We start from the raw sequence: 60,948 nt of genomic DNA, 5'->3' as shown, positions 1-60,948 counted from the left end.
AGCAAGATCTGCAACTGGCTAAAGTAAATGCCATATGCAAAATGGGTAAGGCCACTGAGTTAATGTTCAGTGAGGTGGTTCAACTGTTTTCTCCAGGTATCAAGAGTAACCTGGGTAATTTTTCACCCCACTAAACAGTATGTAAAACTAGAAAATACTTACACTGTGTTCACAGGTGCAGCTCAATCAAGAACAAGCCACTCAAGCTTCCTTTATGTTGACTACATAAGTATAAGATTAATATTTCAATACAATTCAATTACTTTCCAAGATCCTCAGTACTTGACAGGGATATGACACTGTTAGAAAATCAGTCTCAATTTTCCTGTAACTATTTCAGTTTCACACAAATGCCAGTTCCTCTGAATAACATGGGTGCGCACCTCCCTGGGGATGGGGAATGCAAGAGCATTTTTCTTCATCACTCTGGGCTTTTCCACAAACTGAGCTGTAGTATCTGAATCCTCTGGATAATATGTAGGCTCCTGCTCTGTTCTCCTTTAAAGACCCAACAGCAGCAAGTGTTTTCCATATGAACAGAACTATTCCAAAAGGGCAGCTCTTAAAGAAGTTTTTATGCCTTTTGCTGTAAGTCAGGGGACCATCTATGTTTGTTAAGGTATCTCCAGAGTTCCAGTCAGGAACAGACAGAAAGCTCAGGCACCTAGAAGTTGTAAACTAATTTATTAGAGGAATCTTAAAATTCAAGCATGGGGTATTCAACCTCAACTTTTCCAAAATGAACTAAATGGCTAAATGTGTATTAAAATTTTGCATAATTGAAATACACTTTCATATTGAATTTCTGTATAGTATTGCCATTCCTTTAAAAGGTGTGGGAAACAGATAACATGAAATCTACACCAAAGGTAGTTGAAAAGTCCATTCATAAAACTTTTATTCCACTTACATCAACTTAATACACATGTTCTGAACAGTTATGCTTGGATTGTTCATGAAAATTTCGTAAGACATTAAACAAAGCTAGCCATCATCTCAAGTTATTTCCCTGTTAACTATTTTTACAGCACATGCATGTTAGGCAAGTATCAAAAAAAAAAAAAAATCACAAAAGCAAAAAACCTAAAAAAGTTAAATACATGGGTTTTTGTTTTACTGCTGTGCTCGATATACAGTGTCATTATGAATATCAAGCAATTCAATTTTTACTGCATCTTTACTTGTACATTTGTTCTTAGGTTGCTTAAACCATTTAAATACAAATAAAATGTGTAGCAAAAATAATGAAAGCAACAGCAGGTAACTTTACAAATAATGGAATGTGAACCGTTTCTCTGTCCTTCTCTAGAGAAAGCTGACTGGGTTATCGAACTGTCTTAAGGAACACTTCAGCTGCAATCAAAGATGTACACTTGATTGGAATAGTCCACAGATGTCACATGTTCACCTGACATGCAATATCTATGGGACATCGGTTTATCCGCAGCCATGTGTGCTCCAGCTTGGATATTCAGACTAACTACACCTGTGGCTGCAACATTGATTATCCCTTTTTTCCATCGTGACAGACCAATATGCAAGCAGTCATCTTTGCCTGACATAGAAAGCTGTTTTAACACTGGCCTTGTGGGAAGCCACAATGTACCAAAAGTACTATGCCAAACATGTAAAACTTGTATAAAAATTTCACAACCCTATATTGGCCACCTCAGATGAAAACAGATAAATTCCCCAAATGTTAACTGGCTCTATTCCCCTAATATTAAACAAAACCACATGGGAAATATAGAAATCCAAATAGAAGTAACATAAACCTGTCAAATCGTAAACAAAAACTATTTGTGGGACAGCATGGATGACAAATGGTCTACTGTTTAAATTTCAGAATGAGGCAGACGGAAGTTGGAAGGCTGGTTAATTCTCCCCTCCTTCTCCTGCTTCGGCTTCATCTCCTTGGGTATCCGATGTCCACAACTGTTTAGGAAAGAAAACAGAGTAACAGGTACATTATATACATTTATTACTAATAATTAGTAAGTAATTTTTAGAAGGAAGGCCTATGACTTAATAATAGCAACTTCTAAGCCATAAGCACTGTGGAGAAAGAAAAGGCACACAGTAACATGAATCTATTTCTTGGCTATGACAAGATGGAAATTCAGTTCTAGGTGACCCAACTCTACATTGCATTTAATGAGCAAGTTTATGAACAGCCAAAAACCAAGTCTCTTACTCACAAGGCTCACTAAAATATGATTAACAAGCAGGCAAGAATCAGACCTACTGAACAGCTAAATGTTCTTTTTTCTCAAGCAAGTTTTACATCCCTTTCTGAAGGAATAGCTTCAGTAAAGGTATCTCTCCACATCCAATGCTACAGCAAATGTTACCTTTTCTTCAGAACAGGCATCTGAAGGTTTCTTCTGTTTTTTTAAATCCCAAAATATTTAATCAAAATCTCTATTCCTTGGCTCTGTTCAGTTAGTTGTTCTCCTCTTTAGCAACTTTCAGAACACTGAGCTGCCAACTTGGCAGGCAGGGCAAGGAAGGAAGAGAATCAGGCTAAGCATGCACTATGCACAAAATGTTATTTTCAGCTCCATAAAATCATACTAAGGAACCATATATCAAGGTTAACTACCAGCTAAGGAAACTGAGCATCAGTTCCAGAGCAACAGCAGGGCCAAGAAATTATTTTGTGAACCAAATATCTCCATGCTGGCTGCTTCCAAACTATTCCCAGCCCAGTGTGATTTGTCATCTCTGACTTTATGGAGTTAGAGAAGCATTAACCAAATCATTCACGCTCTACAGTATAAAGTGGTAAAACATAAAACCAATTAATTCTCTCCACCAACAGTGCTATATCACTGAAGTCTTACAAAATGCCTTTATTTTTAAAATCCATCACCAGAAACATTTCATGCTTTCAGGATCAGAAGGTGAAACAGCAACAGTGAAACCTGCACAAGACCAGTAGCCTTGTCCTTGCCCTGAATATTATGCATGGTATCTGCACTTAATCTTCTTTGCTGAAGGCAATAAGCAGCAAGTTATTTTACTGGAGACAACAGCACACCAGTAGCCTGTTTCTAGACCTGCACTGCAATCTTTAGTACATTATATAATTTACTACATCAGTCTCAATTTCAGTGCTATTCTTGTAAGGAAGAGTTACTAAGAACAGTTTATCAGAAGTCTATCAGAGGTTTCTATCCTAAATTATCACCCCTAGAACACAATCACAAGAGTAATTTAGAATGGAAAAGACCTTCGAGATCATCAAGTCCAACCATTAACACTGCCAAGTTCACCATACTACATCTACACAAATTAAATACTTTCTGGGATGGTGACTCAATCACTTCCCTGGGCCACCTTGTTTGACAACCCTTTTAGTGATGAAAATTTTCCTCATGTCCAATCTAAAATATACATTCATTAAGACAGAAAGGCCTGAGTGCTATGAAAGGGGCATTACCAATTTTACCAATTGAGACATTGAGATCAGTTTAACAAATCTGCTGGAGGTGGGAGGAAAACACTTAGGAAGAAGGGCTGCCTTTTATTTAATAAAAGAAAACAAAATGTCATAACAGAGTGAAGAAATTATCTAGCAATTCCAGTATAACAGATTTTGATAATATGTTAAACAGCCCTCTGAATACTTCTCTGCCTTTAGTCCCCACACAGAATGAACACAGACTTCTACAGCCATACAAGACTCGAGGTAAAACAGAACCAACAACTGAGGAAAGTGCTACTGCACAGAACTGATCAACATGCTGAATCACTGTCTAAAGCCCACCTACCTCAGACTCCACCTGCATAACTAGCAAAACAGACCTTTTTTACACTTATGAAAGTCACTGTAGTCTTTGTCAGTCACACATGTATCAAAAGTTCTTTTCTACCTCAAGAAGTTTTGGATAAACATGGAATCAGTGCACTCATACAGCTCACACTAAGCATTTAAGGCAAGACACATTATTCATTCAAGAATATGGAATCTGTTTACAGCTTTCTCCCTTGTAATGGAAAGCTCACATCAATTATCAGGCCTACTGCCCTAATTCACACACTGTGGTAACACAGTTCCGGTGTGAAACAATCTGCTTTCCAACTGCTATGACAAGATTTACATTAGTGTTACTGGGAAGCCAGCAATTAAAGTCAGCTTCTATTCTCTGTTTCAAAACCACTCATTCAGAGGGCAGCTCTTGAGCAATCCCACTCAAGGGGACAGTACACAGACATTGAGAGCAATGCCAACCCTGTATCTGTCTCCAATACAGAGATTGAGAAATCACTTCCATTTGTTTTGTAAGCAACAAACGGAACAATTACAAGTAGTTTCTGCAGCAGTGTTAAGTTGCCATTCCAGTGGAAAAAGCTCCAAAAGACAAGAGAATTTAAATATTAGACACAAAAACAGAAACCATGGCAACTCCAATTTTATACAACTGTACAATTTTACTCGTAGTTATTTTTAAAGTAGTGCAGCTATTTTGCAAAGGTCTCTGATATCAGAAGCACAAAGTATTAAGAAGGGGCTACATGTGGCAACAAGAATTGTTGCTTATTTTTTCATTTCTTGCTTCTTCATTTCTTCTTGCAACTCCCCATAGACCAAGGAATAAACTAAGTAATTTAATTACACTATTGCATGTTTGGTTACATTTAAGTTTCATTTGCTTTAGATGTTTATCTTTGCCAGTTTTGAAGTTCAAAGTCGGAAAAAAAAAAAATCCCGCACACAAGATGAAGATTTTGATTATTCTGACAACTTGGACCACAGCTGTGAATCCAAGGAGGAAAAAAAAAAAAAAAAAAAAAAGGAATTAAGACAGTTATGTTACAACTGCTGTGGAATAGCCTGGCTAGCACTGATTTCCATCTCAGCTTTACCAAAATTAAAGCCAAACAAAAACCCTCTAAACAATAGGTCCTTAAATGGACTTGCTAGCTGCTAGTTTTCTTTCCAGTTTTCATGTAGAATCTCTTCCTTGCACATTCATGCAGAATAAGCTAAATGAAATTTGACATAAGCTTTAAAGAGGCAAATGCAACTCTATTCTCAAATGCTGTTTAACATTGGGTAGTAGGTTTGCTATAGTCACAGTCCTGGCTCAACATTTAAACATGCTAGATTCCTTGAATAAAATAACCTGGAAAATGTGGTTAATTCATCACTTGTCAGGAAATCATGTTAATTAGCCTGCAAACCAAAAAATAACCCAACAAAACAATCAAAAACTAGGCAGGAAAAAGATTTAGCTCAAGATGATGTACTACAGACTTGTTTCTGAGTGACAAGACACAGCTCCATGGCCAGGAACAAAAAGGACAACTTGGAGTGCCAGGAAGACCAATCCTGTAATCCATATGCAAACTTTGATGATACTCACTGTCAAGTTGTCTCTCAGTAACTGCATTATTAGCGTGCTGTCTTTGTATGACTCTTCACTTAATGTATCAAGTTCAGCAATTGCTTCATCAAAAGCCTAGTGTTATAAAAACAAACAATTCCATTAGCCATGTGACAAAAGGTTATGCAAATAATTTTTACAGAATTTCCCCCTCTTTGACTTACTGTTTTTGCAAGGGAACAGGCTTTCTCCGGGGAATTGAGAATCTCATAATAGAACACTGAGAAGTTCAGAGCCAGGCCTAATCTGATGGGATGTGTTGGTTGCATCTCCTTTTTACTGATTTCAAAAGCTTCTTGATATGCCTGTTGTGATTGCTCCACTATCCCTTCAGGGAAAAAACAAACACAAACAAAACCCACAACAAGTAAGTAATTCACACACTGCATCCAGACATACAATCAGGACTGTGTTCACACTTGCATGAAGAAACCATGTCAGGAGTGAATGCCTGTGAATGAGCACTTCACCTAACAAGTTGCTATTTAATGAAAATTTTATTAAATTACATTTTCAAGTGATTAAAAAGAAAGGAAGTTGTTACTGAACAAATCACAGGTTTAAGTCTCTTCCTGACAGCCTGTGACTATTTGCATTTACAAATGTTTGCAGCAGTTTGTAGCACTGAAGATAAAACCCACCATCTATTTGATAGAGTACCACAATTTCAATGTCTTTAAACACTGCAATGGATTAGAGAGCCACATTTTAGTCACAGGAAACCATGATGACCTTTGCCTGTCATGCTGAACCCTTTCAGTAACAGTCATCTATGAGTCTCCATTCAGTTTGCTCAACAAAAATAGTGTGCCATACCTCAACTGAAATTAAATATATATACTTAAAAGCTTCCAATATAGTTTTATTTCCAATGCAGACATGGAAAGCATTTTTACCTAACTTGTAAGTTCTAGTACCTATAAACTTTAAAGAGAAGAAAGTTAATAATCTGGCTCCTTTATTTTAGAGATTAATCTCTTGTCACTCTTAATTGGTTCAGTTGTACAAGTTATTAAGACTTGGCAAAACCCAGTAACTACAATGTGTGTATGAAGACTGAAGAGCTCAGCAGTTTCCCTCCTCACTGAAGGCACCTGAACTCGGAGCCTGCACAAGTTAGAGATCCAGCCCAGCACAGCCCACGAGCCGCGGGGGCCAGGGAGGCGCTGGATGCTGAGCACAAAGGGGCACTTGTTCCTCAGCTCTCCACCAGCATCTGAGAAAAAGGTGGGCAGGAAGTCATGCAATTCAGATGCAAAAAGGACTCCAATCCTAACATTTCTGGATCGAAACAGAAATGCATCCAGCATGGTGTCTGCAAGAGTGTAGTCACACATATTTAAAAACAAAGGAAGGAATTTTAAGGTAAGGACTCAAAAAATACAGCAGGATTTCAGTGAGAAGTTTTGACTCCAAGTCTGAAAACAACTGAATATCAATACTCAGGATGTCCATGCAACCACTATTTGTTTGTGTTTAGATATTCACCAAAATTAAAGCATCATATTGTTCTCTTCCACATGGAAGAGTGAGGACACGCACTGCACAGTTCATCAACATGGTTCCCTCTCCACTCATCACTAATAATGGAATGCTTCAGATCAGACAGCTGCCCCAACATCTTGAAAATGCAGAAGTTAGTACAGTACAGTTGAGAAGAACTAGGTTTACTGCAAGTTAAATTTAGAAATTGTGAGAAACGTTTAACTCTTCTCATAAAGGAAAAGCCTTAGAAAATGGTGCTGTTTATGAAAAGCAGAACAAGCAGAATGAAAAACAAGTAACTTCAGAGAATGAAGCTGAGTTTTATGCTTTAGTAGTTTTTAACATAAAATACACTTTGTTTTGAAGTTTTCTCTTTATTTGAGAAGAGAATTACCTTTTGAGCAACAATTCAGAACACTTAGTGTATAATTTGATGTATTCTGTTAATTTTTACATCAGTCACACACTATAAAAAAGTTTTTAACCTTGAATTCCTTATGAAGTGCAGCTCCAAAGTTCAAGGATAAAACAGAGTGAGGTACCTGCTTGACATTCCTGTCTGCTAAACTGCCATAAGGAAGCACCATTCCATAAAATAAAAAGTGTGGTTTATGAAGGCAAAAATCCAATTCCTAGATTTGGGAGCTTTATATTGTTGCTGTATTTACTGCAAATGGGTCAAAGAATAGTGTCCAACTCAGCAGCCATTTTTTCCTCAACAATAATTATCAACTGCTCTCCTTCAAGGTCACAGACAACATACAGGAAAAACATGTGACATGAACACTGGAGGTGGGGGATGAATTGAAAAAATGGAAACCCACCAAAAACTGCTCAGCCAGGAGACTGGGCTAAACAAAAATAAACTTTAAAAGCACTTTCAACAAAGATTTTCACAGTCTAATTTTAGAGCCTGTAACTTAATCCTCAACAGAAAAAGAAACTTTGGGAATCAAAACATTGTATCTCCTATGAATGTGAACAGAGACAACTAAAATTACCAAAGGAAAACACGGTAACTCTCTATAACAGATCTAAAGTAATGGTAAAACATACAATTCTGCAGTCACCAAGACTGGGTCAGTCTGCATGCAGTAAACATCAGAAATCAAATCGAGCAGGATCTTTGTGTAACTCTCCATTATTCAGCATGCTGGGAAAAAATTTGGCTTCACTGTGTAACATGGATATAACACATGCCAGTACAGCAGACACATCTATCCCCTTGAAGTTATTCCATGTCTGTTTCACATCTATGCCAAACCCAATCCAGTCTCTCAAGTCCCACAGACATTGTTCTGTGCCATACTGGGGGTTTCTCAGTGTGAGAGCAGCACAAGCCATGGGCTGCTGGTGCTGCCGAGGGCAGGGCGGTGCCGCACAGCCCCGCCCTCCACACCCCGAGGGTTCCCATCCCCAGCTCCTGCAGGCTCTGGGCAGCCCAAGTGAGCCTGACACACCAGGCTGGCTCTGTGCTCAACTGTGCTGCTCCTCAGGGCACGCTGCCAGCAGCCCTGAAGTGGCTCCAGGAAACAGCCTGGCACTGTTTGCAGTGAGCTGGATCTCAATTGATGTGTTGCTCTGAAGTGAAGGGGACTCTGCACGGAGGCAGCAATGCTGTTAGGATTGTTACCTCCAACCACAGCAGGTAAGGAACTCAAAATGTTAAGTACCTAACACTAACTTTTTAAACTAAATTTAGGTGAAGGCAACTTACCTGCAATTGTGACAAGCTACTTACACGAAAATATAAGAAACTTGAGGAAATAGAAGACATTTGGACATTAAACTACCATGGTTACAGAAGAAATTTTCCTAACAGTAAGATTAATTTTATTAAACCTTTTCTCCTCCAGGTTGTTTCTACCCTCCTTGCTCACTGAACCTATGCAGACTTCTTACATTCTGTAGAAATGCAGGAGAAATGGCAAGAATAAGTCTTCAGAAAGCTACAAGACAACAAAGAGGTAAAACCCTTAACATTCAGCCAGACAGAAATACGCAAACCAGTATTTCAGTGATAAACCAGATACATGCATGCGGGAAGTTGGAGACAATTTCAAGATTTTGTGACTCAGTGTCTGTTTAACACTTCCATCAGCATGCGCATGGAAATTTCTGTAACTCATTTGAAAGCCAACAATTTACAATTGATTTTCCTTCAGAAAACAGGAAGCCTATTACTAAAGAAATTTACATCCAAATCAGAATTACTCTAAAATTAGAGCGTCACTGCCTCACCAAAAGCAATCTAACTGGACAATGTTTATCCATGAGCTGACATACAATACCTTTCTTGTCATCTCCAGCAGCAACCTCAGCCAAGTAGCGGTAGTAGTCTCCTTTCATTTTCAAATAGAAAACTTTACTTTCTGCTTGCGAAGCATTAGGGATCAAGAACTTTTCCAACAGAGACTAAAAGGGAAACAAAGAACACAGTGTTTTGAACATATGCTGAACCAACAATTCAATTATATTTCAATTTATTTCAAAGTCAAGACAGCTTCACTTCTTGCTTATTTTCTTCACATCCTACATAACACAGTCATCTAGAGAACGTGTTCTGGATTCCAATTCTAGATATAAAAGGAATGCTGCATTGTGTGCCTTGATGGGGAGGAGGAGGCTGTGTCAATTTAGCAGATGAGTTTTTTATGACCAAAGGATGGCCTTCTGTAAGCCATTATACAGAACCCTGGCAAAAATAAGTTAGTCCAAAGACTCTGGGCAGAGGGTATACCATGGAAGAAAGTCTGCATCCAAAAAATACAATAAAAGGAGTTGATGTATCAGTTGCCAAATCAGAGACCAAATTATTTTACATACACAGGTAATAAATAAGTCTCCTTAGCCTAGTTCCCATTAACTTGAATGCTTTACTGGCATTCAAGTTCAAGGTGAACCTGTATTCTTGCATTTCCAGACAGCTCATAATCTAACATTCAGCTCTGTAGCACCTCTACTTGACTTTATGCGCTGCCCTAACAGGTATTTCCTTTATCTTCCAAAGAAAAGGCAGATCTCTGGAGTCACTCCACCAAATCCTCCCCATTGGCTGACAGTTAAGACCAGCTTTTTCTAGATTATTCTAACTGCTTGTTAACACAGCAAGTTAACATAGCTGAGGCAGTCATGTAATTTAGTGAGAACTCTATTATGATGAAAAGAAAAAAAAAAAAAAAAGGAAAAAAAGATGCTAGCTCCAACACATTCCGTCAAATTAAGGTACAAGCTTGTCAGACTTTGTGATATTGAGTGCTTGAAGTCAGATTTTAAAAGAAAAACCAGTTATTTAAAAGTCAGAAAAGGTACAGCATACCTGAACAGTCAGAATTGAATCAGAAGTTGTTACATATACTTGGTGAAGGCTATGCAGAAAGTATTTTTAAATGAGGTTTTAGTTCAAATTTCTGGCCATCTTTTTTTTTTTTTTCCCTATAAATTAGATGACTGATACTGCAGTTCTGCTTTGCTTTTTTAGCTTTTATTTCCAAGGATACCACAGAAATGGACAAACTAATTTAGTTCCAACTTACAGAATGACAGCTGCTTTACAGCACTTTCCTCTCAAGGCCACCTGGCAGGTTAAATGAACATGTAACAGGACACACTCCTGGGACAGGCTTACCCTGGACATGGTAGGCTGCAACTACTGCACTGTGACATGGGCACCTGTGGTACCTGCTCTGATTAACAGGCCAACTATTAACCTACAGAAAACTGTAATTAACAGAAAGAGCAAGAAGAGCAAATCTAGTCTTGGTTTTTTGTTTTAGTTGCTTTTTTCTTTAATTAAAGTACTGCTAATTCATTTATATGAATAATGAATATTTATTGTTAGACTCAAACTTGCATGAAACTCCTCAAAATTAAGTGACCCATCATAGAATCTCTCTCATGACTTCTATTGCAGCAGACAGATAATAAAGAAATCAGGCTGACAGACATGCAAGCCAGACAAGGTTCAGCCATGCCTATGCATGAGATACAAACAATGAGATAAAAACTTATAAGTGCACTTTCTTTCGTGGCTTCCACATAATGGATTTATTCATTCACCTTTAATATTAGGCCTTTCCAGTACTGTGGGGCTTGGTATATAACTTCATTTATAACCACACAGGGAGATGCTGAAAAATACTGCATGTCCTCACTTCCCATCCAAATGACAGCAGAGACAATTCCTTGGCAACAGAAGGAACTCAACACAAGCCAGTAAGCAGCAGAAGTATTTTTCTGGAGACAGTCAAACGGGCTGCTGAGCTGCCTCATGCCAACAGCACCCTTCTGAGGGCATCCCAACATGCCAGGGGAAGGTTCAGAGCCAGCTCTGTCCCAGTGAGGCTGGGGTGTAGCAGGAGGTCAGCAGGTTTATGGGTCACACACCTCAGCTTTGTAACTCCTCACACGTTCTGTCCTCACCACCAGAGAGCTTAAAGGATCACAGCTATGACATTTTCTTGAGTGCCAAGAAACTCCAGTGACAACTGAAGGTTACCAGCTACTGAGAACAAGGCTCCTTACTAGTTTTTCTCTGTGGGATTCTAATTAAGCCAGGTGTGTCAGTCTGCACCTACACTTCTGGCACTGCGGGGAGTTGCCCTCCTTCGGCATCCTCCATTAATTGGCCACACCAAAATGTTTTCAGTGATTCCAGAAACAGAAATTATTCCTCACCTGTACAGAAGTTCATGTGATTAAAACATACAGCTCTACTCACACAGCAGCAACCAAGCTCCAAGATTTAAACTTCACTTAGATCACAAATGGGGTAAAGTTGTTTGCAAACTGAATGGGTGAATTGCACCAGCAGAGAGATAGGTGGAAAGACTAATGGTCATCTTAAACCGACCAACACTAGCAGAGCAAAAGCTTGAACACTGTAAATCTTGTACTGCAAAAAGTTCTAAAGCCACGTTGAATTTCAAAGACATGAACTGAGAAAATCCCTTTGAACAGCTATTCACAGAATATAGCCAATGCAAAGAGATTCCAACTCGAACTGCACTGGGAGCTTACTCATATTTGGATGAAAGAGTCTATTCTATACAAACAACACGTAGGACTGGTGTGCCACATATCTTTGGAAGAATTTTATTTATGCCAAATACTTCATAAACAGCAACAATAAAACCTGCAAGCAGATTAATATTTAAATCTAGCATGTGAAATGATTGAAAGGAGAGCTCTATCCTATTATTTATTTAGTCTTATAAATTCAGTTTTTTGTCTTTGCATTAGTCCATTTATTTCAGGATCTATTTTCTTTTACTGGCTTAAGTGGACACAGACCACTCCTTTAAAGTTAGTCTCAAGATTCAGATTTATCCTAGAGTGGCTGTGAAAGCATAACCTGCATAGAGGTGGCTACAGAAAACCAGACAGGTAAGACCAATGAAACAACTAAACTTTTAAAGTTCAATTACAGAAGACAGCAGAATAAAAAGCACAACAAATCTAACAATTTGTTATCTGCCAACACATCAGCTTATGGAGAATAGTTTATCTTGTGGATTATTTTAATAGCTTTAACTGCAAAACATCTGGAGGATACATTTTTTTCCACAAGGAGGAATATCTTGATATTTAAGTCCTATTGATAAGTTGATTGTCCAAAGCTTAAGCAGTACCAGCAATACATGCCCACCTTCTCTCTCCTTTACCAATCGATAGGGCAGTGTTTTCCAGTATAGAGCTGATCAACAAACAGGCCACTGAAGTGGTAGCAGCCAGTCCAAGACTGGATCAGTCAAGTGGTCTGTATTTACTAAGTTGATGTGTGATCCGCATCACTGCAATTCATACTAACAGCTGCAGTCCATACAGCACATGTCTATTATTACATTATAGGTAGTTCTCATGCTTGTTCATGACATTCCTGCTATCACACAAAACTCCCATCCAGGTTTGATATATACTAATACGCAGGCAGCTAATTACAGCATCTTGATCAGCATCTGGTGGGAACAGTTTTCTGTACAAAACTAAACGACCACTCCCTGCCCTTGAAACCCTCCAAGGACACAGCAGTAATTGTCAGGGCATTTAATTTGACAGCAAGAATCTGACTGCTGTGAAACAAACCATACCATTGCAGACAACTAGGCAGATGCAGCAGCATTTTAGGACAACTAAAATGTGTCCTAAATGTGTCTTAATGTGTCCTATGTTCAGCCCATACCTGTAATACCTTATACAAGTGCATCTAGCACTTTTTCTAAGTCTTTTCAGACAGATTTAATGGGGATTACTTTTATTTTTTTTTAAAGGATGTACTAAATCTGAATATCAACTGTTACTAATATGCTGGCTGTTCAAAGATCAGGCTTCAACACTTCACACCTGCAATTCTGGTTATGACTATGTCAACAGCTTCCTGGTTCTCTGGACTGGCCAACAAACATGTTCCAACTCGGGAGGTGTCAGCTGTGCTCACATCCATTGGTAAGATTTGGGACTTCCTTCACCCTCAGCAAGTACCAGAGAAAAGTTTTTGCTTCCAAAGACATGCCAGAAGCTGTCTGCACACAACTTGAATTATCCTAACGGTGAACTTCAATCTGGCTTATTTGAAACACTAAACTGGAAAGAAATTGACTTCATTATTACACATATTCTACTGCCTCAACAAGATACAGTCAACAGGTGTCAACATGAAGCACATCACATTTGGAGCCACTTTCATGAAAGGCTCTACGCACTTTTTCCCATGGTTTTGTGAGATAAAGTCTGAAAGGTTAAAGAGTTATCAGACTTACTTAGGAATGTGAAAGAAGCCTAACAAGTAGTAACAAAAAAACCCCAAGAGCCAATCCTCTCCTAAAAGTCTGCCTGCTTCTTACTGCAAGTGGAAATGCTTCAGTTATGGAACTGTTGTGGTGAGGCCTGCAGTTGAAGACAGGAAGCCAACACAAAGACTTCACATTTGAAGTGTAAAACTACTCTTGTTTTAAAACCATTTGAGTCTTTGGCAAATGACTTGTGTGGGCCAGAAATCCATTCCCAAATCCACAATCCACCATAAGAGCATTAAATTAATTTTATTTTAATGCTCAGTTTTGCCTTGTTGCTTCTAGTTCAGTGCTTATTTCCCTTTATTAAAGGCTTGGTCTCAGTACATATTATTGCCTAGAAACTTTAGATAATTACTAATGCATTGGAGATGATTGCATCAACAACTCCATTTTCTATTTATATATTTCCCTCCTGACAAGCAAGAAAATAAGAATAGTCACCAGATTATAGGAGAATCTAGTAGCAATTAGTGGATAATACATAGTTAAAGTACAGAGAATGAGAAGCCTTATTTTTAAATATGAAAAAAAATAATTAAGATATCTAACTGAATAAAACCACTAAAACTATAGGAGAAATAAAAAGATATTATTCTTGCACAGAAGAACCAAGGTGCAAAATTGCAAAACTTGAAAAGAATGCACTGAAAAACTTTAGGTACTTTAGATAGTACCAGTTCTTCTCTGAAATAACCTGGCTTTTTGTTTAATAAATAAGCAGGCTTTTTTGTTTTAATGGAGTACCAAAAAATACCTAACAACAGTTATGATGTCTTTTCTAATTTTGAGAATAAATTATACAAGAGTACTAGCTGAACGTCAACTCACTTGTCACCCACCCATGGTAAATGACACAGGGATGAAGATGACATGGAAGAACTCTTGTTTTTTAAATTCATGAAAGAAACTATCTTTTTTATAAGCTCAGCCTGAAACTAATTTAATATTTAACAACAACAGCCTGGTATTTTCATGATGTAACAGCATTCCACTATCCTTCTCCAAGACATTATAAGAACACAAGAGGGATCATAGTGGCTGACAGGACTCCTGTCTGCTAACCTCACTACAACACTGCCCAAAAGAGGATCCCACTGGGAAAACACATAAACAAAGTAAGAAAGTGTCAAGCTTTTCATAACCTCCATCAATGCCCAGAGACTTCCTGAGCCAGATGTGGTTTCTCTGGAGGTAATAACCTTTAACAGGCTTCTTGTCCACATTCCACACAAAGTAGTAGGTACATAAAGTACTTGTTCAAACTCCCATTACATCAAAATAACCTTAATACTCACAATGCACCAGAGAAGAAGCTGCAGACACCTGTCTACCGGTACATGACTGTTACTTTTGTCTTTAAACTCCTTCTCAGTTTCATAAAAAAAGGACACTATCAATTCCCATTAGAAGCTAGCAAGTGATTTTCCATGACTGTTTTCCACAGGAGGATTAGGAAACTTATGAGCTATAAAACAAGACACACAATTAACTACACTGCAGAGATTGCTACACACATTAAAAAGGGTTTAATTAAACCATTTGTGGCCAGTCATTTCATATACACACATCCATCTGAATCACTGGAGAAAAGAGATAAATATTTGCATTTTTAAAAGGTAGATTTTTAGACAATCCCTTTCCACACCCTGTTTTGACCCAGTTTTACTATGCTGCTCCTGATTACAGTTCTGCCCAGAGTTTGGGATTAAGGGCTCTGCAACTGCTGCCTCATGGGTGACCTCCAACCCTCCTGTGAAAACCAAAAGGACTGTGCTCAGCCTTCTACTCCAGCCCAAAGTGAAGCTACAGTTTAAAGGTAGCCACAGAATTCTCTCTACTAGTTTGCTCACTGGAAGAATACAAGAAAAGCTGTCAATATTAGTGGCTGCTGAGGCACTGGAGATCTCTGCTGAAACATCTGCTGAAGAAGGAAACCAGGCTGCTGCCTGTTCTCTGTACCAGTTATTCTTTGTTCCCATCAAACTGGCTGCCTGCAGAAACAGCAGCAGAAGTTTGAGAAAGGTGACAAGGCTGCCTGGAAGAGATGAAGTGAGAAGCACGACCCTCAGCAGGGGAGGAATTCAGAATTTGGGACAAAGAACCTTCAAGGGGGAGGGAAAATTTTGACTGTGGAGTAATTCACAGCGTTTATGCAACAGTGGGAAATGTGACGTGCACAGGGTCACGTGGAATTGCTAAGAACAAGAGAAAGGTACACTTGATTAGCAGTTTTGCTGTAGTCAGTCTGGTGAAAAGCTAGGAAGGAAATGAGTAGAGGAAATGAAGTCTGAGTAGTAAGACAGTAACTGCAAAAAAGACCTCAAAGGACTAATGGACAGAAGAAAATCCCATATGACAGAACAGTGGCAAGAAATCTTAGTTTATACATAAAAATACTACTAAACCAGTCTAAATGTGTATCCTTAGAAAAGAGAACAAAAGCAGCATCACATATGGGCAGGCTGAGGAAACATGGAAGAAGTAGGGCACCCTGAAAAATAACCTTTATGCTGAGACATATGCCAAGGGATAGATACAAGTCAGTAAGAAGTAGCTGAATGCACAAAAAGGCATCCAGGGTGCTTGGCATGATCAGCCAAACAAGAAATGTACAGCACCTGGGGCAATGAGGAGCAGCATCTCAGTTCACTCTTTTACAGCCACACAACTTCCCCAACTTCTGCCTTCCCCAACTTAGACTACCATGTCCTTTACTAGCTAGTTTCTTCTACTGTTTTGCTTTCCAATTAGTACTTATGGCAAGGGAGGCAAGTGTGTCTCATATCAGGATACACTCTTGAGATAATTCAAAAGGTTCCTCAGGTGTTTCATACCAATCATTGTTTTTTACCAAAGCATGCATGACAAACATGATAGTGAAGGAACCAAATCCTGAAGCACAGGCAAAAATACCTCTCCAATTCAGTAACCCACTCTGAGGAAACTCATATGAAAGGCAGCAGCTGTAATGACACTTAACAGAAAAACATTAGGATTAAAGTCTTAAATTTTTTGAGGCGTCGCTCTGGATCTTAATAAACAGCTTCCACTGAGAATCAAAGTCAAAATGCAATTTTTACCTGGGCCTTTTTTTCCTCACCATCACATCATTAAACTGCTTCTTGAATATTGGGGACTTCCATCAAAATAAAATGGTACCAGATGCATCAACCATTATTCTTTTCACAACATCCTCTGAGAAGCTTGAGATAATAACAAACTGACACCAACTGAGTTGGGTGAGAATTTCTGCCCAGGATGTAGGTCTCAGCTACAGCTATTGCAGCTGTACTCCAAACCAGAACACGTATTAAGCTGTCTTAAGACTCTACAGTTTTGGTCTCTAAACAAATACTAATAAAACTCCCCATAAATATGATGCAACACTTTTTATCCTTGCTCAGAAATAGAAGCAGAAGCCATTTATCTTTTAGCAGCTTGCACTCTGAGCAGATTGCAAACCTCCTGAAGCAGAATATGGATTGACTATAGCGCATTAAATTATCCTATTAATAAAAACATTTTATTAGGAAAAATGCCATTTTAGCAATATAAACCAAATCTGCACTAGGAGAAAATGACCAGTTAAAAGACTAGACTACCTTTGTTAAATCTTCTGTAACATAATCACAAAGGGTAATATCCAGAAAAAACCCCCACCACCACCAAAAACCAACTGACAACTTTTTTCTGCCTCATTTGAGCTGCCTTATAGAATCACAGAACCAAGTAGGTTGGAAAAGACCCCTGAGATTATTGAGTCCAACATATTTTATCTGATAAAAAAATATAAGAATTTACAGTTGGTCTTAGCAGAACATGACTTATTATTACTTCTCCTTTGAAGAGGTATTGCCAATCTTGTCAGATTTCAAGAAAAATAATCCACAGCACAAGAGTTAACATTCAGTAAAAAACCCCCCGATTTTAAGAAATAATCACAATATTAATTCTCTTCAATCAATTTTAATAGCACAAGCTTTCTTAAAATATTTAAAAATGGTAGTCAACTACTGCCTGAAGGGACAACCAGCTTCAGAGGCAGGAGCTGATGTCTGCCCACAGCAAAGTACAAGTGTTTGAGAAGCTGTGTCAGAAATGCACTTCTGTCAATGTGCACGGAACAAGACAGAAGTTTCCAGATAAAACCAGAGATAGTGCAGTATTTGCTTGTACAGATGTGCAGAGATAATGCACTAATTCTGCTCATATTCTAAATTTTATGTTTCTACCACTTACAGCTTCCACAGGCACAAGAAGAAGCTGATACATTAGCAATGCAGTGTTTCTGCTCTTAGACTTGTAAGCAACCAACCAGTGAAACAAATACATTTAAGAAGTTTCATGAAATTTCAAGTACATTCAATATAGTTCTTCTTCCTTCAGCAGCACAAAGAAGATGAAGAGTTATCCATCACACGTGACTAAACTATCAAGTTACTTTATTTTGCTGTTTAGAACTGAGTACCAGCAGTAGGTACATGAAGTACTTGAACAATGATGGCTGCTGTCAAATAAAGCAAGTTGTCACTTCCATGCTTTTGAGCAGTAAAATAATTTGTATTGTAAATCAAAGCAAATTATCAAACATTAATGCCAAATGAAATTAGTACAGCAGGCTAGTGGTTATAATAAAGGTTTTTTCTACCTCCAATAAATGCAAGAGGATGTAGACCTATGCATATAGGTGTATACACATGTGCAAGCAGAGTTAATATAAGAAGCAGCAGCATTTATACAGAACACCTTAGCTGATTTTATGATAAATGGAAACATTAAACATATGTGTCAACATTATGGATGCCCTTCTTGCTAAGATTAGAATAAATTAAAAACAAGACAAGTAATCTCATGTTTAAACTGATCCACGAATGATGTTTTAATTATCAAAGATTCAACAGTTTTCCAACAGTCTAACTGCTTTAAAAAGTAAAGGAAATTACTCTAGCTTAGGCACCGATTTCACTGTAGGCAACCAAAAAAATCCCAACCAACAAAAAAAACTACAACCAAAAAACCCCCAAACCTGAAAGGGTGTAGTTACAATCACGTAAGTAAGTGAAATAATGAGGGAAGTGAGTAAAATAATAAGGTTGATACAAATTGCCTCTGCTTCCTACCTTCAATATGTATGAGCAATTATACCAACCAAATTGTTACTGAAAAAAACAGACATGGAGAGTTAATCAAAAGCTTAAATTATAACCACTCTTTTAAGTTAGCAAATCCCAGCTACATTTTGCTCTGCAATACATGTAAGTTCACTCAGAGAAGCACTTGTGAACCAGAGTACTCAAGTACTTTCACATATGCCACTAACACATTACCAATGACCTTCGTTTAATGTAAATTTTAACAACTTGAGATGACATCTTGAGTTCTATGTCCAGGTTTGAGCCCCACAGCACAAGGAAAATACAGATATACTGAAGGGACTATGGGGCTGGAGCACATGAGGTACAAGGCAAGGCTGAGAGAGATGGTTTCTTCAGCCCAGAGAAGACCAGCAGATCTTACTGCTGTGTACAGCTGCTTAAAGACAGAGCCAGACCTTTCCTTGAGGTCTACAGTGTCCTCACAAGAGGCAGCAGACAGGCTAGAACATGAGAAGCTCTGATTACACACAAATATTCTTTCTTTAACAATAAACATGAACAAATATCAAGACAGGCTGCCCAGAGAGGCTGTGGAATCTCCACACTTTAAGATAATAAAATTTTAAGTGACAAGTCCTTGAGCAAAGTGATTCAACCAGATCTGTTCTGAGCAGAGCTGAACACGACCTCCCTTCTAACCTCAATTCTTCTGGGCATCTAACTCCTAGATTTCTAACTCCTAGTCCCCCTCTGCAACTGACATTTTTGCAAATAGAAGGTTCTACAAATGCCTCCTCTATTTTTTCTGAAAAACATGACACAGAACTCAAAGACAAAGTGCAATAAAAAATAAAAAATTAAGCAAGCCTGAAAGAGTCACAGAACTGAAGGTAGTGATTTTTCAGTCAGAACATTGAATTTTCTGCTAGTATCAGAAATCATCATAGCAGGAAGGTTGAATGGTATTGTCAGTTTACAGGTACATTTAACCATCAGGAGGACACACTGAGCTGGCTGAGTTATAAAAAGACAATTCACACATCTGCATGTCAAAAACCATGTGGCCTCCTGCAGGAGAGAAGACCAAACTTCTTAACTCTGTCCTTAAGAATTATTAAACATTTTATAGAAGTTAACATAGTAACTTATTAGATGTTTGCAGGCAACTAGAAAACAGTTCCGCAGTAATTTAAGAATGATGGCAATAGGCATTAATTCTGTGGTATGTTCTTTAAAAAGCCATTTAGATGCATTCAGAATGGAATTACACTCCCTTCCCCCAGTGAACTGCAGCCCCATGACAGGTTACTAAACATTCTACTCCCCCTCTCTAACATATACATAAAAAAAGAAATGTAAACCTAAAGTCATTAATCTGAGATATAACTGAATCTTCTGCTCTCACCAATTACCACTTCCATAAAGTAAAACATCCATAACAAGTGCAAAGAAATCTCAAGTATAAGCACACAAGGAGTACCTTTTTACTCTTCTGAGGGTGAAATTCCGAAGAAATAATGTAGTGAAGAAAGCAAACAATTCATCTTACTGGAAGGTCCTAAACAATACCATTAACCGGCTGCTTTTCTGGCAGGAAAGGACTGGGGAGAAAGTGCTGAGTAGCACCTGTGTGTAACAGTAACTCCAGAAGGCTGAAGGGCAGTCAAGGTTTGCAGAAGACTTTAACAACTAATAGGGCAAAGAAAGGGTGAAAGGGTGCTTGGGCACTGCCAGAGGAGATTTATTTAGGGCATTTCTGTGGTGAAACTTGGAGGAGGAAGCAGCATCACCCAGAAGACTGGGGATGGGGCAAGAATATGGGAACTGCCACATACTGTGCACTTGGAAGACGTGCAGGGACTGCTGCAGTATGTGCCAGCCTAGGGAAGAGTGCAACTGTCTGGAATTATGTTCATACTAATGTGAAGATAGCCAGTCATGTTTTCAATTATTAGCTCATGTAAGAGACTTCCTGAAAGCTACTAGAGCTCCTGAGAACGTTTAACATACAAGCAGTGCAGGGTGTTAACTATTCAAAGACCTCTCCATTCTTCTCTGCACTTCGGAACCCTTGTCAGCTGAAAAATGCAGCTTACTGCAGATTTAATTTGAATCACTTCAGCTACAACTCACTTTTCTATTAATGGCAAAAAGCAGTTTAAAGAAAATCCACACCTGTTATATTAATAACGATTTTTATCATGGAAATGACAAATAAAAGATGATTGTAGATCATTATAGTGGTACTTTAGACAGACCCTCCTTTCTACTATAAAAACTGAAAAAGAACGTGAAGCACATACTCAGCTAACATAAGGCAAAGTACTTAACTAAAAGCCTAATTTCCTGTATCAATTGGAAATTTTCTATAATACTCAAAGCACTTTTCAGATGCTCAAGCATGGCAATGTACCTCCTTCCAGCCATCATCACACACACTGTATTACTACTGAAAACTTTGGAAATAGAGTCTTCAATGCCACAGTGCAAGGAACTTGTTCTACACTCACTGTGTCACAATTACTTGATGTTTACCAGCACTACCAGATCAACTCCAGACCAGAGCTGGTTATATTACACTTTAATATACTTAAATGCATATCTGACAGGATTGGTGCCGGAACAAGGTATTTTAGGTGCCTCTTCTTTGTACAGCAGCACTCTGAGGCTGCAGGAAACAAGAGGAATCATTCAACCCTTTGCAGAGTTGCAGAGGTACTCCATGGCAGGCTGAAGGAAAAAAGATGCAGGAAGCAGCAAGGATGAAAACGCTGTCTTTTCCTGTTGCAAGGTTGGTGTAAAAGAGAAAAATGAACATTCAGACCTGACCACGTAACTATTAAAACTTTTATCACTGGGCCCAACAGTGATGAAGCAGGAAAGAAGCTCATCATTAATTGCTTCTATTCTCTCTGCAAATTAGTAGAAGAGATGGCAACAAAGCCCAGGCAGAGTTTAGTATATTCTGTATCTATAGGACTAGAGGAGCTATTTCTTCCAGTACACTAGATTTCATTCCAATAAATGAGGGAAGAGAGCAGGAGCTTTGGCCACACTCTTCTAGTGACAAACACATTCTCTAAACTGCTTTCTTCCCTTCAACACTGAAGTGAGGACAGCAGTCATACTCAGCTGTGATGTAACACCCTTGGGCATTAAACATTACTTAAGACACTAGAAGACAACTGAAGACACAACAACAGCTCAAACAGAGCCACAGCCTCAATAAAAGATACAAAAGTTGCAGAGCTGCTTTTGTACTCTAATTGATAAGACTCATGATTAGAAGCTTTGAAAGTTTAACGTTTCAGGTCTTATTAATTAATGGCATATTTCACACCAATTAAGACTGGGTAAGCCTTGCTGTTCACTTCTGTAAACAGTTATAGACTAGATTATGCTGCATAAAAATTACAGAGGTCTTCAGGAATAAAACTCAAAAACTAAACCAAACCCTAGTTCTACATTTGCATGTACATTGTGCAGACTCCTGTTCAGAATCAACAACTGAATGTTACCACAGTTCTCTTTTTCTCTGTTAAAGCAAAGTGGATAAAGCAATAGTCAGCCATGTTTCTGGGTGAGTAAGAATGTACAGGCACAGGGTACTTCAAGAAAGAAAACAAGAGAATGTTTTTAAATATGACTCTAAATCTTCAACGTAATTTGCAACATCAAAGGTAGCACGTGTCATTTGAAAGTATTTTTATATCTTATGCTTTGAATACATAAGTTTTACCTTTTTTCTTTTTAAACCCAAGTCAAAAAAGGTAGTTTTATTACTGCTAATCGCTGCCTAAGGCATTGTTTCTTCTGGACAGTCATTTTTATTTAATGCATTAAGAAAAATTGGACTGGCAATGTTTAAAATTAGTCAGTCATTAGCTTCTTAAAAATAGTAACATGTCAAAGAACAATAACTTCTTTGAATAATATATGTCTCATTAACACAAAGAGAAATTCAAGTCCATTTTGAGATTCAGAAGATGTAGCAAGACTCTCCACCCATATTCCTCCCCTCCCAGGCACTCTAGCTGCTGCAGCAAACTCAAAAGCTGGGTTTTGATCTAGTTTTTGTATTTAGCATGCACAATAAAAGCCAGTTTCACCTTAACCTGGTTTCTATTATCACACAAAAAATTAATTGCAAACACTAAATTCTTCTAAGGTTTCTAAGCTGAGACTTAATTAAAATAACTTCTTAAAACAAAATATAGCTTAGAAAAGAATTTCAAATCACCCTGAACTGAAAGCATCCATCCCCACCCTGACTTTCCCATTAGTGAAGTAATTAAATAAAGAAGTAACAACCAATTAGAATGCCAGATTTGGACCCTCATTTCCTTGGCTTGGATAGATGAGCCACCACTTTACAACACAAGTAATAGTAAATCAGTTCTTTCCTATGAGTAGGTTCTGCATTTCATTTTCAGAGTAGAAGTTAAAGAGTTATCCTTACACAAGATAACAAAACATACAAAATTGGGTGTGTTACAATAACCACAGTGGCCACCCTGAACTGGAAGCCAAGACTCAGTTGTCCATGCTGACTCTTACAAACCCTTGGAGAAACAATCTTCTAGAAGCTATCACTACACTTATCATTTAGTTATCTCACACATCAAGCAAAATTTATGCTAGTCATTGCTCTTAACTTTCATTAGGCATCAGATCTTCAGGTACTTAGCTATTTGACACTTCCCTTATGTCGCATGTCATTCTGTCACCTACAGGTGATCCCTTGTCACATATGGGATGACAGCCAGCAGTGTCCCCAGTTCAGGAGACAACTATTGCTGACAGTAACCTCCACCTCACAAGTGGCTGCAGGACTGAACAGCTGCTCCTCATCTACTCACTGAAGCACCACAGGCGTGTGCAGTTGAAAAAAACCTGACAATCTGGAATAAGCATTTGGAAGAGGTTTGGATTTTATAAACCAGCCTCTCAGTGAAAATACAGCATTGCTTGCTTTGCACATGCACATTTTAATATAACTACAAGTCTCACAAAATGCCTAATTTGAACACTCTTTTAGTTTGCTACCAAAAAAAAAAAAAAAAAAAAAAAAAAAAAAGGTTTCAGCAGGTATCACAGCATTTCTACTGCCTCTTCCTGCAGGCAATTTTCTGCACGGCTGAGTCATAACTAACATTACATCATCTTACCCAGGGAGGGGCACAATTTCCACAGAGTAAGAACTACCTCTTACAACCACAGCAGCATATTAAAATTGCAGAAATCAAAGAGAGCTAGGATACAAATACTGCATTAAGGGGGAAGGGCACTGGGGAGGAGAAACCCCCAAACTAAACCTGTATACATTTCAGTCTCAAGGAAATATGTTGATCTTTCATAACTACTACTGTATGTACAATAATGTTTCTACATCTCCAAATTTATTAGCACTCATAATTATAAATTATATATAAATAATCAGCACGTTAGAGGGAAATAAAAATTCAGACGTTTTTAAACCCTTATTATCAGAAATAGTATAGGAGACCACAGTCTTACTGACAGACTAGAAACAGTCCCAGAGGACCCAGCACCATTTACTCTGCAACTCTAAGTAAAAATGGATCAACAGTATCATTATTTCTCACCAGCACATCATTGCAGATGTCTCTTAGCTCAGTCTCAATTTTCTCTCTGTATTCTCGAGCCATCTGCTGTTTTTTCTCAGCACCTTCCGTCTTTTGTTCAATACTTGAGACGACTCTCCAAGATGACCTACGGGCTCCTACAACATTTTTATAGGCAACAGAGAGAAGATTCCTCTCTTCGTTGGACAACTCAGCTCCTTGCTCAGTCACAGATTTCATGCAACTTGCCATGTCATCATATCTTTCAGCCTGCTCAGCCAGTTTGGCCTTCTGCACCAGCTCATTTTTATCCATGTTGATATTTCTAAAGAGGAAAAATAGTGAGGCATTATTCAGACAGTGGTCAAGGACAAAGCTGTTTTAACTTCATAGGCAGAAGCAACCTGTGTTCTCTAAGCAGTTTGGAACTGTAAGAGGTACAAATGAAATACAGAACACAAGGCATACTAGCAGCACTGGATGCTCAAACACATGGACACATGGAGTAGAGAGTTAAAACCACTGCTTCCTCCTGAAAAACTGTAAACTTTTAAAAGTATGTTATTTTAATAAACACAAACAAAAGCATCCAAAGGTGAACTGGAACCAAATGATTTCTATTCAATGCAGAAAAATGATCCTCATTTTTTGTAACCACTCTTTTATAAGACTACATTACCAGTGTAGCAAAATTGACAAAGAAAATATCCAATAGTAAGCTTTCCACAGGAGACACTAAATAAAGGCTGGACAAATAAAACCAAGCAGCATTCTGAGCCTTAACAGAATCATAGTTACATGCAGAGATACTTCACATAAAAATCTGCAAATCAAACCCCACACTGGATGTTAAAAAGTCAGAATGCAACAAATATCTGAATTGTGAGTTGTACACCTTTCCCAAAATGCTAACTCCCTTTCCCAAAATGGCAATCCCCATTATGGGATGTTCTGTGTCAGGTATTGCTGCTCTGCCCAGGAGGCTGCACTTTCAGAGGCAAAAGAAAATTTTACTACTTAAAAATATTACCTCAACATCAGTATTTCATATAGCACAACCTGGCTGAAATGCTCCATAATCTGTGTAATCAGCACTTTAAAAAAATTTAAAAAATCGAACACTGCTGAGCAGAGGTATTGAGAAATTTCTTTTGGCACAGGAAGAACAAATACTTGTCCCTCATCCTTCTGTGTATCCTAACTTGATCATTTGGAGGAACTGGTAATGTGCTTTCGGGGTACATTATCCTTTAAAGCTTAATAAGATTATTAAAGCATGAACCAGTTCTGGTGATGAGTGCTTTATACATTTCTGCACGTTCCACACACCCCAACCAAGCATCTTCATTTTTAACCACCAAGACTTTTGCCATTTTATGTGACGTTAGGAGAAACAATGGCAGGGCTATGTTCCCGTCTTTGGGAATAAATTAAGCACATTTTAACATCCAAGGTGACTGCAAGTTTTAACAGCTCCTGTCCCCAAGAGGGGGGCACAAACCCGGCGTTTGTTCTCAGACGCGCCTTGCAGAACTTGCCCACACCGCTCTCGGCGGGGTTAAGGAGCCATTTTAAAGCGAGATTTCGGCGGTGCTTATTTACCCCTCGGCGTCACCGGGGCAAACGCGGCCACAGCACCAGCCCCGCCACCGGTCCCGGGGGCACCGCGGGCCGCCGGGCAGCATCATCCCCGGGCGGCGGCATCATCATCCCCGGGCCCCCGCAGGGCTAGGCGCTGCCGCGGGCAGGGCACGGCCAGCGCGGTGACAGCAGAAAATGGAGCGGCCCGGGGGCGGGCGGAGCAGAGGGCGGGGCGGGCGGGCGGCCCCGGGGCGCTGCTGCGGCCGCCCCTCCTTTCCTCCTTTCCTCCCCTCCCCTTCCCCTCCCTCCCTGGCCGCGCCCGCCGCCTTTGTCACGGCGGGTGGGCGCCGCAGCCCGGCCCGCCCCGAGCCCGCGCCCCTCCGCCCAGGAGCCCCGGGGGAGGATGCCGCGTCCCCGCCCCGGAATAGGGAAAGCCCGCGAGCCCGTTCCCGGGGGATTGGGCACGGGGGAGGGGGAGCGGGAGAGGAGAAGCCCCCTCCGGTCTCGGGGAGGCCGCCGCTCTCTGCCGGACCCTGGGCCGGGGCGGGGAGGGTGGGCGGGGGGGCCTGGGCGGCGGGAGGGGGCTGGGGGAGGCCCGGGCGGAGGGAGGGAAGGAAGGAGCGCGGCCGAGGGGCGGCTGTTGGCGCCCGTGAGGGCTCCCGGCGGGAGACCACGCCCGGCAGCGCCCGCCGCCCGCGCCCCGGCCCCCGCCCGCCCGCCGGGGCTGGCGCTCCCCTCCCCGCGGCCGCGGGGTCGCCCTCACCTGCCGCCCCCTCCGCCGGCCTTTCCCCCTGTTCCCCTCCGGCCCCCGGCGGACAAGGGCCCCCGCGTCCCGCTCCCTCCCCGCGGAGCCGCCCCGGGGGGAGCGGGGCGGGCTGGGCGCCGTCCCCCGGCCGCCCCGCCGGGCGCCCCCGACCCGCGGCGTACCGGGGGCCGGCCCCGGGCGGCGGCCCCGTTACCTATGCGCGGCGGGCGGGCTGGCGGGCGCGGTGAGTCGGTGCGGGCGGGCGGCCGGCGCGGACTGTGCGGCTCTGGCGCTCGCGGCGCTGTAGCCTCGCTCCCTCCCTCCCTCTGCCGGCGCCGCGCACGGGGCGTCTCCGCCAATCACCGCGCCGCTCCGCGCGGGCCGCGCGCCGCCCGTGACGTCAAGCGGCCCCATGGCAACGGCGCGCGAGGGCGCGCGCGAACCTCCCCCCCCGCCCCCCCGTCCGCCCCGCGGCCACGCCCAGAGCCCGCGGCGGCCCCGCCCGTGACTGCGCCTGCGCCCCCCCAGCCCCGAGCTTAGAGGGGAGCCCGGGGGGTCCCGGGAGTGCCGCGGGTTCGAGACCGCGCCCCGCCCCTCCCGTGGCACCGGGCCCGGCCCGGCGGGGAGACCCCCGCACCGCCCGTGGGCGGCGGAGTCGGGCCCGCGCCTGCGGCACCGAGCGGGGGCGGCGGCACCGCCTCCTCGCGCGGCCGCGGGGCGTGCGCGGGTGTCACCGCGGATGTCACCGACCGCCGCCCCCCGCGGCCCCCGGGCCTGCTCGCCGGGCTTTGAGCCGCCCGGTGTCCCCGGTAACCCCCGACCAGCCCCGTGCCTGGCTGGGGGGCCGAGCCTGCGGGCACGGGGGGGTCGGGATTGTCCCGGGGACGGCTCCGCATCCAGCCGCGCCCGGAGCCTCATCCCGGGGTCAGAAACGAGGGCTCCAGGGGAGGGTGGGAGCCCGGGGAGGGCGCAGGGCCCGGCGGGACCCCCCGGGCTGGCGGAGGGGCTTTGGGCGGGCACAGGACGGGCCCCCGGGAAGCCTCTCCCTTGGAAAGGGGCATTTGGGACAGCACCGCCCGAACCCTGATGGGAACAGGAGTAGGGAGAGTATTAATAAACATCGCTGTTTTTGGAAAGGCTTTTTCATTTTCTGAAAAAATCCCACCCTGTTCTTAAAGGTATTCCAAGTGGGCATTCCTTGTCCCCTTTCTGCACAGCCCCAGCCCGAATCCCTGCCCCAAGTATTCCGACCTCTCCTGCTCTCTCCCAGGCTCTGGCATCACTGCTGCCTCACAGGATCAGAAATAAGATGGAGAACAGTAAGATGGAGAAAGCACTCAATATATATTTTTCAAAAGGGCCAGGTAGGCTAAAGGTTCTGTTCTGGATTCGTGTGGCATCTGGCAGCACCTCTCTCTGTCTTTTCCAGGGAGTCCCAGGACAGCTTCCCAGAGTGGTCCTTGTGTTCCCTTGCACTCACCTGAGAGTGAGATAAAGTGATCAGAATTAGGGTCACTTTCATCTTCCAAACAGTGATCCTGTGTTTTGGCTGAATATCAGGAAGGTGCTGCTTTCAGATCTTCATGACAAAGTTGACTTTTTAAGAACCAGGCTTTTTTTTTTCATTGTATCATAGGAAGAGCAGTTTGTTCTTCCATAGTGTCATTTTACCTGCAGGGTTTGTTCCTGGAATTTCTTTACCACCCTTCCTCGTGGCCTAAGATGTGTGTTGGGATTTGTGATAATGTGTATTGTACTCCACAATAAGTTTTGTAAGTTTTGCCCATCAACCTCTGTTATCTCAGACAATAATTTAACAGTGGGATATTTAAAAAATTATTTCTCGTCAGTTCTAGTTCCTTCAATTAACTCCAAGGTTTAACGAATTTCACTCATGTTCCTATGGAACATTGTTGGAAGGCTTGTGAAAAGAGCTAAAAAAAGCAAAATAAGCGATATTGTGTAGAGTGGAGCTCACCAGAATTTACTAGCTGTGTCAGGTGAGAGCATTGCTGTTGCTTAATTTAAATTTGAAGAATATAACCCTCTTCTTTGGTTTCCAAATGGTGCTTCATTGGAGTATTACAGGTACAGAGGGAGAGGGTGTTGAAGCAAACATTGTAAGGCTCAGGTTCATAATATATTCCAACACACAATGCTTCATCTTATCTGTTTTTATTTTTTACCATTATTTTCCACTTTAGGAAGCAATAGGAGGAGAGCTTTAGAGCTGTGCTTGAACACAGATGGTATGATGGCACAGCATTTGCTGCAACTTGTTTCCAGTTATGTTACAGAGTTCATTTTTAACATAAGCTAAAAACCCTTATTTTGTAGAACAGTCTCATTGAAATGGCAACCACCCAAATATAGAGCATACGTTTTCAGAGGTATGTGAATATTTTCTGGTAACATAATGAAAAATTAACTGATACAGGAAAAATTTATAATCCTTAAAAGTGCATAAAGAACCCAGACTGGAGCCTGCATTAGATGAAGCACAAGTGTGAAGTAGGCTGCAATGCTGTAGGCAGCATTAATGGTTTTGTGGAAGGAAAACATCAGCCTTTCCATTCCATTCCGTCCTTTCCATTATTTTTGGTTTTGGAGTGAAGGGAACATCTGCAACACCCTAATTGCCCCTAACCACAGTTTTTGTTTACTAACAGCCCCATGTGTCAATAGACGCTGCACTCTTTCCCCTTTAAGTGGGCTATTTTTGCCAAACACCATTTCCACTCCTCTGGATTTCATGAATGCTGCCATTTGAAACAGATCCAAGGAATTAGACATTACTCACCTTTGCATGTGCCGTCTCTTAAACAGATACTCGCCTGCTGTCTTCTATTCTTACATTTCCTGCACATTTTCCCCCATCGTGGAATGTTCTATTTTGTCTTGCTTATTGCAGTTTTGACCAAGGAACTCGGTCTCTTAAAAACCTAGGCTTTAAGCAGCTTTCCTGTTCTTCAGATGCATTTTCTCTTTTGCTTTCCTCACAGCTTTTTGTTCGATGACTTGCACTTTCACTATCTCAGACTGTCAGGCGGCAGCCAGCAGCAAAAACTCATTTGTAGAGTTGGAAACATTTGCATATGAAAGTACATATATGCGTGTTTATTTACACTCATTCTTACTTTACTTTCTTACATGAGAAGAAGAAATGGAGGGATGGGGAGGGGATAAAATTACTCCAGATATCTTTTATTTCCTCTCTAAAACAGCTTTGAGTTCTTCTTCCCTCCCATCCTTTCTCCACAAGTGCTTAGTTACTCTTTCTTGTGCTTAAACGTAATTAATTAAAAGCAGACAAGTACAAGGTAGGGTTATCCCCATACTAGAAGAGGATGGCAGGATTTTTGGGGGTTTCCCTCACACAGACCAGGAACAACAACCCAGGAAATCCATAGGAATAGCTCTTACAAGTGTGTGAATGCTGCCAGGACTGGAAGGCTCAGTGGTGGTGACTCTTGGTGCTGGCCAGGCTGCTGCTAGAATATGGAGATGTTCTGAATTACTGTCAGTTGGTCTTTGTGTTGTTTTATTTTTTTTTTCCTGGGAACAGGAAAATGAGGAAAGGCAGCCTAGCAAAGGGCATTTCCCCAGAGACCTGGAGATGATTCTGCAGATTTATGGCCTGCAGAGGGAAGAAAAGAAGAGCTGGCAACTCTGTTGTGTGCTCTCCTACTGTTAAGAGCTGCATTTCCAAAAGCTGCTTGCTTAAAATCCTGACTGTAGTGATTTTGTTACATACCTTTCTGTGCCGATTCTCAGGCTACATGATCATATGCATATGGATGTATTTTTATGCAGCCTTTGTGTGCTTCTGTAGGGTTTTGAATTTCCTTCCCCCCCCACTTAGCAAAAGTAAGATCCTTGGATTATCACAACCTTTCTGGAATAAAACGTTTATTGACATTTTTAGGAATATATTGTACCTATCTTTATTTCGTTCCTTGGCCAATGCCTGTGATTTGCAAACAAACTTCAAGCTTTGCACAAGGGAATGAGATCTTTTGTTCACCTTCTTTGTAGTCTGATTGTGCTTTTGGAGCAACAGATACTCTTCGTCCTGAGGACACTCTTGTAGGTTGACCCACCTGAAAGACTTTACTGAAGGATGCATGCACTTAGAGTATTCTTTTCTTTTTTGCTCCCTCCCCCATCCCCAGTGTTCTAAAATGAGTCAGATTCTGACTCTCTGTCTGGTGCCAGTGATAAAACATGAATTGTGGATAATGCTATTATTTTCCATCACTGAGTGGAAAGTAGTTGGAGCTGCTGGATCTCACAAGGCCTTTCTCTCTGGCTCATCAAACCTTCTGTAATCTCCTCATCTGTCTGTTTGTAGTCTATTTCTAAAATAAAATTCACAAATTTAGCCAAAGAATTAACGTATCAGTGAGTTCTGCATAAGTAATCCTTTACATTGGATTCAAATGCTCAAATAAATTTGTATATGGATGGATTTAGGTATATATATTAGAGAGTTAGTGCATGTTTGGAAGTGCCCATAGTTGGTAATCCTCCAATTCACCTGTCAGTACAATGCAAAGATCCCTTCCACCAACATATTTTTAAAATGTTTGCAAACATCTTGCCAACAGTGACAAGTATCCCAGGAGGACAGGATACCCAACAAATAAATGACATAGAAATGATGAATTGTAGGTTACCACATTCCCTGATTCTGAAAAAAGTAATGTAAAATGGCAACTACCTTCACAGAAGCTGTCACCAAGTGATGAAAATAAATCAGCACTGCTCTTTGCTTCCTTCTGACCTTTCTGACTGAGAAAGGAAACTAGATGCTGGTCTTCCTTGTTTAGAGAAAGCTCCTGAAACTTATGAAAGACTAAGTTTGCAGAGAGGTCACTAAGAGGTGAATTTACTCTAAAGAACTTTATTTCTGACCCTCAGTGTATAAGATAGGGAGAAACACCAGAAACTGGCTGCACTTACAGGGCTGCAATAACTTCCAATAATCCATTAACTGAAAGGAGGGTTTGAGAGGTCTGGGTGGTGAGGCTGTCACATACATATATGTGTGTTTGTGTGTTTTTATAGGTCCTGATTCTCATTTATTTCCTTTCATTGTAGTGTTCAAGTATGTTAGTGACATTGTAAAAGTGTGCAAATTCTTGAGTTGTTGAGAGCTCATTTTGAAAAAGGCATCGTTCCATTGCTTGCGTGTACCTGTTTTCTCAGGGAAAATCCAGTTTGTTTCTGTACCTGCACTGGTCTTACAATATTAGATACGAACTCAAAAGTTACATATAAGAACAAAGTTCATCACTCATGAGTAAGGTTGATTAATCAGACTTTTGAGATGCAGCTAGGGAGCAACTGTTTTAGGGATGCTGCTGCAGTCATCAGAACTTTGAAGAAATCAAATGAAATATCCCCACCATCAGCAACAAGAAGGAGATTTAACATGAATGTTTGAAAACTCTTGGCTAGACAGAGGGCTGCAAGTAGAATATGCATGGTTTATACATTATGATTTTATTATATTCTCATTCCTATTTGATTGCCTAATGCCGAGGTATTTGCATGTCCTCCAAAGATACAGAGCCCATCACATCTATTTCCTTCACCATTTCTCCCTGCAGGAAGCAAGAGGGATGGTGCCAGGATGGGCATGCTGTGCCCTGGGATGGGTGAAGGTGGCTGGGCACCTGCTCCCCTGGGAGCACTGACTGCACCTGAGTCCTCTGGGGCTGCAGGGACAAGTTTGAGTGAACTTAGCATGGCATAGATAAATTAACTGTGCTTCAGTCTTATCCCAGTCCTTCACACAGGGCTGAATTACTGAATCCAGAGGGCTGAATTCTGAATCCAGAGGGCTGAATTCTGAATCCAGAGTAATCCTGTTCGTTTATAGATGAATACAGTTCTTTACTCTTAGCAAACAATAGCCATTGGGATTTGGGAACTCAGAACTCTTTATGTATTCTATGTATACTATGAGTGAGCAGGGTAACACTTAAAAACTGTTGCCAGAAGAGACAGGATGTCTTGAAGCAAACTTGAGACTAACATCATCCTATTATACCTACTTTGATTTATTTTTGGACTTATTTTTTATTTATTTGTTCTTACTAGCTAATGTTATTTTAATGTTGATTGTCAGGAGAAAGGCTCCATAATGTCTTGGTTCAAATGAATTGTGCCACTTAATTTCAGAGCTTCTTATCTTGCATGCATTTATCCTGAGTTTGTCTCTTATTTTTTAAAGATAAATTATTTATTTTCTTTGCATTCTTTAGAAGTAGAACATAGTTGTTCGAGCTGAAGGGACCAGAAAAAAAGAAAAAAACAGCTAAAGTGCAAGTCTCATAGGGTATCTTCTGAGGATTTCTGGAGGACCTAAGAAATGAAACAGCATAACTCCTATAGGATACACACCAACTTCTAAACTCTCACTCTAAACATTCGCCATTAAAAGGATAGATGGGTAACATATTGAACCTATATGTCTATAAAATAATCCAAGGAATTATTGATACAATGAATTGTTTATTAGATAATAATGTGAAGTTCAAAATAAAACGAGCCAGCACTTGAACAGGGCATTTTATGAGGTGGTCCTTTTTAATTTCTAGAGTAAAAAAAATCTCATTAATCACTTACTGGTATCTGAACATTTTGATAGAGCTGTGGATGGAGGTAAATTTACTAATATATTTCAGTTAGGTTTTCACAAGCCCTTGGCAAAATTATCACAACAGGCTACTAAAGAAATTCAAAATGTAGTTTTACAAGAAAAACTTAGGCCCCTAAATACATACTAAAGTAACTTTATTCAAGTTATAGGCATTAATAGCACTTCTAATCTTGAAGCTTTGCTTAATGCAGTAGGAATTTACATTTTCTACTGGTAAAACCGCTCAGTTCCCTTTTTTTTGCTGCTGAGCATGTGCAAAACCATCTTGACAGCTCCAGGCTGCTAAGCCCCAAAGAAATATATAAAATAAGCATTTTCTTGCAAGTTTCCTCACAACTGCCTCTCAGCTTCAATTTTGCATCCCAGCAACCAATTTCAACTCACTTTATTTTACACTGACTACATTTATCAGAATTTATTTTATATTCTTGATAGGATACTGGAGGAAGATCTCAGGGCCACATATTGCTACCAAAGTGTTAGACAACATTTAGCATGAACAGGATCAGAAATTAAAACCTGGCATTTTTTACCCTGGTTGCCTTTGAAGTTCGGTTTGTGAGATTGTGTTGTTTATCTCTCTCTGTACATTCAGCAATTCCCCGGAAAAAAATTTGGGAGTGGGTTTCAAGCAAATCTGAAAGATGAGCTGAAATCTCAAGAATAAATAAGGTCTGTGAAGAAGTGTAGCTGTACAGAGGAAAAAGCGTGTAAAGAAATGCCTGTGCTGAGGAGGAGGCAGGTGGATGCAGCCCCTACACAGCGGCTGATGGAGTGGGCTCATAGGTTTTTGATTGAGCATAGCATGTGCCCTATAGACAGTGGGCTTTGGAAGAGAACCTGAGGTTGTAATGGCAGAGGAGATTTTAGAAGAAAAGGAGCTTAAGTCTATGAAAACAATCAATCAAACCCCACCTTGTTTGTTTAATTTCTTACAGAACAACTAGATTCTCTTGCCCAACCTCTTCTTCCTCCTTTTGGCCCTGAACACATTTTTTCCTCCCAGGATCTCTGGAGTCTGTTACTATCTTTGTATTCCCTTTGCTCTCCTGGCTCAGCATCAATTCCTGTAACTTAACCAGTCTAAGAATTCTGTCTGATTTAGAAATGAGGTCTCAGATATACCCTGGTGTGAGCCAGTTAATTGCTGGCTGTTTCTTCATCTAAGAAACTCAACCAGGCTGTTAGGATGTGCTCCTGTCAATAGTTGTAACAAAATTAATTGGTAACAAAATTAATTATCCCTTTCCATCCTGACTGGAGAATCTCTTGCTTTGATATTTATACTCCTGAAACACTTGTGGATTCTTATCATGCCCCCTTGTCAGCTACCTGACATTTTGAAGACCCAGCTGTTGTGTGTGGGAGCTACTGAATCTAGTTTAAGAGATGCTAACTAGAATGAAGCAAAATATTACTTTTTAAATCTATATGCACATTTCAAATAGTACATTGCAATTGTTTTATAATGTTCTTGTATGGAGTTTTGCAACTGTCCCACAGGGTCTGTATTACTCAAAAAAAAAAAAAAAAAAAAAAAAAAAGGTGAGAGTTTTGTATTTTACAAATCAGCTTAGCTGGAGAAACAAAGAAAAATGCCCTGCCTCCTTTGTCTTTTCTGTCAGATTCTTCCACAAGATGGAAAACTTATCTAGCCTGGAAATTTTTGTAGTTCTTCTCTGGTCAATTATCTAAACAGGACACAATTAAGCTGATGTCAAAACAAAGACTATGCACATGTATAGTACTGGGCTGTGATAAAAGCTGCTCTTCTACACAACTTCCAGCTTGTGAAACCTGACTAGTTTTGCATAATAGATAAGCCCCAGGAAGTACAAAATTAGTGGGAGTACTTGCAGTGTGGCCAAGTTACAGTTTTACAGTCGTTTAAAGGTCAGCAGCAAATTGACATCTACACCCAGTCCTGCAGGGAAGGGCTCTGTAGGGACAGAGCTCTCAGACAAATGTCCATATGATTTCCCTGTTGCCATATGGGAAAACCTGAGGCTGAAAATGGGGCTGAGACCATATTTGCAAGCTACTGCCAGAGTTACCAAGCCAATCTTTCTTGTAATTTATCTAGGGCAGACTTTGAAACCTAAGCCCCAAGATTTTTGAAGAAAAAAATTCCAGGCCTAAGGTCTCACATGGCAGGCACTTTTTTTTCCTCCCAACTTTTGGGTTCTCTTTTTCGTATTACTTAACTTGAAAAGGATGTTTCAGTGAGAAAAAGGTTAAACTCCTGAACGAGACTACCAAGTTTATAGATGATATTATCTTTCAAATAGTTAATGTCTCACTTCTCAGTTAAACTATTTTGTTTTTTTCAAGCTTGGCAGACTTCTGGGCTGGCTAATTAAGAGTGTAACTAGGCTGTAACCAGATGATCTCTATAATACAATAAGCAGCATGTGAGCAGCAATAATAGCAGTAGACTAACTTCAGAATGCTGCGAGTTGCTCTGAGCTTCACCAACAGATTTGTTGATCAGCTCCAGATTTTACAATGTCGTTTTTCTTCTTTTACAGAAAAACTGTCACCAGAGCTGGTTACAGCTCATGCCCGCAAATGCAAAAAGTTGTATGGAGACAACAGCACACAGGAAGACTTGCTAGGCTATGGATTAAACCAATTATTCAGAGAAGATGGTGTGCACAAGGAAAGCTCAGAACTCAAAAGCAGAGATTAGGTGCCTTTCTAAGGAGAATAGGTGGAGGGACAAGATTTGGGGAAAAAAACCTGCTGAAGATAATGTTCCACTTACTGTGAAAACAGAAATGGAAGAGGGTAATAAAAGAAGAATGAAGCCTATCTAGTTTCAAAATTTGGCTGAAGAAAAAGTAGTAAAAATCACTACTACAGATGAGATCCATAGACAGTCTCATGGGATGTAGAAAGATCTGTACTGTGTCCTGCAATTATCAGAAAGCACATAGGGTAGGGTTTTTTTCAGAAGCAGTTTATAAGACAGAGTGGAGATTTGTAGTTGTCCAGCTAGAGCTAAGGTTGATGTTCAGGCAGGAAGTTCTCAAAATGTCCCAAATTCCAGGCTTATATCTGTCTGTCAATGCAGTCCATGCTACAGCTACTCAGCACTGATGAAGAAACTTACCAGCTGAACTTTTTGTTTTCTCCATCTCCTACTGGTAGCTGGTGATGAGGAAAGCACAGTGAGGAGTTTTCTTTCTGATGAAGTTCTCTGTGTATGGGCAATTGGTCTGAGACATCAAACCAAATCCTCAGCATCACAAACTCAGAGAAGATTTTTCCTACAGGTTTTGGGTAACAAGCTAGACTGACATACCATCACCTTGGCTGTAAATGAAGCCTCTCCTGGCACTTGGACAGTGTGCCACTCCCTGGAAGGTCTGGGAGTTTGCTTGGCATGTCCTGCCTCTGGCTCACCCATTTCCTGGAACAACTCTGACATTCATACAATTTATATCCCCAGCAGATCACTTCCCCAAGTAAATATGGCATAACAGCTCAGAGGGTGGTCGAAGGCTGCTCAATACATTCATTTGGATGTATGCAGCACTAAAGGGCTCATCTCCTGTGCCTTGGTCCTTTGCCACCAACCAAAAATTCCCGCTCTCCCTCCTGCCATGATCCTCCTCCCATAGACAAGCCTTGCTGGGGATTTAGTCTTGCTTCTCCCTTCCCCAGCAAACTTCTTGCTCTGACAAATTCTGCCTTGGCTACAATGGCTCCTGCCGGGTTCCTCCCAGTCTGTGATCATGGCTGCTGAGGTAGATGTAGGCACACCTGGCCCCAATGCCACAAACTCTCCCTTTTCACCCCTAACAACCTGCAAACTGCTTCAAATTCATGAATCCATCCTGCATGTAATTTGAAAACACATTTTCTTCAGAGGAAAAATAAATTGCAAAAAGAAAAGTGTCTCTACCAAGCCTGTTGCTGTTTTGGGAGTGGAAAAGAATCCACAAACAAGATGACAAAAATACTCAGTATATTATTTTGATTACAGTTGTTCTAACTGAATATTTTTACAGATCTGACAATTATTAAAGAGATTCAAAAATACAGGAGGTACATGTTTTTCCCTGGTGTTTTGAAATCAATCTCCATGTTTGCTAGAGATCCTTTTCTCTGCTCTTTTGTATCAAGGTCCCCAAGCAAGATAATGTTTTTCCTGGGGTTTTTTGGGGGAGGCTCTTAATTAATCTTGATTAGGCATTTTTAGAAATGGCTGGCTGCCACAAAACCATGGGTACTGCAAAGGCAGAATTTCTGAGGTGTGGTACTGGTGGGGGCTTGTTTGGGGATCTTTGCTGGACCAAGTGCACGCTGCTCTTTTCTTGTCACACCTGTTGTGTCTTCCTTGGAGCATCTGTTCGTTGCTGTCAGGGGACCCCGGGCAGTTGGCTGTCCACAATGCCCCAGGGAATGTCTTTTATCAGGTTGGTGGGCATTAACGGGGTTTTCTTGTGCAGATGACAGCAGCAGGTTTCTGCATATGTTTGTTCCTTACCATCTTTTTCATGACAAATGCAGTCAAGGTCTAATTTGTTTTATATATAAGGGGGGGTTTGGTCTTTCACCATACTGCTTACTGCTGCAAGGAGGGTGCTAGGGAATCCTGATACTCCTCAGAAAGATATCCTGAATTTATTTTACATAGTGATCACCAGATAAGATGCAAAAGTAGTCCTTAGGGCACAGAGCAGAACGAAATCTTTTCATCCTTGTTTGTGAGCTCTGGACAGCAGACCAGCTGCTGTTGCTCTTAGGATCAATGCTTTGTTATTAATTTTTGGACAAATATGACAAACATTTAGCAGGAGCTAAGGATCTCCTTGTGGAGACTGATATCAAGAGTGTGCCCTGAAGAAATGGATTTGCCTTCTCTCAGGTGGAGGAATGGATTGAGTTTGGGTCCTCCATGTCCCGAGTGAGGGCTCTTCCCACTGAAGTGCTGTGTTGAGGTGATGGGGAAGAGAATGTAGGCAACTTCATTTACTGTTGGAAAGGAAAGCTTGCTCTTCTCACAGCTCTACCTTCAGAAGAAACAACTAGCTCTTAATTCCTGGCAAAAAAAATTTCTTCCTTTCAGCCTGGATGTGGGCAGAATGAAGATACACCGTGGGAGAGATGGTGCAAAGATCTGGATGCCAGACCTATGCACAGGCAGCAACAGCAGCGGCCTTTTCAGGAAAAACCTGACATGTCTGATGGGGCTCTGTCCTGCACAGCAAGTAAAAGGTGTAGGCAGAAAGTCTGTCCTCTGGGAAGTACCAAAATCTTGCAGGAACTTGACACGATGTGGGTGGGGAGGAAAGGGAGGTTTCCATGTTTTCTGCTGAAACAGCATGCATATTCACAAGTGTCCATGTTCACAGTCTTTATTGCTGTGCTCAGGTAAAACAGGAGCCAGCCTCATATAGAAGGCAGCTGTGTATGGGGTGGGCTGTGGGTTGTTATTCCTACTTCCGTAACACTTGGATGGAAAGATGTCAACCTGTGCTGAGATCCAGTTAGACTATGAACAGCAGGCTGGAATCCCTTGGAGAAACAGAAAGATGGATGACTTGCCTGTAGATAAACAAGACAGTGGCAAGATTAGTACCTGGTCTCCGGACTGAAAAGCCAGCCTGGAATCAGCCTGGAACCAGCCTGGTTTGTCTTGTGCTTCCCACAGCTCGCAGACAGGTGTGGATATGTCAGGCTGAATTGGAATCTGTTAGATCTAATTAATTATAATATATTAAACAATTAAAATAACGAAGATCAGGCCCAACCAAATTTCAAAACAAAGAGATTTAGCAAGATTAGGCTGTTAACACTGTACAGATGATGCCATTAATCTTGGGGGAGATCCAACATAAATGATACAGTATCTATCCAGGTGGGAAATGGTAAACTGGAGGTAATATCAGGTTCCCAGTGTAAGGCAGAAAATGTGTTTTCCCATTCCATTTTGCAACCTTATTTTTAGACAAGAACAAAATACTGAACATATCAAGACAGGTATATGTGTGCCCACATACCCCAGGTGTGATGGCTGTGAGTCATACAGCCTGTGGACTTCAAGGAGACAGGGAGTTCACAACTTGAAATGTTTGGTTAATTGTATATACTGCTGTACTTCCCATTTGAGTTTGTAAGAGTTATTCTGTTATTTGTGGTCATTTTAGCACTGGGGAAGCTGACTTTGACTGACAGCTGTGGGAGCAGAAGTTGTTTTTTGTCCATAAAACAAGTACAGCCCTTCAGGAGATGAGAGGGGGCGTGGGGCCCCATGCTCATTCCTTTCTTGGCCTCTCCAGGATCTCATCATCACTGTTGTCAGCAATAACACATTTATGACACTCTGATGTTTGTGAGAAGAGCCCACTGTGTGGTTCACATGAGGCCATGTTCCCCCTTGGAAACCCAGGTCTGGTGGAAGGTCCTGGAGCCTGGGCACAAAGCCAGATAGAACTGCAGAATACCCCAGAGCTGTTTGTTGGAGGCTGAGCGTGGGGAAGAACAATTTTAACAGTTGCTAATGGAAAAGCAGGTGAATGTGACCAAAAGCTTGGCCTGCAGTTCACAGGTAAAATGATTATACCAGAAAAAGAAATTCTTTTAAAGAGCCAAAGAACAAAGACATTTGAAGCCTCCTCTGGGAAATAAGGATGAGCAATTGGAACTGCTGGTTTTCTTTGTATAATCGAATACTGTATTCCTGGAGGGATCTTTTTATTTGGTTCTTTGCTCTCTCTGGTTCCTCTCTACAATGTACACAAGCTGCAGTACAGAAAATAGAGGTAGTTGAAGAGAGATAACACTGTACTGAGAGAATTTAATTAATAAGTCCTTGTGGGACTGGAGGGGTAAGTACGGAAAGAATGGAGGAAGATGAGCAAAAAGAAGTCCTATTAATGTCTGACTGCATTAAATATTTCATTGAAAGAAAGCAAAAGATGCACGAAAACAAGTTCAGAGTTCTTGAAAAACCTAAGAAATATTAGGCAATGTATTTTCTTTTCTCTTTTGATTTGGCTTTAGACAAGCTTCGTACTGTGCCGCTTTCAAGGAGGACACTTTAGCAGAGACGTCTGAGGACCTCAGAAGGGACTGGGGAAATCGAACAGAGGGAAATACTCCCTCTTTTTTTTTTAACCACCACCTTCCACAGCTGCTCAAGAGACACCCATGAAGCCCTGCATGGTTGGATGGTGGGTGCACCAAGACAGAGATACTGGACACCCACTGCCCCATGGCACGCAGCAGGCAGGCAGCAGCAATGCTGATTAGTTTCAGGCTGACCTGTGAATGAAAGATTTTTAGCATACTGATCTTGACCTCTCTTCTGTCCTGTCAGCTGTCACTTCCCAGTGCCCTTGGGCTGGCTGATTTTGCTCTTGCTGATGGCCTTTATATAGTTCCCTGTCCCTATGCTTGTGTTGAAACTGGGTTGTTGGGTTTTTCAGTAGATCTTGGAACTGCAAATTAAAATCACATATCCCTGCTTTTACTAAAAGCTTTGGTGAGGTCCAGAAGTTGCTGGAAGCTTGATACTCTTTACCATTTACTGGCTGTGAAATATGTAGCTACCCATATTTTTAATTTCCTTTCATTTACTTGTGTGTGCAAGACCTCTGTCATGACCAGCAGGAAACTCTCCCCTGGGTACAGAGAGGCAATTCAGCATCTGTGCCAACCCTGGCTTGTAAAAGCCTGGCAGCTCTTGACAAACAAAGCCTAGAAATGTTGCTATTAAAAGCATTCATTGAATAAATCCATATGTGACAAAATGATAGCTGCAAAAAGCAGTAGAATTGTTTTTTAATGGATAAATCTTATTTGAAAGGTAAAGCTGAGCTGGGAAAGCTCAGAGAACAGTCACCTGAGGATAGAGCTTTGAGAAACGTGGGAAAAATTAGAACCAATATGAACAATATAAAGGATAATAGATTTGAGAACATCTGCTTTGAGTGGAAGCTTTTATGTAAAGAAAAGAGAGGATAAGCCTGGATTTAACTTTGGTATTTGAACATTCTCGCAAATAGAGAGAGCAGAAGAAGCCCTGGTTGCCTTTAGCAGGCCTGCAGCAGTTGGGAGCAGCAGGAGCCCTGCACAGGGTCCAGCAGGCTGCAGAGGGGTGCAGTGGGCAGGGCTCTGCCTCTAGCCAGGGCACGACAGAACTCCAGGACTGCCCTGCCCCTGGGCCACATGGCCCCAGCCAGGCTGTGACAGCTCCCTACAGGGCAGAGAGAGGAGCAAAGGAACAGTGATGGTGTAAAGGCTCTTGCCACAGCTGAGGAGCAGTTCTGCTGGAAATCCAAAATTACCATGGGACACAATCCTAGTTTTATGTCTCTCTGCTTAACGTGCCTTTGCTTCAGCCTTTCCTGAGTGATCAGAACTTGGTCTAGACAAGAAGCAGGAAAAAAAAGTCATTGTTTAAAAGTCATTGGGACAGTATTTGGCCATAAATTCCTCCCCCCCACCCCCCCAAACATTTGTTATCTGAATTGTTGCTTAGATACTGAATAGAATTAGTCCTGATGGGCTTGGGGTGGGTGATGGAATATTTCCTGTTGAGGGATAGGAAGCTCTATTAGAACTGGCAGTGGCAGATGTAGTAACCTAGAGGTGCAAAATATCCTTCCTGGGAGTAAGGAGTCTCCAGCAAGGACAGACAGCTCCTGTGACTGCTCCTGACATTCGTGAATGCAGTATGGGAGTACTCAAACTAATTCAGGAATTTCTGGGCACACATAATATCCACATTAGGAAAATGTTCTGTATCATTTGAGAGATGGTCTAGCTTGTCCAGCCTCTTCAAAGAGATTAATGGACAAACTATGAAAACAGCATATCAGGATTATAAAGGTTTATTGAGATGTAGAAAGAAATGAAAGGGAGGATTGAAAAATGTTATGGAAGAATGAAAACAAATAACATCTGAAAGCACAGCATCAGAACTGAATCTGCAGAGAACTCCTGGATGAATGTTACATGCAAACTCATATTTCAAGAAAATACTTGGGAAGCATTGAGTTCAATCTAGCAAGGAACAGATTTTTTTGAAATCAGACAAAGAGAAAGAGTAAGAAGCACCTACTATGTGTGGAATATTACACATAGAGGTACAAGTGCCCAGTTTAGAAATGAGTCTGATATTCCTGCTCACCATCTAGGAGCAAGAGAATGTTTGTGTGCACTGTTGCTGTAAATCAGTCTCATTGCCTATGGATATCTTTTGGAAATGTCAATATTTTCTGTGTAAAAAAAAAAAAACAACAACTTCAGTTTTTTGCCCAAAATAGAATGCTTAATGTTGGTAAAATTATTTCAAGATTTATCTCATTGGCTTTTCTGTAACAGCCATTTCCCCATGAACTGCTTCCCAAAGTGGTAGTGGTAGAGCTGTGACAGATCATCAAAGAACATCATGGGCTCCGTGCTTGTAAACCATTTTTAATTGGAATACATCTTAGTGACACCCCCTCAGTTTCCACAATTTGGGCTACTTAAACCTTCAGATGTGTCTAGGATCCTTAATTTCTACTATATTCTTTTTTTTTATTAAAAAAATATATAAAAGAAATAAACTCAGATCAACACCTTATACAGGGGAGAATAGCTAGAAAATGGAGAACAGAAGCACACTGTATTTAATTCACAGGTAACATCCCCTTTGCATTAAAAGTGAGCCAGGGTACCACTGTTGTATTCCATTCCTCAATTAGCTGGAATGCCATGTAAGTAAAGCCTAGCTCTGCTGTCTTGTCTTCTTTCCTCCTTTGCCTGCTGGTTTTGTTGTTCAGGGGAGGAACAGGGGAGGCTCTGCCCCCTACCAGCCCCAGCCACCCCATGATGGTTTCTGTCTCGGGAGGGGAGGCCTTGATTCCAAATATTTTGCAAAGTGCCTGCTGTATGAGACCCTATCACTGGGAAGAGTAAGATGGCTCTGAGAATAGAATAGAATAGAATAGAATAGAATAGAATAGAATAGAATAGAATAGAATAGTTCTGTTGGAAGGGACCTACAGAGATCATCTAGTCCAAGCAGATATTAGATATTAGCAAAGCCTTTTGCAGAGGCTAGACAGTGTTTTGTCACCAAGTGCAGACATGCTGCAGATGCAGATCCCCAGTTCCCCAGGGAAATGTACAGTGCCACATACCCCCCACATGGGGTGAGTGCTGGCCACAGACAGCACAAACACAGGACTTCAGGCTGTCAAAGCAACACAAGGCATCAGCCCCAGGAAACAAGGCTCAGAGAGTCACAGAATCACAAAATAAGCTGAGTTGGAAGGGACCCACAAGGATCATCCTGGCCCTGCTCAGCACCATCCCCAAGAGTCACAGCACGTGTATGAAAGCATTGTTCCAACAGATCCTGAACTCTGCCAGGCTTGGTGCTCATGGCTGCAGTGGCTGGCACAGGAGCACAGGGAGCCAGGGCAGCGTTTGCTGCTGAGGGTGAAGGGAGGGCCCCATCCTGCCACAGCATTTCTGTCTTCACCCTTCCTATCTCTGCAGTAGGGGTGGCAGTAGCAAGCCTGGTTTTCCATCACAGTGCTGCCCTTCCTTCCCCTTTCCTGTGGCAGGAGCTGCTCAGCCCTGGCCCCTTGTTCTCAGGGTAGCAATTTTCAGTGGCAGCAGCAGTTCTGAGGAGCCTTGGGTTGATTCTGCCTTGAATTCCCCATTGCAGAGGGCTGCAGTTAAAGTTGGGGACTGACAGCAGCTCCTGGTCCTAAGGAAGCCCACAGGAAAGCTATGGATGTGTCCCTCACCAGAGTTCTTAAGGAAAAGCCAAATGCTTAAGTTCTATTAGGATTCAGAGCTTGCAATCAGGTTTTGCACCAGCAGAATAACCTCATGGCTGAGGCAAGGTCAGTGAAACTGGAGAGCTCAGCCCATCTCAGCCTGCAGGGATCTGAATGCACACTTCCATTAGGAATATCGTAACCACCAAGCTGTGCTGCTGCCCATCTAGCAAAACCAGACCTTTTCAGCACTGGACCCACTGAGGAGCTGCTGCCTCACCCTCCAGCCCTTCACTGCTGCTTTCTGAGGGAATTTAGGCAATCTGCTCCAGCCTTGAACCTGTACTATTAACTAGCAAAAGCACTGGACTCAGACGCCTTTGAAATCACTTTGCTCTATTTCTTCCAACAATTCCCATTTATATACTGTGACATTTAAGTGTCCCAGACCCTTGAAGCAGAACGACTGGGCAATTATAACCTGCATTTGTTGTTCAGCTTGCGCCCCCCTCCCGTGAGCTGAACCGTGAAAACAGAGCTCACACCAGCTCTGCTCTTGTGAGCAGGCAGCATCATTTATAAACCTCCAGGACAGGGCTTTATGGCCCATCCACAGTGATGGATGCAGAACTCCTGCAGGTGCACAAAGCTTGATGTTCAAATAGTCAGTCTGATCTCCAGATCCTTCTTTCCACAAGGCCTAAAAAGCTTCTCGATGGAAAAGGGCTAATCCGAGTTTCCCCATCCAAAAATCTTGTTTCTGTGTTTGCAGACTCTCTTGTTTCTTGGCCTAGTCACAGTGGAGGGCACTGTATAAAGAATCTTTATTATCAACCTGCCTGGGAATGGAACTGTTTATAATAATCCTTTGTATTTCTTTAACCCTTTAGACCTGGTTTCCTAGCTCTTGGAAAATGTTAGCACTTCAGCCTTGCAATGTCTCTTCAAGAAGGTCAGTGATGCTATCCATGGGTGACAGGTGGGAAACTGAGGCACAAAGGTCTTAAATGGCCACTGGCATCCCTGGCTGCTGTGTGAAGTGGATTTAGATGCAAAGGTCTGTGCCAGCCCTCTCGTAATAGGGAAGAGATGAGTATGAAGAATTCTGCCATCCCAACAGGAGTAGGGATGGCAGCCTTTGCCTCAATATGGGGAACTCTGAACAGAACTGATGGGTCACAGGGTCTGGGGCCTGTATCACCTTCCATCCCCACTGCTCAGGGGCAGTGATTACACTGGGTGCTTAGGTAGGACAGATGATACAAACAACCACTGTAGAGTTGCCTGGTGTTTTCTGTCAAGAGACCTTGATGAGAATAAGAAGGTACATTTCTAACACAGCCAATTCTTTTCCAACCACAAAGACATCCTTCCTTCCCCATGTGTATCTGTCACTTGTTTTCTAACATGAAATAAACACACATAATATGATTTCCCCCCATGTTTCTCAAGTTTACCTGATGCAAACATATTTGGGAACTGGATAACAGAGCAGAATGCTGGCCTTCAAACCATAACTTTTGAAGTTGGGTGCAAATTAAAGCAAAAATAGGTATTAAATTTGAGAGAGGCTGAAAAAGTTCTGTTGGAACTTGGAGGAATTTCAAATGTTATTTTTAACCAGACATTTAGCTCTTATGGGAAACAAAACTTAGAAGGACAGATATAATTAGGTCAGATATTGAGAAACTTATTATGCTTTGCTACAGATGATCCCAGGAGAATGCAACTTAAGCCCTTTTTTTTTTTTTTTTTTTTTTGTATCAAGATTCAATCATGGTTCTTCACTTTTTAGTGTAAAATAAAGTAGGATAGAAATATGCTTTGTATTACTAAGTGCTTCAGCATGTGAAGCAATGGATATTTGACAAGAAATCTGAGGACAGAAGGCAAGATTTTTATTTCTCTTTGTACCAAAATACATAACATTATGCTGGCATCTGTGCCTGCTTTTGTTCACTGTGTAGATACAATTGATTTACTGGTGTATCCTGGGAATTTCTGCTGTTTGGCATCTCCCAAGCACCACCGTGCAAATATTAACTGCACCTTGCAGCGTGAGTGCAATGCAGGCATTATTCCTATTACAAGTGGGGAAACTGAGGCAAAGAGCCCCAGTTTGATCAGCAGTGAGCCTGTTTCACTGCTGCAGTCAGAACTTCTGCCTTCTGCTCCCACTGCTTCTGCAGAGAGATCCACCTTGACACAAGAAGTATGTGCCTCATGCAAAATCGGGAGAAAAGCCTTTATCAAAAGAAGAAAGGAGCCAGTAGGTGGCTGATAGTGCTGTTAACACATCGGTCTGTCATTACTCACAGCATTTATCATGTCTGTTGCTGTGAAGCACACTGTTCTTCTTTAAAGTAGGTGTCTAATTTGGGGGATACTGGTTTTCCTAGCAGCTGCAATGTTCTCAGGAGGGAGTGTGAGTTGCCTGTAGTGAGATATTGCACATCATTTGTTGTAAAGTCTGCCCAGAGAGAGGTTTTGAAAGTGGACTGGAGTCATGCTAGGCAGTCCTGGACACCACGTTTTCCCAGCCCCACTGGCTCAGGAGTAGAAAAAACCAATATCCTCACTAACAAAGATTTGCTGCCACCTCTCCTGGAACTCAAAGCCAAATCAGACACAACACATAAAGGTGAAGAAAGCTAGATAGCTTGAATTTTTCAGGGAGATGGTTTAATGCTGTCAGCAGCAACAGGCCTCCATTGCTAATGTAAAATGTTTCTTCATCCTACAGGGAAGTTGTATGTATAGTTATTAGCAAAACTTTTGTAGTGTAGGATCAAAATGCAAAGTGACTGTGATGCTTGGATCAACTGGAGTATGTGGATTTGTAGCTTGGGTTCAAACCTTCATCACAGATGAATGAAATAGAAGGAATCTCTTCTTGTTTCTAGACCATGTCCAGGCCAGAAGTGGTGGTAAATGTGAACAACAGATTTATCTTGAATTTATCTTGAATCTGAAGCAAGGAGCAGCCAGATGCAGTGGCAGGACCATCTAGAGCTGACTAAGCACACTCAAGACAAGCTGATTCAACTCGTGTTACCTGGAGCAAGACTCCGTGCCTAACATGGTATTGGACAAACATAAAAGAAGCCAGGAAACAGAGGAAATTTAAACACGAAACATCAGTATTTCTTATAGTATTTTTGACAAGTATAGGTGAAAGGCAACCATAGGTAAATTCCTACGGTAAGCAAAAATCTCTTGTTCGATCAAGAAGACAAAGTAGTGGAAGGTGACTGATTCCAGTGCTGCATATATTTCTAGCAACACAAAAGTGTCATCCATTCCACTGTTGCCAATACTGGAGTTTACTTGCTATCTATACTTGTACATGGTAGCAATTGCAGTCAAAGTTTCCCTGTCTGGCCCAGAAGGTATTGAGGTTGATGAGCTGTTCAGAATTGTTGCTAATGACTACAAGGTAGTGATATTGCTCTTCACCTTCAAGGTAGTAAGTGGTGTCAAATTATGGCAATAATTTCCTGGAACAAATGGAACTTTCTAATTTAAGAAAATTTACTTTCTAATGTAAACTGTACTCTTATTGATGCAATAAAGTGCAACTGTTTCTTCAGGCTGTGCAAGACTTCCAGTAACTCATAAAAGCCTCAATCATGTAATTCTGTTGGGTGCTGCTTCCTCCCAGAGTCTTGCTTGCTGATCTTGCAATAGGGGCCATACAAAAGAGATTGTGTACAGCAAATCTGGCCATTTCCAAGCAGAGCTTGGTTGTTGTCTCTCAAACATGCCACTTCCTATGTGCAGTCACAGAACCTCACTGCCCCAAGAGACTCAGATCAGCTGAGTTGTAACCCAAAGTCCAGAAGTAACCATTCTGGGATAGGGAAGTATCTTGGATAACCTGTTTGGCATAACACTTCTCAGTAGCACCCAGACAACAAATTGACTTAAATTAAAGCTAAGTAAGATTAATATTATCTGAGAATGCACATACTTTCCTGTACTCTGCAGCCACACTTCTACAACAGTACTTTCTTACCCACAGCTTCTTTGTGTTCTGATCTGAGTCATCTGTCACGCATTTCTCAAGCCTTGTCAAGCCTTGTATAGTTCTTCCAAGAGAGTAAATTTCCTTACTCAGGGTACATTGGATAAAAGCAATTTGGTTGGCTTTATTTTCTTTTCTGTTTCTTTTTTCTTCCCGAAGGACATGCTTTAACTTTTCTCAATCCAAAAAAACCTATCCCAACAAAGTTACATTTTTGTTTCTGTACCAAGACTCGAATTTTCCCAGGATACAAATATCATGTGAATGCATAATGTTGCACTCTAAGGGCTGGTGTAGCAGTGACAGCTCTCTCCTGACACAATGTCCAAGCTCTGAAATTCAACATCTGAGTGTTCCCTGCTGTAGACAATAGTGCCTGCACCTCTAGAGTAGTGGCAAGTGGGCAGACAATGCAGAAAACAAACTCCTACTTCAGGTTTTTTACAATGCTCAGCTAAAATATATTATCAGGCCAACATGGAACTTCATCCTCAGGCTTTGAGAGGTGAAACTGAATTTCTTTTAATCCTGGAAACATCATGTTTCACTGTTAGTATTCAAGGCAACCAGTAGGATGGCTACTTGCCTTTTCTATTTTTCATAGGAAAGCAAAACCAATTTTTTTCCTGGTTTGATACCAGAAAGACACTGTCTACTTGAAATAGAGCCAGTTTGTGAAAATGAGTTAAAAGTCATCTCCTTGCCAATTTTTGTGGGTGTTCATCCTGCCTGGTTAGCAAAAAAAAAATCCTGCAGGGAATCTCATGAATGTCAGTGCAAGCAGGTAATGAAGAGCTAAGCCTCTGCTACATTTCTTTCTTCCTTCCTTTGAGGAGGAGGAGAGGGGAAGGCAGATGGTACATCTTCTCTGGAGCACTGTGCGTATGTCTGTTTTTGAAGCTTTACCTCTATAGAATTGATGTGTTTGACTAAAGAATTATATCTTTGCTGCAGAAAACAGGAGGAAGACATCATCATGTTCCCTGACTGCATTTCTCTGAGCTGGAGAAAAAGTGAGAGCAGGGAGGGGAGAGGGCAGGAGCTGCTCACTGCAGGGCAGTTCCAGCTAGAGGAGAAAATATCCATGGCTACTGCCAATGTGCCAAGTGAAAGGTGTTGGAGAGTGTTGTTCAGATTTACCAAATTGATGTGATTTATTGAGCTTTTCTTTCATCCTCCTCCAAAAAATGTTATGTCTGTTCAAATACATTTTTTACTTTATTGCTCACAGTTGGAGGTGTTTCACACAATGAGGCCCAGGTAATATAATGCAGTTTCCCCAGATTTCTCCATGGAAGCTCAAAAAAAAGCTTAAGTGTTCTTATTTTTTTGGATAGACCCTCTAAAATTGGAACCTAATCCCTGTTCTAGCAGTGTTTGTGGCAGAACAGTAGGAAAATCTATTTCAATTTGGACTTTATAGGTACATTAAAAGACATTTTTCATTCCAGGTAAAGATATAGCCTAGGATCTCTTGGGGGGAAAAAAAAGCAAACAAGTCTTTAAGCCATTGTTACATTAAATTTTGTTCATTAGTCTCTGATCACATTCTAGGGAAGACAAAAAAGTGCATATTTATAAATCCAGGGGAAATATTTCCTAAATTTGGGGGGCATAAAGTGCTTCTGCACTTTAAGGGACACCTTAAACTTGACCAGGTTGCCCAGGGCCCCATCCAGCCTGGCTTGAATGCTTCCAGGAGTGGGGCAGCCACAGCTTTTCTGGCCAAGCTGTGCCAGTGCCTCACCACCCTCAGGGTGAGGTTTGTATTGGTTTGAATGCCCTTCTTCTGTCCTGCAGTGAGCAGCTGGGAGGAATGGAGGTGGAGCCAAAGGGACACTGCCAGACTGTTCAGGAAATGGTAGACATGAAGTTTCTGTTAAAAGCCATCTCTGTAAACCTGGTGCTTCAGGTTAGCATAGAATATTTGGGTGAAATCTGGCTGAACTGATGGCAGGCAGTGTTTGTCTTTGGATTACATCTGTGCTGATATGGAAATGGAGTGGATGTTTCTGGACTGGGATCTGGTTCCTTGGAGCAACTGTGCACCAACGTGTGCCTTTCAAGTGGTGCAGAGTACCTGTGAGCTTCCCACTGGCTTTGCTAGAGCCAGGTATGGTGCAGCAGAAGGGGACACAGGCAGGACTGAAATATAAGGGACCCAGAAGGAACAATATGGTTTGAAGTCACCTTTCCCTATATCTTCACCTTGATTTCTCATTCTACTCTGAAAAGAAGTCCTAGAGATGTCTCATTGCTTCAGTATTATAAAGTTAGGAAAATAAGAATTATTTATTTAATCCTGACTATTCTGCAGCAGTTTACTTCTGCTTTTGTATATATTGTACCACACACAAAGTTCCAAAAATCTTCTATTTTCCTCTGTTGGACACAGCTAAAGTAGACACAGGGGAGTCCCAGTGAATCAGCATGAAGCTACTTCGGCCCATTGATTCTGCTGAGATTTCAGCAACACACACAGCAGTTGTGGAATGCCTATGCTGCTTTACATTCAACCCCTGGCTTATTCTGAAATAACTTACATGTGTAGGCAAGCCAGGACAAGGCTGCAGTGCTAACCACCCTGTCTTTCTGACTTCAGGAATTCTCCCGTGGGAAGGCAATGCTTCATTTCCTCTTTAAATAAGTGATTTGTCCCTGTATCTTCCACAGCTGCACAAAACAGGGGAGACTAGACAGAAGATCTGTGCAAAACGAGAGGCTGGAAGGGGAATAAGCAAATCAAATTCCCTTCATGTGAAGTTCCCATCCACCATTGTGCGATGGACCCAAACCAGAACACTGAGACTCCTCTCTAATGCCAGGGAAATTCAAATCCAGGTCCAACTTAGAAGCCTAGGAGTGAGAGGTAAGGTAATATGACACTTCTCCTCGGGATGGCTGTTTGAAAGAATGCAGGAAGAAGAAAAAATTAACCCTGTCCACATGTAAAGTGAGCCACTTCTGTCCTTCATTCAAGGCCAGGGGGAAAGTCTCCCTTTTGCATAATTCCTGTGCCACAGGCAAGAAAGGGCATGATACTGTTCTGATGACGAGGGTCAAAGGGATGTGGAATTCCTTATGAATATTGCAGACTTTGCCACACTGACTGTGCTGGTGTGGAGAGGGCATAACATAATCAGCATTTTAGGAATGTCTGCTTTCATTTGATACAAAAAGTTAGCAAATAAGCTGCACTTGATATTTATGTTTTTATAGGTGAACCTTACCAACACTGGAATATTTGGTCAGCTGTGTAGCACTAGATCCAGAATGTGCATTGTAGTATCATCTGCAATGAATAAGTGGCAAAAAACCCCAGGAAAATGTGGGCTTGTTTCTGCATGAGGTGGGTGCCCTGATGCCAGAGGACACAGGAAAGGTGGTGTTACTGAATGCTTTCTTTGACTCAGTCCTCACTGCGAGACATGGCTGTCAGGAATCCCAGACTCTGGTGTCAAGACAGAAAGCCTGGAGAAATGAGAACTTCCCACTGTTTGAGGAGGATTGGGTTAGAGTTCATTTAGGCAAACTTGTCACACATCCACCCATGGAGCCCAATGGGATGTGCCCACGAGTCCTGAGGGAGCTGGCAAATGTTATTGCTCTCCATCACCTTTGAAAGGTCACGGAGGACAGGAGAGGTGCCTGAGGACTGGAGGAAAGCCAATGTCACTTCAGTATTCAAAATGAGCTGGAAGGAGGACCCAGGGAACTACAGGCCAGTCAGCCTCACCTCAGTCCCAGGAAAGGTGATGAAACAGTTCATTCTGGATGTCATTTCTAAGCCTGTGGAAGGAGAGAGGGTGATCAGGAGTAGCCAGCATGGACTCAGCAAGGGCAAACCATGCTTGACCAACCTGATTGCTGTGCTCTCATGACTGGCTGGGTAGATGAGGGGAGAGCAGTGGATGTTGTCTACCTCACCTTCATCAAGGCTTTTGGCACTGTCTCCCATCACATGCTCATGGGCAAGCTGAGGAAGGCTGTGTTGGGGGAGCAGAGGGAGGTGACTGGCACTGGTGGACAGCAGAGCCCAGAGGGCTGTGGTCACACACAGAGTCCAGCTGGAGGCTGCAGCCCAGGGTGTTCCTGGGGGTCAGTGCTGGGCCCAGCTGCTCCCCTGATTCACCAGTGACCTGGCCAAAGGCAGAGTGTTCCCTCAGTGAGTTTGCTGGTGCTTCAATAGTGGGAGGAGTGGCTGATACCCCAGAGCCTTGTGCTGCTGTTCAGGGGCACCTCGACAGGCTGGAGAGAAGTTCTATAAAGGCAAGTGCAGAGTCCTGCACCTGGAGAGGGATAAATGGGAAGGAATAACTCCATGCACCAGCACAGCCTGGGGCTGACCTGCTGGAAGCAGCTCTGCAGAGAAGGACCTGTGGATCCATAAGCCAGAAGTGCCCATGAGGCAGAAGTGTGTGTGCCCTTGTGGCCCCCCTGGGGTGGTAGGAGGAGTGTGGTCAGCAGGTCACGGGAGGTGATCCTGCCCCTCTACTCAGCCCTGGCACATCTGGAGTGCTGTGTCCAGTTCTGAACTCTCCAGTTCAAGAAATACAAGGAACTACTGGGGCAGGTCCAGTGGAGGGCTGTGAAGATGATGAGAGAGCATCTCTCTTATGAGGAAAGGCTGAAGGAGCTGGGCCTGTTTAGCCTGGAGAAGAGATGACTGGGAGGGGATCTTATCAATGCACACAAATATCTTAAGGGAAGGTGTCAAGAGAATGGGGCATGATTCTTTCTAGTGCTGCCCAGTGACAGGATACGGGCAATGGGTACAAACTGAAATACAGGAAATTCTATCTGAATATGAGGAAAAACGTCTTTACTGCAAGAGTGACAGAAAACCTGGGGAACAGGCTGCCCACAGAGATTATGGAGTTTCCTTCTCTGGAAATATTCAAACCTGCCTGAACATGATCCCATGCAACCTGTTCTAGGTGAACCTGCTTTAGCAGGGGTGCTGGACTAAATGATCTCCAGAGGTCTCTTCCAACCATTCTGTGATTCTGTGAATAAAAATGATCCTAGAACTCAGTAGCACTAACACTTGCTTTACTGTGTATTTTTTTTTTCATGGATTTGTGGTATTTATACTATGGTACAGGAGTGGGAAAGAGAGACAAACACAGCAGCACTCTCACACAAAGCTTCCATTAAACCTTTTTTTTTTTGGAGAGGGAACAGATGAAATTTGAAAGAAATTAAATTTGAATAAAGACCCTGGGGCAGTGGCTGATTTCCACTTCAGCAGACATCAGAGATGGGCAAGGCAGTCTCAGCTATGGTGCTGTCTGAAGGCTTTTGCTTCAGTAGCATTGAAGTGCCACCCACCATCAGCTGAAGTTTTGTTCACTCTGTAGAGCCTATGATGTTCTGGTCTGGAAGGTACAGGAGTACTAGCTATTGCAAATAATTCAACCAAAATCACTACAGATACACAAACCTAATTGCTTGACAGTGTTGTGCTTGCAGATAAAAGGCAGATATTTAGTCCTGAGTTTGAAGAGGTGCTTAGTCAGTGCTGAAGAAGTGAAAATCTAAGGTGGGAAGTGCTTCTGACATTAAAAACGGGACTTGCACACTGCAAAAAGCATTTGAGTATAGGTTTAAAACATACAGTGACTTCACTCCCTCCTACCTTTTGGATCAGTCACTATTGCAGTTAGCTCAAAAAAACCTAAGGCAAACCACAGCCAAAACTGTGGAGCTGCATATGGTTTTGACTCAAAACTGTGCAAAAATGCATCCCTCCAATGGTTTGGGGAGTTGAAATCATAATTCCCCTCCCCCCTCTGGTTAATAATTCCCTCTGGGAAGGATACCCATGAGGAAACTGAGTTCTGCTGCTCCCCAAATCAGCCTCAGTTTGGTGAGCAGGGCCATGAAGAAGTCAGGGGAGCTGAGCTGAGAGTTTGTGCTGGAACACTGAACCCCACAGCTGAACTCTGGAGAGCTCTCAGGTGGTTCTATTTAGAAGCTATAGCCTCTATCAAATTAGTTATAGCTCCCCGTGGGCCTAGATCTAGGCCAGTTTTAAAATGGTCACAGAGTCTATTATATTTAAATATGTGCTCCACTCACAGCTTGAGTGGTAGCAGTAACTTCTAAACCAGGTCGATGACTAATCAAGTGCAGTTTGTACTAAAAAGGAAAAATAAACTGTGGCACACAGATGACTTCTAGATGAGGCCTCATGCCCCACACTCTTCCAATTTGGGGTTTGGCAGCTCTGAGGTTACTCTTATTCCAGATCACTTCTGGGCATTGTCCTGATAACTCTTTAAAGTCATTCTGGTGTTTTACACAGTTTTAAGTACTGTGGCCGTATGATAGTAAAGCTGTTAAGGGTTCGTTTATACCGTCTTGAGAGTGACAGTTCTTCATGTACACTGATATTGTGTTACACATGTAAGTGTCTTCACACATAATTGTGTCCACATAGAAGTGCCATATATCAAGTCCTTGTGTGAAGTTGCCCTGATTTCTAAAGCTGTGGTGGGATTGATGCCACCTGATTTCAGGGCTTTTCACATCTCTCAGTTAAGCAACTGGGCTCCCCTTGTAGTTAAGAGAGAAACAGGCACTTAAAAGGTGTTTTGCCTGATCTTCTTTTTGCATGTGCACAAGTGCAAGAGGAATCAGGTTCTGGATATGTTGATTTCTCTCCCCTGATTATCAGAAGAGTCCAGAGCTTTGTTTTGGGGCTGCCATCCCAGCACCCAATCCTCCTGCTCCCCCTGCCACTGATGTCTCCCTGCATCCCTGACTGACTGCAGCTTCCACAGGAAACACGTGGGCAGGAAACACAGCCAGCCACGCTGTGTAACCCCAGTAGACAGGAACAGTGCTGCAACCAGAGATCCTTTCTGAATGTGGGGCAAGCTGCAAGATACATCTGTGGGAAAGGGAGAGACTTCAGGTGTTTGACATGGACAGCCAAGAGCTTGAAACACAATGGTCCAGTATGTTCATCATAGACCACACAGCACACCATGCTGTGCAGGTTGCTCTGCTATAATTTCTTCCTGGTTTTACAGACTCCTATTTTTCTGTCTGAACTGTGCAGTGAGGAAGATTTCTCTTTCCTCATTCTCTTCAGGCCTTTTAAGTCTCCATATCTTGTCTGTCTCAAGATATCACTCTTCAAGATGCCCCCCATGCCCTGGCTCTGTTAGGGTGGCAGCCTGCAGAGCCCTTTGGAGAGAGGGCCAGTCCCACTCTGTGCTTGCTTGGCCACACCAGCCTTTTGCTGGAAGATGACCAGGGCTGCCTCAGCTCCAAGCTACAGGGAAAGCCAGGACACGGGGAAACTGGCCAACAACCCAAACCCACCCTGGGAGTGTGTACAAACAGATCTGGCAAGGAGCCTGGCCTCCCAGGAGCTCGGGGAGAAATACCACCACGAGCAAATGTAAAACGCAAAGGGAGGAGGATGAAGAAACAGCCGAGCTTTTCAGATGATCTGAAGCAGGATCTAGTGGGTGTTTTCACTCCTTTCAGTTTCTTCTGAAAACCCTGGCTCACAGTGATAAGATCACATGGTTGCACAAGCCAATTATTGCACAATTTTGTTCCAGGCGGTTTAAGAGGCTGCGTGTTGTTTTTTAATATACACTGCCCCCTCTGGCATCCCTCTCTGCTGCTGCCTGGCTGCCAGGGGCCAATCTGTCTCCCGCAGCAATCCGGAGTGCAAGGGGAGAGGAGAACCAGAGAGAGGCACAGTTTCATGGATCACATCAGCTAGGACATGCCATGTCCTCAGGCAGCATAAGAGAAAGTGGGAAGATGCTGGTCGGAGAAGCTGGCAAGCAAGTGGTGTCATTTCTGGAGCACAGGAGGTGTAAGAAGACTTTTCTGACTCCAAGTGCCATTCACATTCCTGTAGCTGGCACTGCATGGTGACAGGGTTCAAATTATTTGACTTCCATTTATTTTTGTTTCTTTCGTGGTTTTCCTCAGCTATGTCAGCACTTATATAATCTCCATCGGGCTCTGATATTAACACCGCATTAAAATGAGCAGGGAACAGGATTCACACTGCTGCTGTTTTTGCTTAGAGACAGGTGTTCCCTGAGATGGCTGAGCCACAGTAGATTTCTATGGGGAAAACTATCTTTATAACAGATAAGGCTAAGAATAGACCAACTCCTTGGCTTGCACCCATCTTTCAAAGAGACATCCAGATGGGAATTCTGAGTCCAGTGAGTCAGACCGTCTGTGCAAGATGAGGAGGCAGAGGGCTCCTTCTTTGCAAATCTTCTTGCTAGATAAGCAGAATTTAGAGAGCATTTTCACACCATGAAAGCTCCCTGTGATCCCACAGGGTGCTGGGGGCACCCATGCAGCAGTTTCTGGCTGTCGTGCTGTTCCTCAGACAGTCCAGCCATCAGCACATCCCTCACTGGGGCTGCACATTGGTAAGGGCCTTTGCACACTGGGAAAATGCTTCCAAAAAGGGAAATGTGATGGCAGTGTTCCACGAGAGGAAATGATGTAGGTATGTGCTCAAATATCTGAGAGAAAGGGTTCAGAGAGGTTTTTGCTCAAAAAAGAGAAAGGAGATGGTGGCCCAGCTAGGCTCAATTTGGTCTCTTTGTGATGTTTCAGTTGCCTCCCTTGCTGGCAGTTGGAAGGCCAGAAAAAAGCCAATATTAAATAAAGCAAGAATGGTTGAAGAGCAAGGCGGTGCGATGACTCCTTCAAGCTGCCTATTTGTTATTTTCCCACATGAAAGGCATTAATCCCTCACTTGATGGGATGTGCCAAAATGAACTTTGTCTTGAAGGTATTTCTGAGCCAGCACAAAAGTGCTGGCCAGATAAACACAACACCAAATTTGGGATTTTTTTATTTTTTTTTTCCCCAAATGTTTTTAAAGAATTAAGGATAACTGCCTTTGAATTAAGTGGGTTTAGGAGTCATGCCTCAGGAGGGAACTAGGTCATTCAGAAACTCCAGTGGACTGCTGCCAGAAACAATTTCTTTTAAAAGCAGTACTTGTATAAGTGAAATGAGAACACAGAAATCCTCAGTCTTACACTTCCAAGTAATCAGTTAAGTGAGATATTTGTTGAAGGAGCATCCTTACAACAAAAACAGAGGTCCCTGGAGAAAACCCTGGAGAAAACCATCAGAAAACTAGATATTAATTAACCTCCATATATAACTGTGTTTGTGTGAATGACAACTAGAAGAAAAACCCACACTGTTGAACAAAAAATACAGCTATACCACAGAGATTTCTTTAAAGCTGTAAAGATAAAAAATCCATATTTCATATGGATTTTCATATGGATTCACCTACTCTTAAAGTCAAAGCCTAAAGGAATGTCTTTGGTGTTCAAAGAAATGGCCCGATATGTATCTTCCCCTCACTGCAGGATGGTAGGTTTCAGTATACTGTGAACACTCCTAGTGCACAAAGCTAAATAAAAGGTATTGCATATCTTTTTGTGCGGGGATTAATTTTTGATTCACATGGCAACTTAATTTATACCATCTTTGTTATGTGAAACAAACCAGACCAGCTGTTCAGTGTCAGCAACTAGAAAATGCAGTTTCTGAGATAATGGAGGCCACTATCACTGCTGTAGTATGCCATTACTGGTCCTAAGGGAAAACCCAATCTATGGTAATGAAAACCAGTACCTATGTGCACCATTTATTTTTAATTATTTTACAAGGAATACTCTAAAATAAATGTCCATAAAACAAAGCAGTGATGAAAAGTTGTACTTGTTTCTTGCCTAGGATTATATTTGCTAAGGAGGAGAGCAACAGTGATCCTTTATCCTTTTTTCTGAGGTGACAGTGTCTTCAGTGTGCCATGCATCAGTGAAGGGTCACTGCTACTTGTAAATTCTTTCAGATGTTCTCAGAGAAATGAGATATTATAGGATAAGGTGTTAATTCTATCTGATCTTGCTGTTATCTCTATAAATCCCAGAGGCGAGTAACATGGATCTTAGCAAATCACTCCCTGTCTATTAAGAATGGTATTTCAGGGTTTGGTAGAGCAGCAAATTAATATTGCATTCTGGATGATTGGTTGAAGAGGTCTGATCATCTCTTTAGTTTATCTGCTCATGGATTTTAAATTTTCAGTATTCAAGGATGCTGACAAACATTGTTTTCCCTTAAGCTACTCCTCTGTAATGTCATCTGTATAACCCAGTGCAGCATTGTGAAACAAATGTACCTCTTTTGTATTCATAACACGTGTTTTTATTTTGCTTACACTCTGTGTTCAGAATAACTAAGGTCTTGATCTATAACACAGCCTAATATCCATAGAAATTAACAGGTGAGATATCTGTCGATCTGGTTCCTTAAGTTTCTGGTTAGCCTCATGGAGATCAGCTGCTTCTTTGGGAGGGGATGGTTTTGTGTCTGTCAGGAGCAGTGATGCAGGGGAGAGAATTGGTATAGTTATGTAAGAAAACAGCGTGAAACTTCTGGCAGGTATCAGTTTCACAGGAAAAATTGAAAAGAGAGATGTCTAAACATTGAGTGGAATCAGTTTCTCCCTTTCTCAGATTTCCCCCTAACCTTTATAAATCACTTGTTGCATGTCAAAGACAAGCTCTTAGACTTGGACTTCATCAAATGCCACCTAAAATCCCTATGGATATGTAGGCAGAAGGTGGAACTTGTTCAGATATTTCCAGAGACTCTCACAGAAGACTCTCCTGGGAAGAGCTGGCCAGATATTTTCATCAGCTAAAGATACTTCTGATGGAAAACTGTGTAGGTGATACTAAGTGGTGGCATTTATCTGGCAGCAGATTAGGCCCCCTGTCCCTTCCCCACAGTCATGAAACATTTCTGTCTGCAGAAGTGATCCAGGAACGTCTTTGTCAGAACCCCAACCCCAAAGTTCACCTGACTGCCTTGACCTCTTTGGTATCCCACTGGTGCTGTGGATGGCAGATGAATCTCTCTCCATTTCCCTCTGGAAGCATATGCTGAACCTTTCATTAAGCTGTTTATGCATTTGCTTGTGACCAGAAGCAGAGATAGAGAAACTGAGCCCTTTAACATGTGGGACCAGCAGGGCTAAACTCAGGAACAACATCTCACCCCTGCTTTTGGAGGTCAGTACCCCTCCCTTCCTGTCTGGGTGCAGGGGAAGCACTGCTCTCTGATGTAGGAATTTCATCCAGCTGTAGCACCTCTTTCTGGAAGTCCAGCTCCTTCCTTCAGTTCTGTTTCTGGAACAAAGTCACCCCCTCTAATCCTGAGGCCATATGTATGCTTTAGATACTCCACAAGATCCTCTTCTCCTATATTTAGAGATACCTGCACACTGATACTCTGTAATTTATTTACCACACTGTGGTTTTCAGAAGAGGACATCTTATCCTACATGGAAGAAGACCCAGAGTAGAAGAAAGTTTTGATTCAAAATTGTATTGTGTTCTACCATGAGGACCATCAGCACTTCTCTACATAGGTAAGATAATAGTAAAGACATAGAAAAGATAACATTAAATGTTAGCAATTTCATTAGATCAATCAAATAATTCTCCTAATTATGTGTACAAAAAATTTGGCCCTCACTTCAAGTACTCTAAACTTTAGCAGAATAAAGCAATGCCTGCTCTGGGTTGGCACTTCTGTTTAGATCATGCAGTGAATTATGCTTAGACAAAAAACTGCATTAGAAAGCTAAGTGGAACTTGACAAACTATCAAAAATGTTTTATGTGAAGAGAATGTAGAAAATGAGTGATATTTATGCATAGTTAAAATGTATTTGCCAAATGCTGAGGAAACGGGAAATATTAATTGTGTTTTTTTACAGCAGAAAATTAATTGAAATTATTCAAAGTCCAATTCTGTTCTCCGTGTGCTGTGACTAATCTAATTGAGATGAATAGGCTACTTGTTGAAAAAGAAACGACTCAGCATGACTAACTTTGGTGGAATCAAGCCCTACATGAACATTATTAACCAGTTTTTAACAGTGCTTATTTTGTGTCACTCTACTCAAAGACAGGAAATTTGATCCACTGCCTTATTTACTTCATTTCCAAGATGCCCAGAAAGGTGTCATTGTGAAATGTGCCAAGAAAAAAAAAACAGATAGCCATAAGAGGCACAGAAGTTATCCTTCCTTACAGGTGAAAATGACCACTGTGTGTACAAGCAGTAAATTCACACTCCCAATCCGTGTGCCCCGGGAAGGCAGGACCTCTGCTGGGGTGTTACTGCTGCTGGAGGCTTAGCACCCTCGGCGTCAAAGTGATGTATTGGCTTTTCCAGTGCCAGCTGAAGGCAGACAACATAAAATCACAGCTCAAGACCATCCCCTGGATTTCTCAGGGCGCTCATGTTGTGCAGCCATCTGCTGCACAGAGCCAGTGCTCTCAGTGGTGCTCATTATGAGACATGGGTTTAAAGCATTTAACATAACCACTGTCTGACAGACAGAGAAATGTTTATCCCCGTAGGGAAGATATCAACAAAAAGCACATCTGGATGCAAAGCAAAGCTTCTGGATCCCTTCCCTGTGGCCTGACTCCACAAATGTTGAAGTCTTTTTTTTTTTTTTTTTTTTTTTTTTTTTTTTTTTTTTTTTTCCTTTAGAAGGACTTTTTGGTTTTTATTCAGAGATGTGTTAACACAAAAAGACCAGAGAGTAGAGGTGGCATCCCACATGTCCCACTGGCAGATCTCTGGATTTCCCCAAAAGGAAATCCTAGTACTGTTTCTGAGTCCTGCTTTTTGTTTTCTGGGTCCTGTGCAGGCAGTTCTGCCTCTAAGTGAAGAGGAGATAGAGGAGATACCTGGCCAAAGTGCCCAGGCCTATTGAGTTGGTGCAGTTTCCAAATAATTACTGGTTTTCTCTCTGCA

The 60,948-nt window shown here is 41.9% G+C and overlaps 1 protein-coding gene across 1 annotated transcript; it reads right to left on the bottom strand.

Annotated features, from left to right (window-relative positions):
* Window positions 1-870: 870 nt before the first annotated feature.
* YWHAZ (tyrosine 3-monooxygenase/tryptophan 5-monooxygenase activation protein zeta) lies at window positions 871-26,970 on the bottom strand. The gene is made up of 6 exons (XM_083880085.1): window positions 26,891-26,970; window positions 24,372-24,675; window positions 9,167-9,290; window positions 5,555-5,718; window positions 5,370-5,465; window positions 871-1,935 (listed from the first exon to the last, which is right to left on the bottom strand). Exons 2-6 carry the CDS (start codon window positions 24,663-24,665, stop codon window positions 1,876-1,878), a joined length of 738 nt encoding a protein of 245 aa, XP_083736211.1. The 5' UTR covers window positions 24,666-24,675; window positions 26,891-26,970; the 3' UTR covers window positions 871-1,875.
* Between the last annotated feature and the right edge of the window lie 33,978 nt (window positions 26,971-60,948).

Source organism: Zosterops lateralis (genome assembly GCF_965231275.1).
Source record: "Zosterops lateralis genome assembly, chromosome: 1".
Taxonomy (NCBI): domain Eukaryota; kingdom Metazoa; phylum Chordata; class Aves; order Passeriformes; family Zosteropidae; genus Zosterops; species Zosterops lateralis.
This window is presented reverse-complemented; position numbering and strand designations above follow the sequence as displayed.

Bases quoted from the DNA above. Each gene is read 5' to 3' on its own strand.
- YWHAZ (XM_083880085.1), bottom strand. From the start codon at position 24,665: ATGGATAAAAATGAGCTGGTGCAGAAGGCCAAACTGGCTGAGCAGGCT. The intron at 5,719-9,166 runs GTATTGTATGTC...TTTTCCCTGAAG, and splicing joins TGCTGGAGATGACAAGAAAG to GGATAGTGGAGCAATCACAA. The intron at 5,466-5,554 runs GTAAGTCAAAGA...TTATAACACTAG, and splicing joins CCTGTTCCCTTGCAAAAACA to GCTTTTGATGAAGCAATTGC.